General features: G+C 44.3%; 1 protein-coding gene across 1 annotated transcript; it reads right to left on the bottom strand.

The window, feature by feature from the left end:
* Window positions 1-19,407: 19,407 nt before the first annotated feature.
* On the bottom strand, window positions 19,408-69,384 carry LOC122941188 (lysosomal acid lipase/cholesteryl ester hydrolase-like). The gene is made up of 10 exons (XM_044298237.1): window positions 69,268-69,384; window positions 68,431-68,572; window positions 41,833-41,947; window positions 32,991-33,189; window positions 28,747-28,856; window positions 27,307-27,443; window positions 25,850-25,999; window positions 25,552-25,623; window positions 20,934-21,002; window positions 19,408-20,696 (listed from the first exon to the last, which is right to left on the bottom strand). Exons 1-10 carry the CDS (start codon window positions 69,285-69,287, stop codon window positions 20,463-20,465), a joined length of 1,248 nt encoding a protein of 415 aa, XP_044154172.1. The 5' UTR covers window positions 69,288-69,384; the 3' UTR covers window positions 19,408-20,462.
* Between the last annotated feature and the right edge of the window lie 2,705 nt (window positions 69,385-72,089).

Here is a 72,089-nt window from a genome sequence, read left to right as displayed (position 1 = left end):
ACTAACCCAGTAATGTACTTCGAAGTTGAGAGATGTTGGGGTATGTCCAACATTACCATTAGTGTGGCTGTTGGTTTTATGCCATTGGAATGTGGAGCAGTGAGCGGAGAAAGTGGAACAAGTAATAGCATCAAATTTAGGCAGTAGGTTTTATAAGAAAACTGTGCTACCCAAAAATGTTAAGGTTATCCTCTGTATAACAGCAGTGCATGATGATGGCCAAAAAATGTTCCAGATTCAGGGGATGGGCACCATGATTGATTACAGTGAGATAGGCACCTTCATTTAAAGGGAGACTGGGAGCATGTCTAAGGATATTTTCACACTGGTGTTTCTATTTTCCGCTATTGAGATCCGTCATAGGGTCTCAATACTGGAAAAAAACGCTTCAGTTTTGTCCCCATTCATTGTCAATGGGGAAAAACGTAACTGAACAGAACGGAATGCTCCAGAATGCATTCCGTTCTGTTTGGTTGCGTTCTCATACCGGAGAGCATGCTGCGGTTTTCTTTCTGTCATGGGATGCAGAGCAAGACGGATCCGTCATAACCCACAATGCAAGTCAATGGGGACATTTAACTCTGACACAATAGAAAACTGATCCGTCCCCTATTGACTTTCAATGGAGTTCATGACGGATCTGTCTTGGGTATGTTAAAGATAATACAACTGGATCCATTCATAACGGATGCAGACGATCATTATCAGTAACGGAAGTGTTTTTCCTGAGCCCTGCTGGATCCAGTTAAAACGCTAGTGTGAAAGTAGCCTTACTATGCTCACAAATGTCATGTTATGAAAAACACAACTTGGGTAACAAACCAAGAGACCTAGAACGAGTGAAGACGAGTGAAACGTTTTCAAGAAATTTACAGTAAGCCCAGTTGCCTTGATTTATTATTGACAGATATACCATGACCTGGATAAATGAGAACCTTCACAGACACGAGACCTAGGTTTAGTTTTCCACATTGCAGTTTTTGTTGTGATTTGCTTTCAGTTATGTCTCTGCTGTTTTTGCATCCACATCAGAAAGTTACCAGATTGTGGGAACTTTGTTCACAGGCACGTTTGTAGCATACTGTATCCTGGATGGCATTACATGGGAGAAACTGGTTGTTGGAGGGAGAGATCTATGAAGCACATGAAGCAGGCAGAATCGAATATCCTGTGTGCATGTTAAGCAGGGAGCAGAGCAGAGGAGGGTATGGTACAGAGCTCCATGTGAATTGCATAACCCCTGGAGCACCCACAGTCAGATCACTAAAGCAAACCAGAGAGCCAGATACTTCAGGGAGCAACCAGTCAGTGTGAGCAATAGGAAAGCTAATGGTGACACGTCTGCAGAGGAATTCAGTAGAAAGCAGGAGGTGAACCCACACAATGGTTTGCTGAGTCATCAGAGACTGTGGACCACAGTGGCGTAGCTAGAAATGACTGGGCCCCACAGCATATTTTTAAATGGGGCCCCCCTCCCCCAGTAATTTTTTCGCAACCCCTTCCCTTTACTGGCCACAGGAATGGGGGCGGCATTAAGATCGCTCTCTCAGACCAGGCCCGGCAGCTGTTCCATCCGTTTTCTACACTGTCTATACTGCCACTGTATATCATTTAATTGTGTAATACTGTTGAGAGGGCCCTGACAAAATCTTTTAGTCCTCCTCCTCCTGGATGGGCCTCTTCGGGGTCAGGGCCCCAAAGCAGCCGCTTCCTCTGCTTCCCCTATAGTTACGCCTCTGGTGGACCAGGTTCATGAATTCCTGCTTGGCTCGCTAGACCTGCACCAGAATTATCACTTTGACTAAGGGTACTTTCACACTTGCATTGTTTGATTCCGGCAGGCAGTTCCGTTGCAAACGCATGTAATTTTTTTGGACTGATCAGGCATTTTTCAGACTTATCAGGATCCTGATCAGTCAGAAAAACGCATTGCAATGCCGGTGTCATCAGGCAAAGCGGATGATGTATTTATTTATTATTTTTCCACATTTTTAAAGGTCTGCGCATGCGCAGACCGGAATACCGGATACGTCAATGCGGCAATTTGAATGGCACTAATTCATTCCTATGAAAAAAATGCCGGATCCAACATTCAGGCAAGTGTTTTTTTTTTTAGCAATATGCAATACTGCATGCTGCAGTATTATCTCCATCCTGAAAAGTCAAATAGACTGAACTGAAGACATTCTGGTGCATCCTGAACAGATTGCTCTCCATTTAGAATGCATTAGGATAAAATTGATCAGTTTTTTCTGGTATAGAGCCCCTAGGATGGAACTCTACGCCGGAAACGAAAAACGCTAGTGTGAAAGTACCCTAGGTTGGAAGATGAATCTGGTGCAGAAATAGACACTTTTCACTGACTCTATACTAACTATTGGTTCGCTTTCTTTGAAACAGATTCTCATGCCAGAAAGCGGGGTAGAGTTAGAAAGCGGGGTAGAGGGAAGAGTGCCAGGGAGGATGGCCCTGATCTGACACACCCCAACAAGTTTGCAAGGTTGGCAGATGAGGAGATGTCAGTTCAGAGACCCTTCCTCTGCCAGTCAGGGGAATGTCAGCTCCAGTAAGCAGGGGACCAGGAGAGCAGGGCAGGCCAGACAGGTGCTGGTAGTTATTAGGGGTACAGCTAGGGCAATCTGTCACAAAGACCGGGATCGTCGAACGGTGTGTTATCTTCCTGGCGTTCGAGTTCAACACGTGGATCGGGTTGACAGATTACTGGGAGGGGCTGGAGAAGATCCAGCGGTCATGGTCCATATGGGAACCAATGACAAAGTTAGAGGTAGGTGGAGTGTCCTTAAAAATGATTTTAGGGATTTAGGTCACAAGCTTAGGGCAAGGACTAGTGTTGGGCAAGCATGCTCGGCCAAACACCTTTTCACTTGAGCATCGTGATGTACGGCACATTGCAGTGTTCAGCCGAACACTATGTGTGCTCGAGCGCGATGCTTGAGTCTCCTTCCCGCTCGTTTGTTGGCTGCTGCGCAGCCAATAAACGTGCGGGGAAGTAGTGCCACTTACTGTAATGCAGTAGCCATGTTGGTTACTGGCATTACAGTGATTGGCTGGCCAGAACGAGTCATCGGGTTCTATATAGCAGTGGTCCCCAACCTTTTTTTGAACCAAGGACCAGTTTCATGCAAGACAATTTCCCAGGGATCGGGTAGAGGGAGGGGGGTGCTCTGAGGCGGGGCTTAGGTTTTTAAAAAAAAAATTCTGTTACTGCATCACCACATAGTTCATTTTTTGATATTTCAATAGTTTGTACTTTTTAGACGTGGTGATATTTAATGTTTATTTATTTATTGTTTATATATTTTACATGTAAAATTGGGAAAGGTGGTGATTATACTTAACTAAAAAAAACACCAAAATATATATATATTTTTTAACTTTTTATTTAATAACTATTTCCCCCCTTAGGGGCTAGAACCTGGGATCTTTCCATCCCTTGTCCTATTCACCCTGATAGAGATCTATTAGAGTGAATAGGACTTTACACGGTACCTACTGCCCTGTGCATAGTACACACAGCAGCAGGGAGATTACCATGGCAACCAGGACTTCAGTAGCGTCCTGGCTGCCATGGTAACCGATCGGAGCCCCGGGATTACACTGCTGGGACTTCGATCAGAAGCTGCCACTGCACCACCAATAAGGAGGAGGGGAGAGGGGACCCTGTGGTCACTGCAACCAATGATTTTAATACTGGTGGGGGGTGCACTGCGCCACCAATGTTGCCACCAATGATAATTGACCTTTAATACAGATACAGGAGGCGGGTGTGGCAGGAACACATAGCCAGCACCCGACCTCTGACAGGGAGCTGCGATCAGCGGCAGTTAACCCCTGAGGTGCCGCACCTGCCTCCTGTATCTGTAAGAGGACCTTTCATGGGTTCATACTTTATTAACTAAGTAGCAGGACATGTATAGCGGAGCCCAGGTATCTCCCTGCACTTACTATTATATCTGGGCACCGCTCCGGTACTGTCTCCCGCACTGTATGCTAATTACTACTATCGGAACACTAGGAAGGAGACATCAGCTTCTCTTCCTGGGCGTTCCTTCTCCCTGTAGCGCTGTCCAATTGCAGCGCAGAATGTCACAGCCAGGGAGAAGGTTTTTTCTCCCTAGCTGTGACGCTTTGTGCAGTGATTGGACAACGCTACAGCCAGGGAGAGAAGCTGATGTCTCCTTCCTAGTGTTCTGATAGTAGTAAATAGCATACAGTGCGGGAGACAGTAACGGAGCGGTGCCCAGATATAATAGTAAGTGCAGGGAGATACCTGGGCTCCGCTATACATGTCCTGCTACTTAGTTAATAAAGTCCGGACCCATGAAAGGTCCTCTAATTATCATTGGTGGCACAGTGGCCACAGCCCCTCCCCTCCGCTACATCTCCTGTGTAATGTTTGCGCATAAATATCAGTGACATTGACACCGTACCCTCCCTTAAGCCTGATATGTCTGCCTCTGGACCCCCGATTGTGCTAGGGCCCTCCAGACCCCAGGCTGGCAATGGGAATGATCCCCCAACTGCCCCAACCTGCCTAACCCCCTACCTAAATCTGTCTGTGGGCCCCCCCCCCCCACTGGGCGAGTTAACCCCCATCTGAGCTAAAGGTCCCCACAGGATCTCACCTGGCTGCCTGGGTGCTGTGACCCCATCAGCCGTAGATCCCGCATCCTGCCGACCGGTCCTCTGCGACGATTCAGGCAAAGCGACCTGGCAGGGTTGAACCCAGAGACGTTGAAACCGGCGTCTTCACCCCCAGCCTCGGAAGAGGCAGAGACTTCCCCCTCATGCTGCCTAGAAGCAGAGGGCCTGCTTTCACCTGCCACTTGGCCTGCAGCAGCCCCAAACTATCCTTCACACTGATCGCGCTGAGGGGCCCCCTCCACACGTACCTGGGGGTTAATTGTGCGGATCACAGCCCCCTGTAAGAGATCGGGTGCTGCCAGGCAGCAGGGGGCAGTTATGTACACAGTTCTTAGTATATTCTAACTTGAAGCTTCCCCATCACTATGGGAACGCCTCTGTGTTAGAATATACTGTCGGATCTGAGTTTTCACGTTGTGAAAACTCAGATCTGAAAAAGTTGTTATGCAGACGGATCCGTTCTGATACCATTGTTTGCATTATAGGTGCGGATCCGTCTGTGCAGATACCAGACGGATCCGCACCGAGCGCAAGTGTGAAAGTAGCCTAAAACGTGCATCTTGTCCCGCAAAAAAAAAAAAAAGCCTTCCCTATGTTAAGGGAAAAATAAAAAAAGTTATGGCTATTGAAACATGGGAAAGAAAAAAAAAATATGAAAATAGGGCCAGTCTTTAATCCCTTCATGAAAGTAGGATTTTCTGTATTTGTCTTTTTGTTTTTCCCTCCCTACCTTCCCAGAGCCATATATTTTTTTTATTTTTCCGTTCACATAGCCGTATGAGGGCTTGTTTTTTGCCGGACAAGTTGTACTTTCTAATGCCACCATTTAATATGGAATACAATGTAGAGGGAAGCTGGAAAACAATTCCAAATGGGGTGGAAATAGAAAAAAAACACAGTTTTATGGGTTTTGTTTTTACAGTGTTTAGGTCAGTAGGATTCCGGCAATACCACACTTACAGATTTTCTTTTAGTTTTAATACTTTAAAAAATTAGTTCATTGGGGGGACACAGGACCGTGGTATAGCTGCTGCTGCCACTAGGAGGCGACACTAGGCTGAAAAGTGATAACTCCTCCTCTGCCGGCTATACCCCCTCCAGCCTCGAGAGAGCATATTAGTTTGTGCCCAAGCAGTAGAAGTAGGAGAAAAAAAAAAAAAAGCTATCATTGGGGGACACAGGACCGTGGGACGTTCCAAAGCAGTCCAGGGGCGGGAAGAACACACCCTCATGAAAACTGCCTCGCAGAAGCTCAAGACACCGCTGCCTGCAAAACCTTGCGGCCCAGCGCAGCGTCCGCTGATGCAAAAGTATGCACCTGGTAAAACTTTTTGAACATGTGCAAGGAAGAGCATGTCGCTGCCTTACACAACTGTGAAGCGGAAGCATGGTGGAACCGAGCCCAAGAAGTGCCCACTGCCCTAGTTGAGTGGGCCGTGACAACGAGGGACGGTACCTTGCCCCGGGAGCGGTATGCTTTAGCAATCGCCAAACGAATCCACTTGGCAATCGTCACCTTAGAGGCTGGCAAGCCTTTGCGGGGACCTTCAGGAGCAACAAATAGGGAGTCCGTACAGCGGAACGAACTAGAAATGGACAGGTAAATCCTCAGAGCCTGAACCACGTCCAGCTGATGAAGAGCTCGCTCCCTAGGATGTGAGAGAGAGGAGCAGAACGAAGGGAGAACAATGTCTTTGTTCACGTGAAAGGCAGAGACCACCTTCGGCCGAAAAGAAGGTACCGGGCGGAGCACAGCTTTATTTTGGTGGAGAACAAGAAAGTGCTCCTTACAAGAGAGCGTTGCCAATTCCGACATGGGCCTAATGGAGGTTATTGCCACCAGGAAGGCAACCTTCCAGGAAAGAAGACGGAGGGAAGCAGCGTCTAGAGGCTCAAAAGGAGCAGATTGGAGGGAACCTAGGACCAGGTTCAAGTCCCAAGAGGGTAAAGGGGGGCGATACGGCGGGACAGTGTGAGCCACCCCTCGTAGAAAGGTCTTAACAGGGGCCTGTCCGGCTAAAGGACGCTGGACAAAAACTGACAGCGCTGACACTTAGGCCTTTAAAGAACTAAGAGCAAGACCCAATTCCAGACGCGATTGCAGAAAGGAAAGGATGGTGGGACGTGAGAAGCACAGTGGAGGGAGGCCACGTTCCGCACAGAAGTACAGAAAGGACCTCAAAGTTCTATAATAAATCTTGGAAGACGCTGGTTTCCTGGCCTTAATCATGGTGTGGATGACCCTGTCAGGGAAACCTCGCTGCCTCAGAATGGCGGTTTTAACAGCCACGCCGTCAAACGTAGCGACTCTAAACGCTGGTGGAAGACAGGACCCTGATAGAGAAGATCGACTCTGAGCGGAAGAGGCCAGGAGCATGATATCGGTGTACCACGCACGACGGGGCCAATCCAGAGCAATGAGAATCATCTAGATGCCCTCCAACCTGATTCTGCGCAGGACTCGGGGAAGGGGAGGGAATATGTACAGTAGAGAGAACCCGTCCCATGGTGCCACCAGTGTGTCTACTGTGCACGCTCGAGGATCTCTTATTCGAGAGAAGAAGGCGGGAAGTTTGTTGTTGAGTCTGGATGCCATAAAGTCCACCTCTGGTCGGCCCCAACAGAGACAAATAGAGTCAAACACTTCTGGGTGCAGCGACCACTCTCCCGGGTCCACGGTTGTCCGACTGAGGAAATCTGTAGTCCAATTCTCCACCCCCGGAATGTAGACCGCCGATAGAGCTAGTACATGAGTCTCAGCCCACTGCCAGATTTTGGCCGACTCTTCCATCACCGCTTGACTGCAAGTTCCCCCTTCGTGGTTGATGTACGCCATTGCTGCGGCATTGTCCGACTGGATCCAAATCGGCTGGCGACAGATGAATGGCCCGGAGCTCCAGGATGTTGATGGGCAGTTTGGACTCCGACTGAGACCATACGCCTTGGACTGTCCGGGGTGGGAAGACTCCGCCCCAACCCTGAAGACTGGCATTGGTGTTAATGACCGTCCATGAGATCGGGAGAAAGGACTTCCCCACCTCCAAGGTCAGGGCCGAGAGCCACCACCTGATTGCCAAACGCACCCTTGGGGACTAGATGATGTGACGGTCCAAGGACTCCAGTGACTTGTCCCAAGATGATAAAATTGTTTGTTGAAGGGGTCGAGTGTGAAATTGTGCAAACGGAACTGCCTTGAAGGAAGCGACCATTGCATCCAAGATCCGCATGCAAAATCGGATCGATGGGAACCTGCGGCGGAGGAGAAGACAGACCAACTTCAGAAGGGCTACCCGCTTATCCAGAGGAAGACGAACTAACGCTGCGTCTGCGTCGAGGATCATCCCAAGAAAGGTGATCCACCTGGTTGGGCGTAGGGAAGTCTAGAAGTTTACCAGCCAGCCAAAGCATGTCAGGGTGTCAAGAGTGATATGTAGACTGACCTCGTTCTGACTGAAGGTCGGCGCCTTGACCAGGGTGTCGTCTAGATATGGATTCAGGGTGATACCCCTGGCACGAAAAAGGGCCAGGAGGGGAGTGAGCACTTTTGTGAAGAATTAGGGCGCCGTTGCCAAGCCAAAGGGAAGGGCGACGAACTGGTTGTGGCGGGGGCCTACCGCAAAGCGGAGGAATCGCTGATGTACTGGAGCAATGGAGACGTGTATGTACGCGTCCTGAATGTCTATTGAGGAAAGGAATTCTCCCCGCTCCAGTGAAGCAACAACGCTGCGAAGGGACTCCATTCTGAAGTGTTGGACCCAGGAGAAACTGGTTCAGCAGCTTGAGGTCCAGAACCGGACGAACAGACCCTTTCTTCTTGGGGACGATAAATAGGTTTGAATAAAACCCTGTGAAGTGTTCCTCCCGGGGAACCGGGGAGATCACACCCCGATCGAGGAGAGACCGAATTGCCTGAGAAAAGGCGACAGCCCGATCCGGATCTCTGGGGGGCTGGGACAGAAAGAAAGGGTCTGGGGGAGGAGAACCTGAGGTTACAATTTCGAGCGTCCACCCGTCTGAAATATGGGCCCGCCAAATGTCCTGAAAAAGGAGGAGACTACCCCCACCGATGAGGGTGGGGACACCCCTGCATGCAGAAGGCTGTTTACTGGCCAAAGGACGAGTGGGCTGTGCTCATGGGCGCCAGGCTGGTTGAGGCTGAAAGAATGGCTTTTTTCGCTGGTCTTGCGTGGAGGACTTGGGAGAGACTCCTGCCACCGGACGAGTACCCGAAAAGCGGCGAAAGGAGTGAGTCCGGGCATTTGGGGACTTAGCGCAAAACGTGCGCTTAGATTTGCCCAGTGGGAGGTGGGTACTTTTACCACCTGTGGCATCAGAGATAATTTCATCAAAACGGGACCCGAATAAACGGGAGGCGGAAAAAGGGAGGCCTACCAAGGAACGCTTTGAGGACGAATCTGCTGCCTAGATCTTAAGCCACAGTTTGCGCTGTAAGACTACCGCAAGAGCTGATGAGCGGGCCACCAGTGCACCTGCATCTAAGGAGGCCTCAGAGAGATATTTCCCCGCCTGTGAGATTTGCAGGGCCAAAGACTGGAGCTCCGCCAGAGGGAGGTCAGTCGTCAAGTTTTGATTTAATCGGAGTGCCCATTCTGAGACCTCCTGAGCCACCTAGGCGGAAGCAAAAATGGGTCAAAGTGCTGAGCCACTTGCTGCAAATGCCGACTTTCCAAAAGACTCCATACGGCGATCTACGGGATCCTGGAGGGATGAGCAGTCAGCCACGGGAATAGCGGTGTGTTTGGCGAGACGTGTGACCGAAGGATCCACCTTAGGCAGAGAGGACCATTTAGACACACAATCCGCCGGAAAGGGATACAGTAGATCAAGTCGCTTGGATGTGGTAAAGCGACGATCTGGGCGGTCCCACGCCTTTGCAATGACCACTGAAAAGTCGTCATGTAAGGGAAAAGCTTTAGGGGAATGTCTGGAGCGGAGAAAAGACACCCCTTGATTGCTCGTAGAGGGGGAGTCATCCTGCACCTGGAAGGTGTGACACCTTCCAGGTGCAGGATGACTCCCCCTCTACGAGCAATCAAGGGGTGTCTTTTCTCCGATCCAGACATTCCCCTAAAGCTTTTCCCTTACAGCAGTAACTAGGCTGTCCACCATGGAACAAATCTTAGAAGACTGTTCCGGATCCATATCAGAGTCAGACTCTCCAGTCTCCCCATCGGACAGAACTTCCCCTGGGAGGGAAGATGCATCCGAGCGTGACCCAGGTGGGGTGGAGATGCCGAGGCGTCAGAGGAGGAATGATGACCTGCTCTGAGCCACTTGTGCGAAGGTCTGCCCCTAAGTTGTTCACTCGAGGAGGGTCCAGTGATCCCAGTGGAGCTTGAGGCAGCCTGAACAGTGCGGGGAAGCAAAGGGTCCTCCCACAGAGCCTCAGCGGGAAACACAGCGCCGCCCCCCTCGTCATAGCGGTAGGCGGCGACTTGCAGCCTGCATTTCCTGGGAAGCTGCGGCCTAAATTGGCTACCTGCGGCCGATAGCAATCCCAGAGAGGGCGCGACCCGAAACGCAGGTAGGCCCGAGAGAAGCCGGGGCCTAAAGTTGTGCGGTGGCAGGCCAGCGCAGCGGTGGCCCCTGGAGGAGTGCGGAATGCTCTGTAAGAGCTCCCCGTGGTGCTCTGAGGACAGAGCACCAGATATTCAGCCCACCCACTCAGGGGACGACTCTGCTGGAACTGGATACCCAGCAGGGGCCCATACTAAAATAAAAAGGGGGGAGGGACGACACCCCCGTGGACCCTGAGAATGGTGAGATCCGGTGAGAGAAGGAGGGGGAGGTAAAATACTCACCCATTCTCGATTAATCACCCCATCTTCATCCTCTTCACCCTCCCTTAACGGACCAGCAGGGTAACCTCTTCAGCAGCTGGCACCCAAAGTGGCAGGAGACTGGTATAGCGGGAGGGTCTTCACAGAACCAGGTGACCCTTTGGCTGGCGGGAAGCGAAGATGCCCTGGTCCACCTTTTCTTCTGTGGGGAGGTCGGGCGGTGAGGGAAACCGACACCGGTCTTGCTGCCCGGGAAGACAGAGAGGCTAGGCGACTCTGCTTCCCATATCTAAAAAGGGAAAAAAGGAATAACAAAAAGGAAGCTGCCCTGCAAGCAGGGAGGTCTGCCTCCTGCGACACTAAGTTAAAAACTGATATGCTCTCTCCAGGCTGGAGGGGGTATAGCCGGCAGGGGAGGAGTTATCACTTTTGAGCCAAGTGTCGCCTCCTAGTGGCAGCAGCAGCTATACCACGGTCCTGTGTCCCCCAATAATACGAGCGAGAAAAATCGATTTTCACTTGTCATAGCCGTATTCTGCCCCCCATAATCTTTTTAAAGTTATGTCTACGGAGATGTGTGAGAGCTCATTTTTTTGCAGAATAATCTGTCGTTTTTGCTAATACCATTTTGGGTTGTGTATGACTTTCTGATCACTATTTATTCAATTTTTATTGGGAAGTAAATTGATAAAAAAAAACAGCAATAAGGAAAGAATTTTTTAAAAATATATTTTAATAGTACAGGCGTTTTCAAGCGTGGTAATGCCCATGATGTTATTTTTTTAACTGGTTATTTTGATTTTTGCAAAAGTCATTTTTACTTTTTTTTAAGGTCCCTAAGTGGATCCCAACTTCCAATCATCAGATAGCAATTTGTATAGAATAATGGAATTTGCTCCATTATTCTATACAGAAATAGGTATATTACAGTTCAGTGCTGCCACCTGCTGGCCTGATCTGAAATATACAAGTAATGAGCCTGGAGGCTCAGGCTCATTACATGCATAGAATGTTTTTCCCGATCTCTGCTGGGAAAAAGCATTCCTGCCCTGGAAGCGCGTTCCAGGTTTTAGCCCTCTAAGTCGCCATGGTCACATTTGACAATGGCATCTGAGGGGCTAAATGTCAGCATTACCGCCGATTGTGGACATTAGCAGCTGTATGAAATAGTGCCATCTTTAAAGACCCGACATCTGCCATTACATGTATGGCGGATGTTGTGAAAAGATTAAGGGGTTAATACTTTCTTTGAGTGAAAGTGTCCCTCCTTGCTGAATCTGTGTGTAAAGAATGTGTGCATGGTTTTCTCCCAATCTACAGCCAGTGTGAGCTGCCCTCCTTGCATCCTCTCCCCCCTCTTACTCTGCTGTTATCTCTAACACACACAGTGCAATAATCTGCATACCACTAGCAGAGAATAATAATCACATTAATATACAGTAAAATGCACAACATACAGATCACGAATAAGGTCTAGTGCAGTCATATAAGCACCAGGGTTTTCCTTTGTGTATAAATGCCCTGATCTGTATATTTTCTGCTGCCTGAATCCCTGTCATGAGTAAGGTTCTGATGTGGTGGCTCAAAATGAGTAGACGCTTCTTGTCTTCTTTAATTGACTCCTACGATAAAATAAGGCATAATTCTATGGAAGCTGGAGTACCTCCATTTTACATGTTACCATATGCCTTAGTCTGATCCAGGCCATTCTGTGCTTCCAAGTGCCTTCAGGTAAGCTGGACTGGTGCTGTTTATTACATGTGTACTTTTAATAATACATTTTGGTGTAGGAGCACCTAAGTACAGTTGAAGCTTCTTACCAAAAGTAAGTGAAGTAATTAACACAGAAGAGGACAGTATACCGCTACAGATGGATCTGGATAGATTGGAGGCTTGGGCAGATAAGTGGCAGATGAGGTTTAGGGTCCATTCACACATCCGTTGTTTCTTTCCTGATCTGTTCCGTTTTTTGCGGAACAGATCTGGACCAGATCTGGACCCATTCATTTTCAATGGGTCCTGAAAAAAATCGGACAGCACAATGTCAGATTTTTTTTCAGGACCCATTGAAAATGAATGGGTCCAGATCTGGTCCAGATCTGTTCCGCAAAAAACGGAACAGATCAGGAAAGAAACAACGGATGTGTGAATGGACCCTAACACTGACAAATGTAAATATCTGTAAAGAATAAATCAAGGCAACTGGACGTACTGTAGATTTCTCGCCTATTGTAGCGAACCTGTATATGGAGGAAGTAGAAAGGAAAGCCCTGACCACTTTCAAGGGAATTACACCGAGTCATTGGTTCAGATATGTGGATGACACTTGGGTTAAAATTCATAAACAAGAGTTACAGGCTTTCACCGACCACATCAACTCAGTGGATCATAACATCAATTTCACGCGGAAAGATATGCAGAACAACAAACTGGCGTTTCTGGACTGTCTTATAACAGTGGAAGAGGGAAGGAAGCTGGGAATAGAGGTCTATCGAAAACCAACACACACAGACCAGTACCTGCTATTTGATTTCCACCATCCTCTAGACCACAAACTGGGAGTCATCCAGACTCTACACCACCGGGCAGAGAAAATCCCCACCAGCACAGAGGCCAAGGCGAAGGAACTCAAACACCTCAGAGGGGCACTTAAAACTTGTGGGTATCCAGTTTGGGCCTTTGTCAAAACAGAAGGAAGGAGAAGAAAGAGCACCAAGACTACCAGTGAGGGCGAGAAGCATGACAGACGCAAGAATATGGTTATCCCATATGTAGTTGGGGTGTCTGAGAAACTCAAAAGGATTTTTAATGAACATCACATCCCTGTTTGCTTTAAACCCAGCAACACACTGAGGCAACAACTGGTTCACCCCAAAGACCCAACGCCTAAACACATGATGGACAACATTGTGTACGCAGTCCAGTGCAATGAGGAATGCTCCGAACTGTATATCGGCGAAACAAAACAACAACTACATCAGCGTATGGCTCAGCATAGAAGAGCCAAAACCTCTGGTCAAGATTCAGCCGTGTACTTACATCTAAAAGGAACAGGTCACACCTTTGAACACAGTCAAGTACGTGTTTTGGATAAGGATGCCGATTGGTACAAACGAGGCGTGAAGGAGGCCATCTACGTAAAAATGGAGAAGCCAAGCTTGAATAGAGGTGGGGGGGTTAGACATCTATTGTCTGCCACATACAATTCTGTCTTGACACCTTTTTCTGGGAAGTCTTTATCACCTACTGACTCCAATTAGGATAATGGAATCAACACCTTTGACCCAATGCTGGGTATAATTACCAGATGTGGATTCAGTTACATATTTATTCCCAGAATGTTTGTACAGTCACTCAGAATTGAGAAAGCTCGTTGGAAGAACGAGTGAAACGTTTTCAAGAAATCTACAGTACGTCCAGTTGCCTTGATTTATTCTTTACAGATATACACCATGACCTGGATAAATGAGAACCTTCACAGACATACTGACAAATGTAAAGTTATGGACATGGGAAGGAATAATGCAAGTCACCCGTACATACTAAATGGTAGAACACTGGGTAACACTGACATGGAAAATGACCTAGGAATTTTAGTGAACAGCAAACTAAGCTGCAAAAACCAGTGTCAGGCAGCTGCTGCCAAGGCCAATCAAATATTGGGTTGCATCAAAAGGGGCATAGATGCCCGTGATGAGCACATAGTCCTGCCACTTTACAAATCATTAGTCAGACCACACATGGAGTACTGTGTACAGTTCTGGGCTCCTTTGAACAAGGCAGACATAGCAGATCTGGAGAGGGTCCAGAGGAGGGCAACTAAAGTAATAACTGGAATGGGGCAACTACAGTACCCTGAAAGATTATCAACATTAGGGTTATTCACTTTAGAAAAAAGATGACTGAGGGGAGATCTAATTACTATGTATAAATATATTAGGGGACCGTACAGAGATCTTTCCCATCATCTATCCTCACGACTGTGACAAGGGGACATCCTCTGCCTCTGGAGGAAAGAAGGTTTGTACACAAACATAGAAAGGATTCTTTACGGTAAGAGCAGTGAGACTATGGAACTCTCTGCCTGAGGAGGTGGTGATGGTGAGTACACTAAAGGAATTCATGAGGGGCCTGGATGTATTTCTGGAGTGTAATAATATTACAGGCTATAGCTACTAGAGAGGGGTCGTTGATCCAGGGAGTTATTCTGATTGCCTGATTGGAGTCGGGAAGCTCCCATAGGAATAAGTGGAGGGCTGCCATACAAGCACAGTGTACACTCTGGAGCTTTGCGGGCTCCAATCTAAGTATAGGTGCAGGTCCCAGAGGTGGGACTTGCACCTAATAGACATTGGGGACATATCCTAGCGATATGCCCCCAAAGTACTGGAATACCCCTTTAATATAAAATATGTTCTACTTCATAACAATGCAATACACCAATGTGACAAGTGCAGGAATTGCATTATAGCAGTCAGCAGAAATACTGTTAGTTCTCATTTAAATGAATGCCACACCCCAAAAATTAATACCATATACAATCGTGTAGAAACATGACAAGATGGCACACTTTATTATTTAAATGTTATTACATTTTTGGATCCTGACCATAGACCTGCATATAATACATATAAAACCCAGCATGTGTTTTATAGAAGAGGCCATAGGAAATCTGAAAATACATGAAAAGATCATATTCACAGAAAGTACAGGCATTGGTAGTGGCACAGAAATCTCACAGAAAATGTGAAGTGCATAAGACAATGTAACATTAAAGAGGTTCGCTGGGCTTTTCCAATTGATGACCTATCCTAGGCTTGATAAAGGCTACCATGAAGCTGAAACATTGCTGTCTGGTTTTTATAATACACTTTTTGTGAAGCTCGTCCAATAAAGAATGCAGTGAAGATGCTGCCGTTGCTGCTTCGTTTACTGTTTGTTGGACTGCTGAGGATCTGCGGTCGTGGCTCGGCTGTTGCATTCCAGTGTGGTCACAAGGTCCGTGAGTGCTGCTCTACAATTGCTATCTACACCATCCTCAGGATAGGTCATCAATATCACATCGGCGGGGTCCGACACCCCCAGCGATCAGCTGTATGAGGAGATGGTGCATGGAGTGTGCACCTTCTCTCTTCCTGTTCACCGCTGCTGTCTATGGAAAAGATCATAGACAGCAGAGGCGGACAGGAAGAGAGAAGGAAGACGGCATGTGAACACAGTCTCCTCATACAGCTGATCGGTGGAAGTGCCGGGTGTAGGACTCCTGCCAATCTGATGTTGATGACCTATCCTAAGCATAGGTCATCAATAGTAAAAGCCCGTACTCATGTCAAATGCAGAAACAAGAAAATGTTACATAACTGTAGATATAGTCACTTTGTGCAGCTCCTGCATACCTCTTCTAGTAACCATGCCTCATGTTGCGCTGCTTAAATTTAAAATGTAATACCTTGGCTAACCACAGGGTGTGCTGTTAAGAAACAGCGTCCAAGGCACCACTGTTCAGTATAGATCAGCACGCTTTAGCATCACATAGTGGTAAAAATGTTTAGTGCAATAATCTGAAAACCATAAAGGCACACTGTGATTCTTGTACTTATGGTGTCACAGCATAGTTTTAGATAATCTCATCAATTCTGTATTTATTTTACAATATAAAAGCACAAGGAAGGCAGCACTCCGTCTCCAATGAACATTCAGGCTTTTATTCGCCCACAGTTAGCAACGTTTCAGCTGCTCAATGCAGCCATTTTCTAGCATTTAGCAGCTGAAACGTTGCAAACTCTGGGTGAATAAAAGCCTGAATTTTAATTGGAGTGCTGCCTTCCTTCTATATGGACTGATGCAGATTTGGATTCTAGCTCCCTGAGGTCGTGCACCCAGTTTTCCTTTCCTTTTGTTATTTTTTTACTAATTTTCTGGGGGGTTTTCTACCTCACTGTGCAGCTTCAATTACTCTTTTCTATTTTACAATATATATGTAGGCTATCAGACCATCAATTGGTATTGGTATAGTTACAATATATAAAACAGATAAATTAAACCACCATGACTGGCAAAGTTTTGGCAAAACTACCTGGTAAAATGCTCTTGCCAGAACAAGATTTAGTAATGAAATTTTACAATGACAAAATAGTCTTTTGAACAATATACAGGACAGAATACATACAAAGATGGAAATAAAATCTGATGTATTATAAAAAAAATAGAAATAAAAAAAATCAAGGACCCTGAAAACTTAATGCAGGTAAAGGGTTACTCCCACCTCAGCTTCTAATGGCTGAGATCGGAGTAACCCTTATTAGCGGCATCCAGATGTGGCCGCAGTGACGGAACCAGCTGATCAGGCTGTACTACACCCTGAACTCCATACAAGTGAATGAGAGTTACCGAAACAGCATAACTCAGCAAGCTCAGCTTCTGTAACTCTGGTTACATGAATGAAAACTGGGAGCTGTGGAGCGCCAGGGGGCAGGTAAGTGGGTGACAATGCCCCAGATAACCGCTTTGAGGATACATCCATACAGGTCAGTGTGCCTGGCAATTAAGGGTACTTTCACACTTGCGCAGAGGATTCCGTCGCCGGAACTGCCTGCCGGATACGGGAACCAAACAGATGCATTTGTCTGACATATCCGGATCCGTCTGACAAATGCATTGCAATACCGGATCTGTCTTTCCGGTTGTCATCCGGAATAACGGATCCGGTATTTATCTTTTTCACATGTTTAAAGGTCTGCGCATGTGCAGACTGCGAAACCGGATCCATTTTCCGGAACACTTGGGGCCGGATCCGGCATTAATGCATTTCAATGGAAAATAATGCCGGATCTGGCATTCCGGCAAGTGTTCAGGATTTTTGGCCGGAGAGAAAATTGCAGCATGCAAGTAACAGGGACTGAACTGATGCATCCTGAACAGAATGCTCTCCATTCCGAATGCATTAGGATAAAACTGATCAGTTCTTTTCTGGTATTGAGCCCCTGTGACGGAACTCAATAACGGAAAACAAAAACGCTAGTGTGAAAGTACCCTAAGTCTGGGATTAACGACTTGCTGCAAGTAGTCAATACAGATGTGGTTACAATACAGATTTAAATTTCTAGCCTACAACGGTGTATCAAAAATAATCATATTTAAAATACAGTTCTTTGTAATAGGTATACTGTATGTATAATGCACACTCTCATACTGTAAAAGTGAGTTAAAATCCTATGATATGATGTGCTAAAGGTAATTTCCTGAGTAGTACTCAGAGGCCCCCCCCCCCCCCCCCCCCCCACACACATTTAAATATATTTCATTGGCCCTTATTAAAAGTTGCTTACTGGACCAGGGTTGAGCTCCTGATCCATTTATATTCTCCTGGCACTTCCGGGATCACGTGCTGTACATCGTACACATGATCCCTAGCCTGGCTACAATCCACAGCGCAGGCGTGAGAATGAGGGTTGTCACCAAGCTAGGATCATGTGTAGGATCACAATGTACGGTGAGTGATCCCAGAAGTGCCCGGAGCATATAAATGGACTGGGAGGGAAGCACTGGCTCCTTAAGTAACTTTTCATACGTACCATAGAAAGAGTTATTACTCTAATTGGGTTGAGGGGACATGAAATAAAAATTTTAAAAAAATGGATAACCCCTTTAACCTAAAAGTAGCACGTGTGAGAAATATTTTTAGGAACATTCAAGCAAAAAGAACAAACACATTAACAAATAACAAAGTATAAAGAGGTTCTTCACCTACAAATATTTTTAGAGATGACAATTTGAGAATTATTAGGGCCAGGAGGCACCACTGGTCTAATTCGCCACACATTGGGGAAGATGTCTCAATATTGGAACACGTCACGTCAAAGTGATTCTGAACCACTGCTCAACTCATGTTAGGAAAAGAAGCGCAGGGGCTTCATAAATACGGCATTCGGACTGTACTACGCCATATTGTCGATGCTGCACGTACACTGATATATCTGCCACGTTGTCATCTGTCGGATCTACTGTAGAGTAGTGTGGGCAGTGTTTCATGGCCTACTTCTATCCCAAACACTTCATGGTCAGCCTGGTACCAGGGGGCAAGCAGCTGTACAAATACCCACAGCAACCAATAGCACAATATGATCTCCAGTGTAAAAGATGGGGGTTCTTTCTAGGTTGCTCCGGGTACTGCTCTATGGAGCACTCAGGCTTTTTGTAATCCATATTTGAGATAGGACAGCAGAATCATTTGAAGCAGACCTCGGCCATACTAATACCGTAATATACCTCTTAGGGTATATCAGATCGTTGTAGAACTATCTTTAGGTGGAAAACCACTTTAACTGGTCATATACACGCACAATCAAAAATAATACAAGCTTTTCCTCATATACAATTCAAATATTGCTATACAACTGCATTCTCAATAATGCATTGATTGTTTTGGGGCAAAGTAACTGATAATATCAATGTAAAAGCTTGTCGATTTAAAGGGCCTGTCTGGTTTGGTAAAAAATAACCAGCTTAGATTGCTGGTTCCCTGAGACAAACTAAACAAGCACCAGTGGCACTTCTGGGAGCCCCTTCAATCAGCATTCAGATGGTTTACATTGAAATCAATGGACATTTAATTCTTTCAATAGAGGCCAGCGGCGGTCCTGAGGTCCACTACATTGGCCTCCTACAGTCCAATCAAGGGGTTAAGAGAACTCAACAATGTCTATTAAGACATATAAGGGGCTTCAAGAAGCAGGCATCCCCTTTAAGGGGTGCCTTTTAGGAGCGATATTTAAATTGCTGAATATAATCATATAATAACCCCTTAGTGACCAGCCTGTTTTGGGCCTTAGTGACCAAGCATTTTTTTTTCATAGTCACATTCCTAGAGATATAACTTTTCTTTATTTTTCCGTTGATTTAGCCGTATAAGGGCTTGTTTTTTGCTAAACAAGTTGTATTTTTTTTATTGCACCATTTCGGGGTACCCATAACTTACTGATTAACTTTCTTTTAACTCTATGGGGGGGGGGGGGATTTGGGAAAAACTGCAATACTGCCACTGAGCTTTTACAATATAAATTTTGTGGCATTCATTTATGTTTTACTACTTTTTTATGTTTTAAACAATAAAATCAGTTTAAAAAAGAAAAGAAAATGTTTTTGCATCGCTGCATCCCAAGGACCATAACTCTTTTTTCTCTCTATGTGTGAGGGCTTGATTTTTCCAGGACAATTTGCACTTTTTACTGGCATCATTTTGGGGTACACAAATATTTTTGATCGCTTTTTGTTTATTTTTTTGTTGGCTAATAAGTGAAAAATAGCAATTCTTTTACTGTTGTTTTTTACAGCGTTTATCGTAGAGGATAAATTAAATAATTGTGTAGCGAGAGTCATTAATGACACGGCGATAGCTTTTATGTGGCATTTATAATACCTCTATACTGCTTATGCAGTACAATGTATTATACTGTCAGTGCTTTACTGACAGTCACCAGCAGGCTGCACCAGAGAGGCACAGCTGCTAGGCATACAATGCAGACAGTCCTGGGGCGTCCATTAGGCTCCAGGCTGCCAAGCAAAGACATCGGGACCCCACCATCTCATTTGTGGGATAAAATGGAAGCTCCTTTCTTCTAAACCACTTAGATGCTGAAGTCTCTATTGACAGCGGCATCAAAGGGCTTAAATGGCCAGGATCAGTGCTTCTGATGGTCCAGGACATTAGAGCAGGAGCCCAACTCTCATGTGAGACCAGAGCCCCCGCTCTCCTCTGCATAGGAGACCCGTGCAGCATTTAGACTAGGCCGCATTATTTGGTAAGAAATGCAAAGCTTTTTCACTTGTAAAAAAAGATATGAAATTCCTGCATGTAAATGAGGCACCTATGAATTGCATAGTAATGTATATAGTATGGCTACAGTTCATATCAAGTTTTCTTCAAGTTGTCAATAAGGTAACATTTTTCTTTTCCAGGCTCTGCACACGGTTTCTTTAAACACCCGAAACCAGAGTTTAGGAGAACATCTTCATGAAGTGAATGATTTCACCGTACATGCGCTCTGCAGCATCCAAGCCCCAGATAAAATCCAGATGTTCCCAGTCTGGCAGCTCTTTGTGGTATACCAAATTACTGATTTGGCTAAGTAATAAAGATACATCGTTGCGATCAGCCAACCAGTCGTTGCCCCCACTCCATAAGGCTGTGGGAATTTTCATATCCTTCACACTGTATAAAGGAGCCGTAGTCTAGAAAACAATAGTCCACAAATTAAGAGGAGTTACAACTTTATAAAAAAGAGTCCAAAGAACAACAATGGCATAGTCCTCAGTGACCTTCATATTACCCAGTGGGCAACTATAGGCAGCCATATGCACTCGTTTCAGAAGACCCACAGATACATAGAGCGACCGTATTCATAGACCCATAGATACATTTGACATAATGGCGTCACTGTCTGTACCTGGATAATAGAGTTTTATTACCTGGTTGTAATGAAAAATATTGCCCTTTGTTCCATAGTCAAATGCCTTCAGTTCTCCAGTCTTTACTGCCTAGAAAATCAAGGGGGTAAAAATGTTGTCACCTTAGATACAAAAAGCTAAACCACGAGGTTGTCTCGGTTTAAAGTTAAAGGGCTTCTGTCACCCCCCAAAAGTCATTTTTCATTTTTGGGCTAATTAAAATCCTTATAGTGCGATTATTCAATATATAGTGCTCTTACCCTTTTCTGTTTAGTTTCTTTAAAAACCGCACTTTTATAATATGTTAATTACCTGGCTACCAGCAAGTAGGGCGGTTACTTGCTTGTAGCCGCGGCATCTTCCTTTAAAAAAAACGCCCCCTCCTCCTGCTGATTGACAGGGCCAGCGAGCGCTCTCCTCCTCTGGCTGGCCCTATCTGCGTTCTAAATCTCGCGCCTGCGCCGTACCAGTCTTCAGTCGGCGTAAGGCGCACTGAGAGGAGGACGCTCGCTCACCCGCTCCTTCCTCAGTGCTCCTGCGCTGGGTGTAGATGTGACGTCATCGGCGCAGGCGCACTGAGGAAGAAGCGGCCGAGCAAGCGTCCTCCTGTCAGTGCGCCTGCGCCGACTGAAGACCAGTATGGCGCAGGCGCGAGATTTAGAACGCAGACAGGGCCAGCCAGAGGAGGAGAGCACTCGCTGGCCCTGTCAATCAACAGGAGGAGGCGTTTTTTTTAAAGGAGGATGCGGCTGCTACCAGCAAGTAACCGCCCTACTTGCTAGTAGCCAGGTAATTAACATATTATAAAAGTGCGGTTTTTAAATAAACTAGACAACAGAAAAGGGTAAGAGCACTATATATTGAATAATCGCTCTATAAGGATTTTTATTAGCCCAAAAATGAAAAATGACTTTTTGGGGGGGGGGGGGGGGGTGACAGAAGCCCTTTAACCCCTTAAGGACACAGCCTTATTTCACCTTAGGACCAGGCCATGTTTTGCAAATCTGACCAGTGTCACTTTAAGTGGTGATAACTTTAAAACGCTTTGACTTATCCAGGCCATTCTGAGATTATTTTTTCGTCACATATTGTACTTCATGACACTGGTAAAATAAAGTAAAAAAAAATATTCTTTTGCATAAAAAATACCTAATTTACCAAAAATTGGGAAAAATTAGCAAATTTCAAAGTTTCAGTTTCTCTACTTCTGTAATACACAGAAATACCCCTAAAAATTGTGATGACTTTACATTCCCCATATGTCTACTTCATGCTTGAATTATTTTGGGAATGATATTAAATTTTTTGGGGATGTTAGAAGGCTTAGAAGTTTAGAAGCAAATCTTGAAATTTTTCAGAAATTTACAAACACCCAATTTTTAGGGACCACTACAGCTCTGAAGTCACTTTGCGAGGCTTACATAATAGAAACCGCCCAAAAATGACCCCATTCTATAAACTACACCCCTCAAGGTATTCAAAACTGATTTTACAAACTTTGTTAACCCTTTAGGTGTTGCACAAGAGTTATTGGCAAATGGGGAAGAAATTTGAGAATTTCATTTTTTTGCCTAATTTTCCATTTTAACCCATTTTTTCCAGTAACAAAGCAAGGGTTAACAGCCAAACAAGACTGTATCTTTATTGCTCTGACTCTGCCGTTTACAGAAACACCCCATATGTGGCCGTAAACTACTGTACGGCCACACAGCGGGGCGTAGAGTGAAAGGTGTGCCGTTTGGTTTTTGGAAGGCAGGTTTTGCTGGACTGGTTTTTTGACACCATGTCCCATTTGAAGCCCCCCTGATGCAACCCTAGAGTAGAAACTCTATAAAAGTGACCCCATCTGAGAAACTACACCCCTCAAGGTATTCAAAACTGATTTTACAAACTTTGTTGACCCTTTAGGTGTTGCACAAGATTTAATGGAAAATAGAGATACAATTTCAAAATTTCACTTTTTTGGCAGATTTTCCATTTTAATATTTTTTTTTTCCAGTTACAAAGCAAGGGTTAACAGCCAAACAAAACTCATTATTTATGGCCCTGATTCTGTAGTTTACAGAAACACCCCATATGTGGTCGTAAACTGCTGTACGGGGGCACACGGCAGGGCGCAGAAGGAAAGGAATGCCATACGGTTTTTGGAAGGCAGATTTTGCTGGACAGTTTTTTTTTACACCATGTCCCATTTGAAGCCCCCCTGATGCACCCCTAGAGAAGAAACTGCATAAAAATGACCCCATCTAAGAAACTACACCCCTCAAGGTATTCAAAACTGATTTTACAAACTTTGTTGACCCTTTAGGTGTTGCACAAGATTTAATGGAAAATAGAGATACAATTTCAAAATTTCACTTTTTTGGCAGATTTTCCATTTTAATATTTTTTTTCCAGTTACAAAGCAAGGGTTAACAGCCAAACAAAACTCATTATTTATGGCCCTGATTCTGTAGTTTACAGAAACCCCCTATATGTGGTCGTAAATTGCTGTACGGGCACACGGCAGGGCGCAGAAGGAAAGGAATGACATACAGTTTTTGGAAGGCAGATTTTGCTGGACTGGTTTTTTGACACCATGTCCCATTTGAAGCCCCCCTGATGCACCCCTAGAGTAGAAACTCCAAAAAATTGACCCCATTTTAGAAACTACGGGATAGGGTGGCAGTTTTGTTGGTAATAGTTTAGGGTTCATATGATTTTTGGTTGCTCTATATTACACTTTTTGTGCGGCAAGGTAACAAGAAATAGCTTTTTTGGCACCGTTTTTTTTTTGTTATTTACAACATTCATCTGACAGGTTAGATCATGTGGTAATTTTATAGAGCAGGTTGTCACGGACGCGGCGATACCTAATATGTATAATTTTTTTTTGATTTATGTAAGTTTTACACAATGATTTCATTTTAAAACAAAAAAAAGTTTTAGTATTTCCATAGTCTAAGAGGCATAGTTTTTTTTTCAGTTTTTGGGCGATCATCTTAAGTAGGGTCTCATTTTTTGCGGGATGAGATGATGGTTTGATTGACACTATTTTGGGGTGCATATGGCTTTTTGATTGCTTGCTATTACACTTTTTGTGACGTAAGATGAAAAAAAAATGGCTTTTTTTACACCGTTTTTATTTTAATTTTTTTACGGTGGTCACCTGAGGGGTTAGGTCATGTGATATTTTTATAGAGCCGGTCGATGCGGATGCTGCGATACCTAATATGTATACTTTTTATTTATTTATGTAAGTTTTACACAATGATTTCATTTTTGAAACCAAAAAAATCATGTTTTAGTGTTTAGTGTTTTTGGGCGATTATCTTAGGTAGGGTTTGATTTTTGCGGGATGAGATGACGTTTGATTGCTACAATTTTGTTACCTTTTTTGGGAAGTATTACCTTTTTTATGGCGTTCACCGGGCGGGGAAAGTAACATGACCGTTTTATAGATCAGGTTGTTACGGACGCGGCGATACCTAATATGCGTAGTGTATTTTTTTTATTCAGTGATAAATGTTTTTTTTTTTTATCTTAACTTTTTTCACTTTTTTTTACATTTTTTTGACCCAGACCCACTTGGTTCTTGAAGATCCAGTGGGTTTAATGTCTGTATAATACAGTACAGTACACCATATAGGGTACTGCACTGTATTTTAATTACACTTTGTCTGAACAGATCTATGCCTTTAGCATAGATCTGTTCAGCACCATGGACAGCAGGATGCCTGAGAAGGCGTCCTGTTGCCATGGGAACCTTCCCCGTCTGCTTAGCAGTGGTCAGAACTGCGCAGACCGGGAAGGGTAAGGACTGGGCTTCGGGAGGCAGGGATCAGAAACTGCAGAAATCGCAGCAAACCGCAGGTCTGAATTGACCTGTGGTTTGCCACGATCGCCGACATGGGGGGGTCACGGGACCCCCCCGCGCATTTAGCCTAGGTGCCTGCTCAATGATTTGAGCAGGTACCGGGTTCCGATAACTGCCAGCCGCACGGCAGTGATCGAAAATACACAGGGCGTACATGTACGCCCTGTGTCCTTAAGTACCAGGGCACAAGGGCGTACCTGTACGCCCTGTGTCCTTAAGGGGTTAAAGGGATTGTCTGGAATCGGTAAATAGCATTTATTATGTAAAGAAAGTTAATAGAAGCAACTTACTAATATATTGTGATTGTCCATATTGCTTCCTTTGCTGGTTGGATTTATTTTTCCATCACATTATACATTGCTTATATCCAGGGGTTACAACCACCCTGCAATCCATCATGGGTGGCCATGCTTGCAGATTATAGGTAAAAGCACCAGCCTATGTACGCTCCCACATTCCCACCCACCAGAGAGGTCAACACTTTTTCCAATAGTGTGCAAGCACGACCACCGCCGTAGCTACAACAAAGGCAAATAAAAACCAGAAAGAAATAAAGAGTAAAAGCATTTTAAAGTTATCATCACAAAGTGACACATGTCAGATTTGCTAAAAATGGCTGGGTCCTTAAGGTGTTAAGTTCCTAGTCCGTACCCGACTATGGGAGGCGGGTTGTGGAGCAGAATCTGCATCAAGAACCACATACAGAAAACTTTGTGTGGTCAAGGACTTAATGTTCATTAATAAACAACAAGTTCACATTGCTGCTGTAAATCCCATCCTTACCTGGGCCCAGTGGATCATATTTTTCACAGATGTTCCTGCGGGACAATGGGATGCATATACATTTACCCGGCTCTAAAAGGAGATAGATATAAAACAAGTTCAATTTAAAAAAAAAATTGTCTACCAAAGCTAGATATTTTTTTCCCCCACAGATAATAACATTAAGCCAACTAGCCAGCTCTGCATTTGGAAGAGAGCTACTCCCAGCACATCTATCCCACATGTCAGCACAAAGGCCAATTGGAAAAATGAAAAAAATAAAAAATAAAATTTAAGAGAAAGTTAATATTTTACTTACCATGTTGAAGTTCTTTACGTTGAATCCACTTATAATAAAGAAAATATTGCCACACATTTCCTCCCATATCAATACATGGTCGCAGAAGTTAGAGACAAGCCATTTAAGGAAGTGTGACTGGGGGAAAAAATCATTTTTCCCAAACAACTCCTAAACAAGAAGAAAGAAGTCAAGTGTCCTCTACTTATAAGGAGCATGTTCATACAAAGCCCAGGATTCCTACATTTTCCTAAATAATAAAGATGTTTAAAGGGGTTATGTGGTCTTTTATGAATCAGACAAATATATCAGAGAAATCCGAGCACAAGAAGAGAACAGATCATGCACTCTTCTGCTCACAAGGGGGACGGCGCACAAAAGTCATAAGGAATAGAATAATCAATCCCTTTGTGCTACCTGATCTAAAATTTTAACACAGTACATACAGTATAAGGGTTGTACAGGATTAAAAAACATGGCTGCTTTGCTCCAAAAGCCAATATCACAACCAACCCAAGGACAACTGTGGTGATGTTTTTGGAAGAAAGATGTAATGTTTTTCTGATTGTCTACACATTCTTTAAAGAGGTTATCCAAGAGTCAGACAAACCTCCTAGGGTGGCAGACCGGCGGTGGAATTCATACTTACCCGATCCCTGCCACTGGGTACCGTGTCTAACGCTGCAGGGCTAGCCTTTCATCTCCTTGCCGCTCTGAGATCAACATCCATTGATGGGGGAGAGGGGAACGTGTCCCTTCCATCAATGGATGCTTATGTCAGTGCAGCAGGGAGAGGAAAAACCCACCCTGGTAAGTCTGATCTCCACCGTGGGTCGGCCACTCTGAGAGGTCTCTCCGACTCTTGGATAACTCCTTTAATGTAAAATGTAGGTTTTAAGTTCCCTCTAGGGGTAAATTGTGGAGATCTTGCTGTATAATGCTGGTGGTGCGCACCAGAGAAGAGTCCAGCTTTCTTCTTTGGAAAGGCTGCAGCACTCCTATCCGGAGCACACGGTCATCATTAAAATGACAGTATAAAATGGATGACAGATTCCCTTTCATAAGGGCTGTCCCATCTGGGACATTTATGGCATATTGCTAGGATATACCATAAATGTCTGCTCCTGTCTCCAAAACAGAGTCCCCGAAGTGAATACACAGCACACTGCACATGCGCAGTGTCCTCTCCATTCACCGGTATGGGATTTCCAAAAATTGCCAAGTAAATCATGCACAGTCACCCCTCCACTCACCACTATGGGACTTCTGAATATAGCCGAGCAAAGACTCAGCTATTTACCAAACTCTGACAGAGGTGAAAGGATGGTGGCCACACATGCGCAGCTTGAACTTCCTTCATTATGGAGTGCCATTCTGGAGATAGGTGCAGGTCACTGCCAGATCCCAGTTGAAACCGTTTCTCTTTTAGACCTTTTCATAAATCTGTCAATTTATTATACTGGTCATATGGAGCATACCTCGAAATAGAATTCTGGAAGAAGGCCTAACTTTGCCAATGGACTGGTGGAGAACTTGACTGTAGCCACAGGACCAAGACCAAAAAACATTTTCACTTTTTTTGCCAGCTGGGGCAAACTTGAAAACGCGATAAATCCTAAGGCACAAACATGCAGTATGCAACAATTAGGTCAGTCATTGTCCAAGTATATACTAACAGCAATAAGGCCACATTCACATCTCCAGTGAACGTTTCCAGCAGACTGCCAGAGTTCACTGGATATGGCGTTGCCAGATTCTACAGATGACCGCCATGCGCCTATTGATTATTAATGGGATCCAAAGGTGATCTTCCACTCGCCTGGGCACATCACCATTGCAATAAAACAAAGACTACCAGAGACCACTGGAGCGTCTCACCACTCCAAAGAGGGAGTGGGCGGGAAGTGGGCAGAGTTGGCTCATTAAAGGGTTTCTACCACTTTGTTTTCACATAATTAGCTTTCAGACACTAGTGATCCGCTAGTGTCTGCTCTGCCAAACAATCCTAATATAATAGCTTTTGGGGCAGCTGTTTCGCTAAAAAAAGAACTTATATTGATTATGCTAATGACCCTCTAGGTGCTAAGGGGGCGTCATTAGCACCTAGAGGATCGGTCTACCTTCACAAAATGCCACCGCCCAGCGCGTCCCTCCAGCCCACCCATCTCCTCCGGAATGCTATCAAGCGGACGACTTCTCGCGCATGCGCCGTGCGCGTCTGTATTCGGTGCATGCGCAGTGAATGTCCGACCGCTTCTCTGCTCAGACATCTCCACTGCACCTGCGCCGATGACTGCTCAGACATCTCCACTGCGCCTGCGCCGATGACGTCACAGTGCTCCATCGGCGCAGGCGCAGTGGAGATGTCTGAGCATGGAAGCGGTCGAACATTCACTGCGCATGCGCCGAATACAGACGCGCACGGCGCATGCGCGAGAAGTCGTCCGCTTGATAGCATTCCGGAGGAGATGGGCGGGCTGGAGGGACGCGCTGGGCGGCGGCATTTTGTGAAGGTAGACCGATCCTCTAGGTGCTAATGACGCCCCCATAGCACCTAGAGGGTCATTAGCATATCAATATAAGTTCTTTTTTTAGCGAAACGGCTGCCCCAAAAGCTATTATAGCAGGATTGTTTGGCAGAGCAGACACTAGCGGATCGCTAGTGTCTGAAAGCTAATTATGTGAAAACGAAGTGGTAGAAACCCTTTAATCATTTTCCTCGCCAGTTTTTTGGGTGGAAAATGCACTTTGCTAGAAATAGGACTGGCGTAGAGTTAAGTATGTCGCACAGCCACTTATATAGTGGATTGCGCCTCTACTAAAGTTTGGCGCTTCCTCCAGCAGATCAGAGGGACTGGAGACCGGAGTGTAAAATTTCCTCCTGTTTGATTCATTTCTCAGTTCTTTATAACACATACCTATAGTGGTTCCCTGAGAATGTCCAATGTAAAAAATTTGCTCCTGTCCGGTTTTTTGTAATATAAAGTTTATGACTGCAGGAAGATCAAGTAAAGCCATCTCATCATAGCTGGAAGAAAGCACAATATAAAACATACAAAGATATTAGTTAAACCTCTGCACATCATTATGGAGATCATACTGTGTAACTCTGTCAATGCATTGCTTTAGTCAAAGCGGTTGTACAGGATAAGAAACACATGGATGCTTTCTTACTAAAACAGAAACACGTCTGGCTACAGGCTGTGTCTGTACTGCAGTTTAGCACCTTTCATTTCAGTAGCACTGTGCTGCAATACTAGATATGACCCATGGACAGGTGTGGCACTGTTCCTGGAAGAAAGTAGAAATGTTTTTCGGATTATGGACAACATCTTTAAAGGGTATCTGACTTGTCTTCCATCAACTAATCTCAGTCATTGTCACTGAAATCACACAGCAAGAGCTGCTCTGAGACTGTCAGCTCCGACTGGACAGTGTCTGAGCATTCAGGTTCATGCCCCATAGGGACCTCAGAGCCAGTGACCACCCCCTTGATAGTACATGGCCTCATAAGTATATTGAGGGCTGCAAAAAATGCCACCTATTGCTCAGCCATGGTGGTAGGGTGAGGTGAAGCTGTTGGAGGACATGACAGGTTCTCTTTAATTGGTACCTATCCTTACTCACAACAGGTGTTATAGTCCAGGGTTGCATTTACAATTCTAGCAGGCTTCAGAGCTGAAATCTCTCTACAGTCGTGGCCAAAAGTTTTGAGAATTACATAAATATTGAAAATTGGAAACGTTTCTGCTTAAGTTTTTATAATAGCAATTTGCATATACTCCAGAATGTTATGAAGAGTGATCAGATGAATTGCATAGTCCTTCTTTGCCATGAAAATTAACTTGATCCCAAAAAACTTTCTACTGCATTTCATTGCTGTCATTAAAGGACCTGCTGAGATAATTTCAGTACTCGTCTTGTTAACTCAGGTGAGAATGTTGACGAGCACAAGGCTGGAGATCATTATGTCAGGCTGATTGGGTTAAAATGGCAGACTTGACCTGTTAAAAGGAGGGTGAAGCTTGAAATCATTGTTCTTCCATTGTTACCCATGGTGACCAGCAAAGAAACGCGTGCAGCCATCATTGCGTTGCATAAAAATGGCTTCACAGGCAAGGATATTGTGGCTACTAAGATTGCACCTCAATCAACAATTTATAGGATCATCAAGAACTTTATAGGATCATCAAGAACTTCAAGGAAAGAGGTTCAATTCTTGTTAAGAAGGCTTCAGGGCGTCCAAGAAAGTTCAGCAAGCGCCAGGATCGTCTCCTAAAGAGGATTCAGCTGCGGGATCGGAGTGCCACCAGTGCAGAGTTTGCTCAGGAATGGCAGCAGGCGGGTGTGAGCGCATCTGCACGCACAGTGAGGCGAAGACTTTTGGAAGATGGCCTGGTGTCAAGAAGGGCAGCAAAGAAGCCACTTCTCTCCAAAAAAAACATCAGGGACAGATTGATATTCTGCAGAAAATATGGTGAATGGACTGCTGAGGACTGGTGCAAAGTCATATTCTCCGATGAAGCCTCTTTCCGATTGTTCGGGGCATCAGGAAAAAGGCTTGTCCGGAGATGAAAAGGTGAGCGCTACCATCAGTCCTGTGTCATGCCAACAGTAAAGCATCATGAGACCATTCATGTGTGGGGTTGCTTCTCATCCAAGGGAGTGGGCTCACTCACAATTTTGCCCAAAAACACAGTCATGAATAAAGAATGGTACCAAAACACCCTCCAACAGCAACTTCTTCCAACAATCCAACAACAGTTTGGTGAAGAACAATGCATTTTCCAGCACAATGGAGCACCGTGCCATAAGGCAAAAGTGATAACTAAGTGGCTCGGGGACCAAAACGTTGACTTTTTGGGTCCATGGCCTGGAAACTCCCCAGATTTTAATCCCATTGAGAACTTGTGGTCAATCCTCAAGAGGCGGGTGAACAAACAAAAACCCACTAATTCTGCCAAACTCCAAGAAGTGATCATGAAAGAATGGGTTGCTATCAGTCAGGAATTGGCCCAGAAGTTGATTGAGAGCATGCCCAGTCGAATTGCAGAGGTCCTGAAAAAGAAGGGCCAACACTGCAAATACTGACTCTTTGCATAAATGTCATGTAATTGTCGATAAAAGCCTTTGAAACGTATGAAGTGCGTGTAATTATATTTCACTACATCACAGAAACAACTGAAACAAAGATCTAAAAGCAGTTTAGCAGCAAACTTTGTGAAAACTAATATTTGTGTAATTCTCAAAAATTTTGGCCACGACTGTACACTCCTTATTGGCTCAATGCCCGTACAATATTTAATCTGACATAGGGGAAACTAAGGGGCACATTTATTAAGACCAGAGTTTAAAGACAACCTTTCACCAGATTTTATTATTTAAGATAAATACCTGTACTTGCGGGGCTAATGGTGCCACCCTGACTGTTTCGTTAAAATAGCGCTCCTACGTCGCGCTGTGCCCCCCGGCATTTTCCCCGCTCAGTATGCAAATACTGAGCATCGGAGCAATGAGGAGGAGACTGAGTCTTTCTCCGTGGGAGTCTCCTTCTTCCTAGCCGTAGTGCTGTCCAATCGCAGCGCAGTGAAAAAACCTCCCTGGCTGTGACGCTCTCCGATGCGATTGGACAGAGCCACTGCCAGGGAGAAGGAGACGCCCACAGAGAAAGACTCAGTCTCCTCCTCATTGCTCCGATGCTCAGTATTTGCATACTGAGTGGCGTAGGAGCGCTATTTTAACAAAACAGGCAGGGTGGCAGCATCAGCGGGGGTACCCCGCAAGTACAGGTACTTATCTCAATTAATAAAATCCGGTAAAAGGTCCTCCTTATGCCCTGCACTGGCGGTGGATCCGCCGAAGTTATGTAGAAATGCCGGCCTCTACATAACTTCGTCAGATCCACCGCTGCTTCTAAATATAAGACAGCTTCCTAGCTGTCTTACATTTAGACCATTTTCAATGCCGAAAACAGGCATATAAAATGGCAAATGAGACGGGGCTGCTGGTCCGTTCCCTTCTCCTCCCACTTTTTTAGACCTGGCCTGAGCGGGGAGCAGTCACAGATTGCGACGCAAAAGACCTTTGCGCCACAAATAGCCCTAATTTAGGTGTATTTCTGTTTAAAGGGGTTCTCCGGGAATTAAGAAAGTGAAAATAATTAAATATTACTGCATTATAAATATATTAACAAATACCTTTCTTCAGTTATAATGGCTCGGTTTGTCTGGGGAGCCAACATTAGGAAAAATAAAATGGCCGCCATCCTACTAGTCCACACAAAACCTGTCCTAACCACAGAGGAGGACAAGTTAAAGAGCTGCGCCATCTTCCTCTCTTACTTGTCAGGGATTAAGATCCTGAATACAGTTTAATATGATCTTCAGCTGAATCACGGTAGGAATGGAGATCATTGGGAAACATGAAGTACAGAGGGGATAGTGGGGGTGTAGATAATGAGCAGCAGCACTTGTATACAGTCTGTTAGCCCAGCGGTCCAGGCCGGCGCCGATGCCCCTATCCGCAGGCACGGGTGCCCTCTTTTTCCTCCTGCCGCCATGCTGACAAATGCGGGTAGCAGGTAGCTTAGGATACTTTCACACTTGCGGCAGAGGATTCCGACAGGCAGTTCCGTCGCCGACACTGCCTGCCGGATATGGCAATCTGGACGCAAACAGATGCATTTGTGAGACGGATCCGGTGTTGTGTCCATGTTGCATCCGTTTTTCACTGAAGACTAATAGAAGATTCTTTTTAATTCATTTTCAGCTGAGCAACTTCTGTGAATTATGGATGACACACGGATGGTAAAAACGTACACACGGACCAACCACGGATCCTTCACGGACAGCTTCACGGATGAAACACGTATGCTTTTTTCACGGACATGACACTGACACAGAAGTATGACCGAGGCCTCAAGGTTGGGTTTCTGCAGGGTGGGTGTGGTACGACGGCTGCAACCCCGCCAATCAATAATGACCAATGGCCACACAAATTTCAGGGGGGTTAATGGCGGTATTACCTCAATATTTGTGCGACCAATGGCCACTGTGGGTGGGCAGGGATGAATCAGCCATATTATGCCCCACCTATGGAAGGTCAGCCTAAAACAGATGCTCTTTATGACTTACAGCTGTGCATGGTCATTGCTCATAATTACCTGAAAGCCCAAAATTCTTCAGAATAAGGAGAGAGAGTCTTGTGTTTCCGAGACCACGTATTTCCCCGACTATTTCCCATCCACACATCATACCCTGCATCTGCCAGGATGAAGCCCAAACTGTTGTTGGCAAGATTGCTAACCCAGTTACTGCCATCTGCAAGTAGGCCATGCTGTAAGAGCACCACAGGCTTGGGTCCTGAAATGTAAGACAGATATTACATGGCACAGCTTTATACAGTACAGTGTTTGAGAGTCAGATACATGCAGGTTTTTGGGAAGTCAAGACTAATTTGTTTTCAAAATGAAGCAAAAAAATTACAGGTATTTGGCGTCAGATATTTTGCATCTTACATCATTGATCTGTTGCAAAACTAAAAAGATGCAATTTCTACGTTGAGAGGAATGTTTCTGTAAACTGTGGCATTCACAGCAGGACCCATTCAGATTCTCTATGCATAAGCCCTTACTGCTATACCACCATGAGGCACTAGGGGAGCCGATGTCTTATTTTTAGGCATATTGCGATACAATGTGTAGTAAAAATTCCCACATTTAATGAACAGTATGCTTAATGTTTTTATGGTGTTGAAATGCCAGACACCCAGGCACACCACCAACAACGAGAAACAGCTTTTACCTTTAGTGGTATAACTTACCATAAACAGGAAAAAGAATGAAGACATGCATGGGCAAAAGCTTAGCTAGTTTCAATTATTATGTCGGATATATTTTGCTATAAATCTGTGCCAAAAGCATAGCAAAATCTGCTAGTGTTAGGTCCCATGAACACGACCATATCCGTTTTGCGGACAAATATAGGGTATTTTCTGTTAGAGGAACTGACATACGGATGCAGAAAGAACAATTACCATCCATGTGCTTTCCGTATCCGTATGTTCGTTCTGCAAAAAGAAAACAATAGACCCGCAGATAACCTGCGGATGACACACAGACTGCATCCGTTTTTGTGTTGTGTGAAATCCATGGTGAAAATCTGTGCCATAATCTGGTCTTCGCATTGATTTTTTCTGCTACATGAGGAGATACGGTTTTTGAAAACCCCATCCACTTCTACTGTATTATAAACTGTCACGGTATTCTGTACAATGTATTTACCAATTAATTACAAAAAACAGTATATTAAAATATTTTGTTCTTGAATAACACTTTTAATTTCTATATTAAAGGGCACCTGTCAGTAGATTTGTACCTAACCTGTTACATGTGCACTTGGCAGCTGAAGACATCTGTGTTGGTCCCATGTTCATATGTGCCCGCATTGCTGAGAAAAATGATCTTTAATATATGCAAATTAGTCTCAAGGAGCAATGGGGGCGTTGCCATTACACCTAAAGTCTCTGCTCTCTTTACAACTGCCACGTCATCTGCACTTTGATTGACAGGTCCATGTCTGATGGTGTTTTCACTGCGTTGTCCTCAAATCAAAGCGGAGAGGCCGTGGCAGTTGCAGAGAGAGATGAGCCTCTAGGTGTAACGGTAACGCCCCCGTTGCTCCTAGAAGATTATTTGCATATAATAAAGCATCATCTTTCTCAGCAATGCAGGCACATATGAACATGGGACGAACACAGATGACTTCAGCTGCCAACAGGTCAGTCAGTTTCATAGGTGCATTTATTTATTCAATTAAAAAATTCCCATTAAAAAATTACGCTTTTTTCCACAGAAAATACGCTTTTCAATGAAAAAAATAGCAAAAAAAAACAAACGTCCCCATATTTTTGCAATTGCGTGTCCGTAACGACCCAGACTGCATAAATATCAAGTATATTATTCCCTACGGTGAACGCCATAAAAAAAATATAAAAAAAACTGACAGAATTGCTCATTTATTCTTAGTTGTCACCGAAAAAACGTAATAACAAGCAATCAAAAATTTACTCCAAAATGATACCAATGAAAAATACAAGTCGTCCCCCAAAAATCAAGCCCTCACCTCAAAAAGTTATGGGTCTTAGGAAGCAGCAATGCAAAAACAATTTTTTCTTCAAAAAAAAAAGGGGTAATAAAAGTTGTAAAATGTAAAAAACATATATGTATTTGGTATTACTGTAATCGTACTGACCCAGAGAATAAATATATTAAGTTATTTATACTTAAAACTGAACGCCGTAAAATTTATAACATAAAAACGCAGTGGCAGTATTGCTGTTTTTCCCATCTCCCTCCTAGAAAGAGTTAATAAATGTTCATCAGAAAGTTATGTATACCCCAAAATGGCGGCATTAAAAACTACAATTTGTCCCTCAAAAAACAAGCCCTGATAAAGCTATATAGATGGAAAAATAAAAAAGTTATAGCTCTTGGAACGCGACGATGAAAAAAGGGAAGAAAAACGCTTGGTCAGTAAGGTACAAAACAGGCTGGTCACTAAGGGGTTAGATCTCCCTATTGATTCCAATTTGTGTCAATTCTTTTGGAGTCTAAGCTCTATCTCTTAATCTACAGTCGGGTCCATAAATATTGGGACAGCGACACAATTGTAACATTTTTAGCTCTATACACCACCACAATGGATTTGAAATGAAACAAACAAGACGTGCTCTAACTGCAGACTGACAGCTTTAATTTGAGGTGTAGGAATTACAACAGTTTGCATCTGTGCCTCCCACTTGTTCAGGGACCAAAAGTAATGGGACAATTGGCTTCTCAGCTGTTCAATGAGCAGATAAAAGGTCCAGAGTTCATTTCAAGTGTGCTATTTGTATTTGGAATCTGTTGCTGTCAACTCTCAAGATGAGATCCAAAGGGCTGTCACTATCAGTGAAGCAAGCCATCATTAGGCTGAAAAAACAAAACTAACCCATCAGAGAGATAGCAAAAACATTAGGTGTGGCCAAAACAACTGTTTGGAACATTCTTAAAAAGAAGAAACGCACCGTTGAGCTCAGCAACACCAAAATACCTGAAAGACCACGGAAAACAACTGTGGTGGATGACCAAAGAATTCTTTCCCTGGTGAAGAAAACACCCTTCACAACAGTTGGCCAGATCAAGAACACTCTCCAGGAGGTAGGTGTATGTATGACAAAGTCAACAATCAAGAGAAGACTTCACCAGAGTGAATACAGAGGCTTCACCACAAGATGTAAACCATTGGTGATAAACAGGAAGGCCAGATTACAGTTTGCCAAATGGCATCTAAAAAAGCCTTCACAGTTCTGGAATAACATCCTATGGACAGATGAGACCAAGATCAACTTGTACCAGAGTCATAGGAAGAGAAGAGTATGGAGAAGGAAAGGAACTGCTCATGATCCTAAGCATACCACCTCATCAGTGAAGCATGGTGGTGGTAGTGTCATGGCGTGGGCATGTATGGCTGCCAATGGAACTGGTTCTCTTGTATTTATTGATGATGTGACTGCTGACAACAGCAGCAGGATGAATTCTGAAGTGTTTAGGGCAATATTATCTGCTCATATTCAGCCAAATGCTTCAAAACTCATTGGACGGCGCTTCACAGTGCAGATGGACAATGACCCAAAGCATACTGCAAAAGCAACCAAAGAGTTTTTTAAGGGAAAGAAGTGGAATGTTATGCAACGGCCAAGTCAATCACCTGACCTGAATCCGATTGAGCATGCTTTTCACTTGCTGAACACAAAACTGAAGGGAAAAGCAGTAGACAAGCAGGAGCTGAAGACAGTTGCAGTAGAGGCCTGGCAGAGCATCATCAGGGATGAAACCCAGCGTCTGCTGATGGCCATGCGTTCCAGACTTCAGGCTATAATTGACTGCAAAGGATTTGCAACTAATTATTAAAAATTGAAAGTTTGATTTATGATTATTATTCTGTCCCATTACTTTTGGTCCTTGAACAAGTGGGAGGCAAATATGCAAACTCTTGTAATTCCTACACCGTTCACCTGATTTGGATGTAAATACCCTCAAATTAAAGCTGACAGTCTGCAGTTAAAGCACATCTTGTTTGTTTCATTTCAAATCCATTGTGGTGGTGTATACAGCCAAAAATGTTAGAATTGTGTCAATGTCACAATATTTCTGGACCTGACTGTACATCTCATGATTGTGAATTGGTTTTCTCTAGCTGCATTTGCATGCAACGAAAAGTTGCACAAATCTCCGACGCAAAAATGATTAGCATGCTACTTATTTCACATGGAGAAGTAGAGGACAAAGGGGCTAATTATCCGCAGCAGAAATCTGACTGTAAGCCTTGAATTCCTATGGTGTATCTTAGTAAATGTGTGTGAATGTGCCGCGAAGGGAGTTGTTAAAGAGTTTGACATGTAGGGCTCGGCAATGATGCCAGTAAACATGGCATTGGCTGGTACAACAGGTTATTTTACTCGGAGCCCCGGAGCATCAGTAGGGGTCTAGGAGGTGACTATTGTTTGTTTTTTGCTATATTACATAGACCAGGATGTAATATAAGAGAGCAGGATGTACGTAACGCAAGAGAAAATAATCATATTTAAAATGGAAAAGATAATTCCTGCACATAAAAACCAGGAACCCTTGCACCAAGTGGGAGTCATATTAGGCTACTTTCATATGAGCGCTTGTTACTTCTGTTTTTACTGAATTCTGTGATGGAAGACCCGAAAGGAGATTGGCAATGAACACAGATATGAAAGCAGCTCTAGATGTAAGAACACTGTAACGACAAATTAATCCAAAATGAAATGGAAAAACATGAGATTCCAGAGAAAAACACAAATCATCGATGACCTTGGCAATCATATCTCATGGCTTTGTAGCAACAAAGGATTTATTCAGTCAGCGCACTAACATCCTGACAGAATAAAAGGGAACTCAAAACCCTTAATAATCTTTACTTAACCTTTAGAGAAAATCATGCAATGACACAATGTGGAATAAGCATGTTGCCATCTGTATATAAATCATCAAAAAAGCCAAGATTTGAGCCATGAAGCTCAGTGACAACACATTTCCAAAATATCCAACCTTCAAAGGCTTCATGATACTTATGGAAGAACCAAGAGCCTGAGGAACATAAAATCTGAAAGCGTATTCTTGTTCTTATACCAGATTGGCTCAACATTGCCATTTCCAGAGCAGTAGGGATTTAATGGAACTACACGTTTCCATGAAGTAGACCTTGGCACGTTCTTCGATGTCTTCTAATGAAAGTCATGTTCTGTCATCATTCCTCAGAGAGTCTAGTATTCAGTCTCCTTTTCACACATTTCCAGATGAAACGCAGCTCTTCCTAAACTCTTGGTTTCTTCCAAGAACACGTTTAGTCATGGACATACCGTCCTAGCCGAAAGGAATACTCATGCTCGGACTTGGCTCTAATATGGATGATGTTACTGATGCGTCAAAGCCAGGGCCAAGGGAGAACAGAACAACTGAAACCTTGTCCTTGTTACCGGTCCTCATAGGCATCTGCGTGAGGCCCGTGTCACATCACCAGATCAATGTGCAAACCTATCACATTTCATTAACTAAAAGAGCAGGATGTACGTAACGCATATTTAAAATGGAAAAGATAATTCCTGCACATAAAAACGCTCATTTATGGGGACTTTCACAGGCTACTGTGTTCAGGGATGAAAGCCAGAAAATCACAGTAAAAAGACAGCCTCTAACACGGCTGCAAGCGTGAAAGGAAAAAGACGTGCTGTAAGCCGGCTTGGAATAATGCACTCTGATGCTATAATATGCACTGACTGGGTCAGGTGTAAATTATAGTTAATCGTTTTATTTGTGACGCCAATTGCAGCGTGCGCAGGGTACAATCTCAGGGCCCTTTAAGATGTTGTAACTCACGTACCAGGTTAGGAATGCCAGAGTGGTGTAATGTCTCTGTGTGATAGTGGCAATAGTGTCAGCGGTGTCTCCTACCTGGGTAGAGCTGGACTCCTGGATCCTGGCTCACTTGCAATAAAATAAGTGTGCTGCTAGTAGGAGTAATTGAGGGATTTGCAGCAAAAATTGAGATCCAGACTTAGAATAACGTTCAAACTTGTCTTTACTAGATACAGCAGTAATCCACACGAGATACAGCAATAGTCTGAAGTCCCAGCAGGTATTGGCAATGTATGGCAGGAATCTATCTTCTGCTTCTATCATGTGCCTGGAGCTCTCTGCAGGATAAGTCGTCTGCTTGTGGCTCTGTATTGTGGCAGGAATTTATATCTTCTGCGCTATCTGTCTGTGCTGTATTGGGGACTGACTAGCTGAGGAGGAATTTGGCTTCTCCTGGTCTCTGGACGGTACTCACAGTTGTGCTGACAGAGTATGCTTCTTCCTGGAGTTCTGGAGGTGGCTGCTTGCTTTCTACCAGCTGAGGCTAAAGGACTCAGACTGGGAATGATGATCTTCTGTCTCAGCCTACAAAAGATCATCGCATTGCGCATTGCTATAAGCATAAGAAGAAGGAGCGCCGGGCGGCCACAGCGCATGTAAGTATAATGCTGCTGAGTAACTGACCATGGCAACAGGACTTCAGTAGCGTCCTGGCTGCCATGGTAACCGATCGGAGCCCCAGCATTACACTGCTGGGACTCCGATCAGAACTGCCGATGCCACCAATGATGGGGGAGGGCGCACTGCCCACCAATGATTTTAATACCGGAGGGGGGGGGGGCACACCTCTCCAGCGCTATTGTACTATGCATTCTGTATTCAGAATGCTATTATTTTCCCTTATAACCATGTTATAAGGGAAAATAATACAATCTACAGAACACCGATCCCGAGCCCGAACTTCTGTGAAGAAGTTCGGGTTTGGGTACCAAAATTGCAGATGTTTCTCACGCGCGTGGAAAACGCATTACAATGTTTTGCACTCGCGCGGAAAAATTGCGCATGTTCACGCAACGCGCCCCGCGTGAAAGAGGCCTTAGAGTCATTTATTTCACACCACAAAGACTGGAATGCAAGCCAGCCACCTCCCTGCATATGGAAGCGTAGCAGTGCATTGAAATATGGTTTTGATTTAAAATTATTTTTTGTATCAGGACAAGTCATGAGGGACAAGAAGATCGAATCCCCGCTTTAGTCCTTCAACAAGTCTTTTTTTATTTTTTTATTTCCACACTCCCTGTACAAGGCATAAAAAGTCATTTTGTGGACAATTTTAAAATCCAAAATTTATCAGGCATGGGCCAAATTCATACATTTCAATGAGACAAGAGGTAACCACACTGCACTGCCGCTGTAAGACCAAGTGCGCTGGCTGTCCTTCAAAGAGCAGATCGGCAGGGGTGCCGGGAGTCAGATTCCCACAGATCTGATATTGACGACCTATCTTCAGGATGGGTCATCAATATAGGAAACTAGACAACCCTTTTAAAGGGAATGTCTCATATTTTTTTAGTTTCATTAAATACATATCAAGCGGTATTTCCATCTGGACATTTATGAAATATCCAAATGAACATTTGCACTCGTACACTGCTTGAGAAAAGTCCCAGTAAGAGGACTGAAGGGGTGCACTGGTGAATAAGGCTACATGCACACGACCGTATGTGTTTTGCAGTCTGCAAATTGCGGATCCCCCCCAAAAAATGGATGAAATCCGTATGCCATCCGTTGTTGTTTTTTGCGGATCCATTGCAACAATGCCTAAAACGGACAAGAATAGGACATGTTCTATTTTTTTTGTGGGGCTATAGAACAGACATACTGATGCGGACAGCACACAGTGGCTTTTGTGGACCCATTGAAATGAATGGGTCCGCACCCTATCCGCAAAAAAAAAACATGGAAACAAACCATGTTCGTGTACATGTACAGTAGCCTAAAGGTCACCTTATTTGACCACATTTTGGGAGAGATGCAGAATTCTCTAGATGGTATATCGACAGGATATGTCACAAATGCCTGACAGTTGTGGGCCCCAGAGGCGGTCTCAAGAATGGGGCCCCTATCTTGAGCCCTGTGAATGGATAGGTGGCTGTGCACGTGTAGTGCTCCCTATTCGCTTCTATGGGAGTTTGGAAAATAGCTCAGTAAGCATTTTTTAAAGTCCCATAGAAGTGGATGGAGCTGTGCATGTATGGCCACCTGTTCATTCACGATGGTGCATGATGGGGCCAAATTCTCACAATAGGAGTAAGTGCCAAGGGTGGATCCACATCTGTCATCTGACATTTATAGTATATCGTTTGAATACGCCATAGATGTCTGACTTTGAAGCCAGCAACCTGTGGTGTCCTAAAGTGTGCCTAGAACATTAAAAACCCCACTCCGCTCTCTGCGTTCCTGCCGTTGCTCCGCTAATCTCCTCTTCAGGCCTCCGCTAAGTCACAGCAGTGATGTCATCACGTTCAATCCGTCGAGACCTGTGATTGGCCTGCGTTTATGGGACCATGCCTCTAAGTGGTCGGGTGGGGACCAGAAATGACTGGGAACGGAGCAACGGTGGGACCACAGGCAGGTGAGTAGAGTTTTTTATGTCAGGGGCACCAGGGGTCCAAGGCTGGACAACCCCTTTACCTCTGCTGAAGATAAGAAATGCACTTTACACCAAAAAATTCTACAGTAAATTAAAAAAGAGAATATGTTAAAGGGGTTCTGCACTTTCATTTAACTGATGGTCTATCCTCTGGATAGATCATCAGCTTCTGATCGGTGGGGGTCCGACACCCGGGACCCCCACCGAACAGCTGTTTCAGAAGGAAGCGGCACTCCAGTAGCGCCGCGGCCTTCTCACTGTTACCCGCCGTTAATCAGTTAAATGAAAGTGCAGAACCCCTTTAAAGATACATTACCTTAAAAAATATACAGCACAGGATTCTATGCAACGTTTTTCTAAACATTAGTGACTCATAAACTGGTCTTAAAAAGTGAGAAAATACCAAGCTTTGACGTCCACACAAACCTGTAAATGGAGATTTGACACCATAAGGTATCCTGTTGATATTTAGGATATAGCCGTCTTCAGTAGTCACATCATATTCCTCGCTGGGATATCCTTTGTATTCAATTAGTTCACTCTACAAGAAATAAGACAAGGCAAAGTTGCAGTGAATTGTGCACTACACGGCTACACAGCAAGCTGCGGGGCACAGTGTGTTCTCAGAGCGTTCTATCAAGGCTAGCAATAAAGGAGTTTTCCGAGATATTTTTCTTGATAGTGTTCGGTCAGTGATTTCCATCAGTGATTTTGAGCCAAAACCAGGTGCGTCTCTAAACGCAGAAGGTGCAGATCTTTTCCTTCTACCTTATGTCTCTGGAGGCTACAAACCAGGTTTTGTCTCACAATCACTGATGGAAATCACTGACCGAACACTGACATGTGAATGAGGCTTAGGCCTCTTTCACACTATCGTATGGCTATTTCAGTGTTTTGCAATCCATTTTTCACGGATCCGTTGTTCCATTTTTTTGTTTCCGTTCCGTTTTTCCGTATGGCATATACAGTATACAGTAATTACATAGAAAAAATTGGGCTGGGCATAACATTTTCAATAGATGGTTCCGCAAAAAATGGAACAGATACAGAAGTGTTCCGTTTTTTTTGCAGATCCATTTACTTGAAAGGAGCCACGGAACGTGATTTGCAGGCAATAATAGGACATGTTCTATCTTTCAACGGAACGGAAAAACATTCAGTACATTCAGTTTTTTTTGCGGAACCATTGAAATGAATGGTTCCGTACACGGACCGTATATGGAACGCAAAAAACGGCCCACAACTGTGAAAAAAATCGGTAGTATGAAAGAGGCCTTAAATGGGGATACCGCACCTGAACCATATCCGCACCAAAATCCACAATTTCTAACACCGGCTTTTGGTGCAGATTTGATGTGGTTTTGCCGCAGATCTTACCCTTCGTTGGAAATCCACAGCTAAAACCACAACCATAACGGACATGCTGTGGATTTGGAAATCCGCATGGCAGCTCAATTTCCGCACAAAAAAAATCCCCAAAGTGTATATGCCATTTTTGAAATCTCATTGTTTGTGCCTGTTTTTAGTCTAAAAAATGCTGTTTTAGACAGTCTTAGGCCCCTTTCACACGAGCGTGATTTCCACGCGGGTGCAGTGGCGTACATACCAGGGTCGCAGGGGTCGCAGTTGCGACCGGGCCCGGCACTCCAGGGGGCCCGGCCGCCTGTGGACCCCCCCCCAGGCCGCTGGCAGGGCTCCCGCTGTACTCACATGTAATGGAGCGCTCTGGTGGGGCCCGGCATGAAGTACAGTGGCAATTTCGGGCCCCATCAGAGCGCTCCATGCCACCATTACATGTATAATATGGGGGGTGGGGGGGCCAGAGGGTCAAGTAAGGGGGGGGGGGAGCACGCACTCACACACACACGGCCGGCAGTTCCGTTTCTATAGTGAAGCAGGGAAACCTCTCTGCTCCCTGCTTCACTGATCTTCAGAGCTCAGGAGCTCCCCCTGCTGGCCCCAGATCGCGCTGCTGCCTGTCACTGTAGGAGGAGACCTAAAAACCCGGCAAGCTGCCTACTCTCCTCAGGGAAGAAGGTAAGTATGTAAGTATTTTTTTTTCTAATGCTGCAGACTGGGGGCAGGGGGGGGGGGGGGGGGATTGATGGGAACAACTAGAGTGAGGGGGAACAAAAGTTGGCATCTCTACTGAGGGGCACCTAATCTGCCATAACTAATTTGTGGGGGCACCTAATGTGGCATAACTACTGTGAGGGGGCACATATAAAGGCATAACTATGAGGGGGCACATATGAAGGCATAACTACTGTGACGGGGCATGTAAGGCTACTTTCACACTAGCGTTCGATCGGATCCGTTCGGAACGGATCCGATCATATTAATGCAGACGGAGGCTCCGTTCAGTACGGATCCGTCTGCATTAATAACTTAGAAAAAATTCTAAGTGTGAAAGCAGCCTGAGCGGATCCGTTCAGACTTTCAATGTAAAGTCAATGGGGGACGGATCCGCTTGAAGATTGAACCATATGGGCTCATCTTCAAGCGGATCCGTTCCCATTGACTTACATTGTAAATCTGGACGGATCCGCACATATGGGCGAGCGGAGCGGAGGCTGAACGCCGCCAGACTGATGCAGTCTGAGCGGATCCGCTCCATTCAGACTGCATCAGGGCTGGACGGAGGCGTTCGGGTCCGCTCGTGAGCTCCTTCAAACGGAGCTCACGAGCGGACCGACGAACGCTAGTGTGAAAGGAGCCTAATCTGGCATAACCAATGTGAGGGGCACATATGTGAGCATATCTAATGTGAGGGGCACATAATCTGGCATAACCACTCTGAGGGGACACATATCTGGGCAAATTTACTTTGAGGGGGCACATAACCGGGCATAAATACTGTGAAGGGGCACATAATCTGGCATTATTACTGTGAGAGGACACGTAATCTGGCATAACCACTCTGAGGGGGCACATATGTGGGCATATTTACTTTGAGGGGGCACATAACTGGGCATAAATACTGTGAGGGGCACATAATCTGGCATTACTACTGTAAGGGGCATATAATCTGGCGTTACTAGGTGAGGGGCACATAGTCTGGCATTAATACTGTGAGGGGGCACATAATCTGGCATTACTACTGTAAGGGGACACATATTTGGCATAACTACTATGAGGGGGCACATATCTGGGCATAATTACTGTGACGGGAACAAAGGTGGGCATAACTACTGTGAGGGGCCACAAGGTGGGCATTAGTACCGTGTGGTTGCACTTAGGGGAAATGTCCTAGATTACCCTGCTACACATTGGCATGGCTCAGTCTTACAGGCCAGCTGGTGATTTCACAGGGGCAGTCACCATCCCTTCCTTATGTGATTATTCTTTTTTTCTCACCACAGGGACCTTGTTCTGGATCCAGCGGACATCACGCCGACGCCAGCGACACCCTGGATGAGGTAGGACCAGATTTTATTAGGACTAGGTGAGTGTAGCCATGCATTGGGCTTAGGGCTCTTTAACACAAGCGGATCCCGTGCGAGGAATCCGCTGCGTAAATGAGAGCCAAGCCCCGTTCCAGACAGCAGAGACACAGAGCATTAACATGATTGATAAGGCTCCATGCCTCTCTGTGATCTCTTTACTACAAAATCACAGAGACAAAGTTGTCACCGTGATTTTGTAGTAAAAAGATCACAGTCAATCATGTCACTGCTCCGTGTCTCTGCTGTCTAGAATGGGGCTTGGCACTCAGTCACGCCGCGGATTTAGTAAAAAAATCTGCCGGTTCTTTGAAAAAATGTTTGCACTGTGGCCCATAACACTATAGTTACACCACTGGTAGGGGAGGTAGTGGGGGGGGGGGCTAGGAGGCAGGTTGGGGGGGCGACGGGGCGACGGGGAGGGGGCCCCATAGATCAGTTTCGCACCGGGGCCCCATGGATTGTGTGTACGCCACTGCGCGGGTGCAATGCGTGATGCGAATGCATTGCGCCCACACGGAATCCGGACCCATGCATTTCAATGGAGCTATGTACATGTGCGTTGGTTTTCACGCATCACCTGTGCGTTGCATGAAAATCACAGCATGTTCTATATTCTGCGCTTTTCACGCAACGCTGGCCCCATAGAAGTGAATGGAGCTGCGTGAAAATCGTAAGCACCCGCATTTAGTTGCATTTACTACTGAAATTGCTCCTGTTTTGGAGGCTTTTGCGCCTCTATTTAGACATGCACACAAACGTTGTTTGTTTCCGTGTCCGTTCAGTTTTTTTTTGCAAATAGGATGCGGACACATTTATTTTAATGGGTCCACAAAATCAGTATGTCCGTTCTATAGCCCCGCAAAAAAAAAATAGAACATGTCCTATTCTTGTCCGTTTTAGGCATTGTTACAATGGATCCGCAAAAAAAAAACGGATGGCATACGTTAGAGTGAACGAGCCCTAAGGGTGTGAAGCCCGTGCCAGTGCTGTGGACCGCAAATTGCGGTCCACAATGCACGGGCACCATCCGTGGAGAAGGCTCATGGGGATCGCAGACCCATTCACTTGAATGGGTCTGCGATCCTTTCGTTCCGCAAAAAGATAGAGCAATTCTAATTTTTGCGGTGCGGAAGCACGGAATGGAGCCCGTAGTGCTTCCGTAGTGTTCCATTCCGCATCTCCGGATTTGCGGACCTATTGAAATGAATGGGTCTGTGATGCGGAATGGCAACGGAACGGTGCTCGTGTATTGCGGATCCACAAATGCGGTCCGCAATACGGCAATGGGCATCACACATCCATGTGAAGGAGCCCTAATTCAGATGTTTTCTAACTTTCGCGACTTTTTTAAGATCTAGTTATGTAGGTGAGCCTTTTTTTTGCGCCTGAATTTGTCGTAAAAACAGTCTGATTTCTACTCCACTCCAGGGCTGGCGTACTTTTCTTCGCCTGTTTTGAGTGGTGAAGTGAGACTTTTCTCCGCAAAGATGCAACTTTTTTCATGTGCAAATGTCTAAGTGAATAGGAACCAGTCTAAGGCCTCCTGCAAATGACCATAGGTGTCCCGTTGCCGCATTGCGGACCGCATTTGCGGATCCGCAATACACGGCACTGTTCCGTGTGCATTCCGCATCACAGATGCGGACCCATTCTCTTCAATGGGTCCGCAAATCCGGAGATGCAGAATGGTGCGAAACGGAACCCTACGGAGTGCTTTCGTGGGGTTTTGTCCCGTACTGCATTACATATCCTGTCTGATTAATTCAAAAGTTTTCTAACGTTTGAGCCTATTTTCGGATATATTTATGTAAGTGCCCCATTTAGTCACAAAAACAGTCTAAGGGCTCATGCACACGGCCGTTCCCGTATTGCGCTCTGCAAACAGCCGGTCTGCAATTTGCGGGCTTCGGCCATTCCGGGCCCACAATCTGGAAGGTCTGGTGCGGAACAGAGGCAAGGAACCCCACGGAAGAACTGGAGCATGGAGTAGTAGGTTCTCTCCGTGTCTCTGCACCGCAAAAAAATAGAACTTGTTCTATCTTTTTGCAGTGCGGACGGATCACAGACCCATTCAAATTGCGGTCACCAATGCAAGAAACATCCGACCAACGGCCGTGTGCACGAGCCCTAATTTGTTCTCCACTTCAGGGCTAGCATACTTCGAATTTTTTTTACCATTTCCGTTGCAATTTTTAAAGGTCCATATGCAGAACCATTCGCTTCACTGGGGCCTGAATAAAAACCGAAATGACTCCGTGTGCATTCCGTGTCCGTATGTCCGCAAAAAAAATAGAACATGTCCTTTTCTTGTTCGTTTTACGGACAAGGATAGGCATTGTTACAATGGATCCGCAAAAAAACTGATGCAATATGGATGTCACATGGACGTCATCTGTATTTTTTGCGGATCCGTGTTTTGCAAACTGCAAAATACATACGGTCGTGTGCATGAGCCCTTTCTCAGTTTTGAGTGGTAAATCCTCAGCTGGGTGAGATAAAGAGAATATAGGAGAGCTCATTTCTCAAAAGGTTTTGCGCCTGTTTCAGTCTTATTTTATCTGTGTTAGACCTCCTGCACATGAACGTGTGCTGCCCGTTGCCGTATTGCGGACCGCATTTGCGGATCTGCAATACACGGGTGCCGTTCCTTGGGCATTCTGCATCACGGATGCGGACCCATTCACTTTAATGGGTCCGCAAATCCGGAGATGCGGAATGGTGCAGAACGGAAGCACGGAACGGAAACCCACGGAAGCACTACGGGTTTCCGTTCCGTTACAGTGAATGGGTCCGCGATCCGCTGCGGCTGCCCCACCGTCGGTGTTTGCGCAGCACGGCCACGGGGCGTTCGTGTGCAGGAGGCCTTAAGCAAACTTTTCTATTTAAAGGGGTTGTCCAAGCTTTTAATCAATATCAGATCCTCGGAGGTCCAACACCCCTAACGATCAGCTTTCTGACGAGAAGACATGCGTGCCGTCTCCTGTCTCCCTTCCTGTTCGCTGTTGCTATGTCTATGGCAAGCAGGAAGAGAGACAGGAAAACCCCTTTAATCGCATTTACTGTTTGCGTCTTGTTTTAGACTTCACATCGTATTTGCGTATCTTTCATTTTTCCTTCTGTTTTCGGAGCTCAAGTTAACTGTTTCGTCAGTGGACTAGTGTGATTTATGTAAGTGCGCCTTTATAACGTCCAAATTTGATTTGTTTACATGTGCAAAACTCCGCCCACTGCTGGCTGGTGTATGTATCTGCAATTAGTCACATATTTGGGACTCTGATGAAGTTAAAAAGTTGCTAAATTAATGGATGCGACTTTCAGTTTAGGCCTCATGCACACCGACGTTTATTTTTTATTTTTGGAGGATCCACGGACATGAAGGAAAAAGTTGTTTTGGTGTCCGTCTGGCCGTGCAGAGCCAAACGGATTCGTCCTGACTTACAATGCAAGTCAATGGGGACGGATCCGTTTGACGTTGACACAATGTGGTGCGATTGCAAATGGATCCGTCCCCCGTTGACTTTCAATGTAAAGTCAGGAGTCCCAATTATACCATCGGATCTGAGTTTTCTCCAATCCAATGGTATATTTTAACTTGAAGCGTCCCCATCACCATGGGAACGCCTCTATGTTAGAATATACCATCGGATTTGAGTTACATCGTGAAAACTCATATCAGACAGTATATTCTAACACAGAGGCGTTCCCATGGTTCCCGCACACTGGCCACCAATGATAATACACTAGAGGGAGGGAGGGGGAGCCGCACACTGGCCACCAATGACATTCAAACTGGGGAGGGAGGGGGAAGTCTGCTGCCTGGCAGCCCCTGATCTCTTACAGGGGGCTATGATACGCACAATTAACCCCTTCAGGTGCGGCACCTGAGGGGTTAATTGTGCAGATCACAGCCCCCTTTAAGAGATCGGGTGCTGCCAGGCAGCAGGGGGCAGTCATGTACACAGTTCGTAGTATATTCTAACTTGAAGCGTCCCCATCACTATGGGAACGCCTCTGTGTTAGAATATACTGTCGGATCTGAGTTTTCACGAAGTGAAAACTCAGCTCTGAAAAAGCTTTTATGCAGACAGATCTTCGGCCACGGATCACGGACACGAATGCCAATCTTGTGTGCATCCGTGTTTTTTCACGGACCCATTGACTTGAATGGGTCCGTGAACCGTTGTCCGTCAAAAAAATAAGACAGGATACACGCATCACGGAGGCGGATGACAAACGGTGCATTTTCCGAGTTTTCAACTGACCCATTGAAAGTCAATGGGTCCGCAGAAAATCACGGAAAACGGAACAACGGCCACGGGATCACACAACGGTCGTGTGCATGAGGCCTTAATCTGCAACTTCTTAAAATATATTTGCGACTTTTCTGGGGAGAATGCGACTTTTTAGACCATTAGATCAGCGACATAAATAACACCTAGAAAATACGAAACCCCTTAAAACAATCTAAGGGAGCTTTCACAGCGGATTTTGTGACAGAAAATTCTGCAACTGAAAATCAGTTCCACTTGAATGGGGCAGGAAGCACATGGATTTCTGCAAGCCGCATTCAGGTGAACGAAACTGATTTTCAGCCGCAGACATTTCTGACACAAAATCTGCCGGGTGTGAAGGCAGCCTAAAAAGAATGGCAAAAAACTGATTTATCAACTCAAATAGAAACACATTATAAATAGGAGAAACTTTTAACCCACAGAAAATCAGTGTAAAATTGCACTAGCGTGATCAATGTGCCCCACAAAGCTGTATTTGTTCCCACAAATTGTAGTTTGCTGGAGCTGTTTTGTTTGTGGGCTGGATTGTTGTGGAATGGTAGTTAGGTTTGGAAGTGTGACATACCAGTCCACACCCTCACTCCAGACCAGCTATTCCACCGAGCCTGAGGAGATCCCAGGTGTGGCTACTGGGATCGTTACTGGGGAATAAATAGAGGCCTCAGAGCCTCAGTCAGTGTCTGCTGGTTATGTGACTGTGTAAGGACTGATCTGCTGAAAGGATAGGTGAGAAAAGGTCTCTGTATAGTTAGCGCCCAGAAGAGCAGGAGTTTATTTCGTGTCATGTGCTGTGGCTTCACCCCAAGTCATGGGTAACCTGGTTGTGTTGGATGAAAAATAAGGCACCATATGGACTTTTAGAAATCTGAGTCTATTATTGCTGACCCCACAGCCAGTAGATGATCCCAACAGCCTGTAAATATAATAGTCATTCCATAATGTCTAATTTATAAGGTGGAACTTCTACAAGATGGTCACCATGCCCCCTGTCCTGTCTAGTAATAGATTAGCTAACTGGCTTGTGTCTGTAATTTCAAAGGAATCACCCCCCCCCAGGAAGATAAACTGGGGTAGAGGAAAACGTAGTTGCCCGTAGTAACCAATCAGATCCTACCTGTTTGTATTTTCATTGCTCATATGGAAAATGAAAGGTGGAATCTGGTTGCTATGGGCAACTAAGCCAGATCTCCTATACACCAGGACGGATCCTCTCACTGACACGCTGCAAGTTACATGCACTCAACTTGCTTGTCTGTATCTGGCCAAAATCTGCTGTGTGTGAGGGCACCCTAAGGTTAATTTTTTATGATGAATTGGAGGGTTAGACCCCAATTTTTTTTATAAGACCCCCCCCCCCCCCCACCCCTAAATGATGTGAACCGTATTAAGAGGTTGGGAACATTTATTTTAAGAGCCAGAAAGTGTTAAATATGAGATGAGTGAATCGGGCTTGTACTGCTTTGGGCAAACCAAATTTGTTTAGGTCAATAATGGAGTTCCCGCTCCATCGCTGTACAATGCTTACATGTGTTGTCTAAGGGGCCCCTCTGAAACTACATTAAGATGGCCGCTGTCATAGGGAGACTTTGACTTATGCATGTGTTACATACATACCAACATTTCAGTTGGTTAAATCGGAGCATGCAAGCCCTGCCCATTTTTGGCCCAGAACAGCGCAAATTTGACTGAAAATCGGGGACAGTTGGCAGCTATGCTGTTGCTGTATGTGGCGGTGCATGCATCAATGTATTCCGTAAGTAATCCGAACCTGGTCTTATTAATGACTGCAGCGCACGTGACGAATCCGGCCTCAGATTTGTTATGAAATACATTTATGCAGGTGCAGCTATTTACAGTAATGGCGCATACACAAGACTAATCTCCCGATAATGGCGATCATCTTAATGTAGTCTCAGCAGAGCCCATACAATGTACGTGTACGGTGATGGACAACTCTGTTCTAAAAAAAAATCGGTTTCGCTCATCACTGATGTATAGATATGTTCCAAAGTGGCATATGGGTGGTAAGTGTCACCCAGGGACGAGACTAGACCTCTGACCAGATGTATAGTATAAAGTAGGACTTGTGTTTTGGGGAAATGGGTGTTAGACCCTGGTCGTGAGGGACAGTCATGTGCAGATGGTGGCCAGGCGGCCTAGTATTTGTGTTGGCAATGTACACTGATTGCTGTGGAGAGCTCAATGTCTTGCTGTGACAAGAGATGATAAAGCTGGTTGTGGCCAGCTTACACCCAAATCTACGGTGTTGGAGTGGCTTCTTAGGCTAGTTACACTAGTGGTAAATTATTCCGGCAGGCTGTTCCGGAGCCCTTTATAGTCAATGGTCTCCGGTGGAGTCACGCAGAATCGGCTATGCTGGATACAGTTGTAAGAAATATGATCGACAATATTAAATAAGATGATATTGAGCAATAAAAATATTCCTACGTAAGTTCTAGGGGGACAGTCGGCAAAGAAAGCACACCAACAAAATGTATTTGAAAAAATATAATTTACAGTGAATTGCGCAACATTAATACCTTAAGGACCCGGACATTTTTTGCAAATCTGACCAGTCACTTTGTGGTGATAACTTTACAACGCTTTTACTTATCCAGGCCATTCTGAGAGTTTTCTTGTAACGTATTGTACTTCATGACAGTGGTAAAATTGAGTCCCAAAAAATAATTATTTATTTTTAAAAAATTGCCAAAATTTGCTAATTTCCCCAAAAACTTTTCTCTACTTTTATAATAGTAATACCTCCAAAAATAGGTATTACTTTACATTCACCATATGTCTACTTCATATTTGGATCATTTTGTGATTGACATTTTATTTTTTGGGGATGTTAGAGGGCTTATCTTGAAATTTTTCTGAATTTCTAAAACCCACTTTTTCAGGACCAGTTCAGGTCTGAAGTCACTTTGTGAGGCTTGCATAATAGAAACCACCCAAAAATGACCCCATTTTAGAAAATACACCCATGAAGGTATTCAAAACTGATTTTACAAAGTTTGTTAACCCCCTTAGGTGTTCCACAAGAATTAATGGAAAATAGATACAATTTCTAAATTTCACTTTTTTGGCAGATTTTCCATTTGAATCCATTTTTTTCCAGTTACAAAGCAAGGGTTAACAGCCAAACAAAACTCAATATTTATGGCCCTGATGCTGTAGTTTACAGAAACACCCCATATGTGGTCGTAAACTGCTGTATGGTCACACAGCAGGGTGCAGAAGGAAAGGAATACCATATGGCAGTGATGGCTAACCTTGGCACTCCAGCTGTGGTAAAACTACAACTCCCAAGATGCCCCCCTTGCTTGGCTGCTCTCAGAACTGTATAGAAATAAATGGAGCATGCTGGGAGTCGTAGTTTCACCACAGCTGGAGTGCCAAGGTTAGCCATCACTGCCATATGGTTTTTGGAAGGCAGATTTAGCTGGACTTTTTTTTTTTTTTTAACCATGTTCCATTTGAAGCCCCCCTGAGGCACCCCTAGAGTAGAAACTCCAAAAAAGTGACCCCATTTTGGAAACTACAGGATAAGGGCTCTTTCACACGTGTTATTGTCTTCCGGCATAGAGTTCAGTCGTCGGGGTTCTATGCCGGAAGAATCCTGATCAGGATTATCCTAATGCATTCTGAATAGAGTGAAATCCGTTCAGGATGTCTTCAGTTCCGGAACGGAACGTTTTTTGGCCGGAGAAAATACCGCAGCATGCTGCGCTTTTTGCTCCGGCCAAAAAAACTGAAGACTTGCCGCAAGGCCGGATCCGGAATGAATGCCCATTGAAAGGCATTGATCCGGATCCGGCCTTAAGCTAAACGTCGTTTCGGCGCATTGCCGGATACGACATTTAGCTTTTTTAGAGTGGTTACCATGGCTGCCGGGACGCTAAAGTCCTGGCAGCCATGGTAAAGTGTAGCGGGGAGCGGGGGTGCAGCATACTTACCATCCGTGCGGCTCCCGGGGCGCTCCAGAGTGACGTCAGGGCGCCCCAAGCTCATGGATCACGTGATCGCATGGCACGTCATCCATGCGCATGGGGCGCTCTGACGTCATTCTGGAGCGCCCCGGGAGCCACGCGGACTGTAAGTATACCGCTCCCCGCTCCTACTATGGCAACCAGGACTTTAATAGCGTCCTGGGTGCCATAGTAACACTGAAAGCATTTTGAAGACGGATCCGTCTTCAAATACTTTCAGTACACTTGCGTTTTTCCGGATCCGGCGTGTAATTCCGGCAAGTGGAGTACACGCCGGATCCGGACAACGCAAGTGTGAAAGAGGCCTAAGGTGGCAGTTTTGGTTGCTATATTACACTTTTTGTGAGGAAAGGTAACAAGAAATGGCTGTTTTGGCAACATTTTATTTTTTATTTACAACATTCATCTGACAGGTTAGATTATGTGGTATTTTTATAGAGCAGGTTGTCACGGATGCGACAATACCAAATATGACTTTCTTTGGTTGTTTCAGTTTTACATAAAGCATTTTTGAAAAAATGTTTTTTTTGTCTCCACATTCTAAAAGCCATAGTTTTTCATTTCTTGTATAGGGGCTCATTTTTTTGGGGATGAGATGACTGGTATTTTATGGTGCGTATGACTTTTTCATCACTTGCTATTACACTTTTTGTGATGTAAGGTGACAAAAATTGCTTTTTTTACAGTTTTTTTTATTTTGTTTACAGTATTCACCTGAGGGGTTAGGTCATGTGATATTTTTATAGAGCAGGTTATTACGGACGCGGCGATACCGAATGTCCCTTTTTTTTTTTACAAATTAAAATGTATACTTTTTTATTTACTTAAGCTTTACACAATAACAGCTTTATTAAAACAAAAAAAAATTTGGCTCCATATTCTGAGCCATAGTTTTATTTTGTGCAATTGTCTTAGGGGCAAATTTTTTTGCAGGATAAGGTGACTGTTAGATTGGTACTATTTTTGGGGGCATACAGCTTTTTAATTGCTTGGTGTTGCACTTTTAGTGATGTAAGGGTACTTTCACACTAGCGTTGTTTGAATCCGATGGGCAATTCCGTCGCTGGAACTGTCTGCCAGATCCGGAATAACATGTGAAAACGGATTACATTTGAATCCTGATCAGGATTCTGATCAGAATGAAAAAATGCATTGGAAAAAATGGATCTGCCATTTATGGACTTTAACTTTTTTCAAATTTTTCGGGTTTAACATGCAAAAGCCGCATCCGGTTTGACGGAACACACAGTGCCAGCATTAATGCAAGTCAATGGGAAAAATGACGGATCCAGCGTTCAGTCAGTGTTCCGGATTTTTGGCCGGAGGCAAAATACAACCTGCTACGGTTTTCTAAAAAGCCTGATCAGTAAAAGACTGAAGACATCCTGAACGGATTGCTCTCCATTCAGAATGCATGGGGATAAAACTGATCAGTTCTTTTCTGGATTTGAGCCCCTAGGACAGAACTCTGCGCCGAAAGAGAAAAAAAACGCTAGTGTGAAAGTACCCCAAGATGAGAAAAAAAATTGCTTTTTTAGTTTCAAAAACCATTTATTGGTTTATCAAATACTGAGCATAAGAGTCATTACATCGGCAAATGTTAAATCAAAGAACATAAAACAAAAATATTCTTGGAGTTACACGCAACAAACATCGCAGTAGGTTATGAGTCATTGGATAATACATACATAATTATATGTGGAGAGAGAGAAAGGGCGTCATTCACATAAGCCAGTCTGAAGTCACAAAGAGTTAGAGAGAAATGCTGTATCGGATGTTTGAAGAATGAGGGGAAGCTATCCAAGGTTCCCATACCCTTTCAAAGGCGGCATACGTGTCGGTACGAATGGCTGAGAGCTTTTCACATAATAATATTCTATTGACCCTATCCAGGACAGCCTGAAAGGATAAGGAATTTGAACGCCATTTAAAAGCTATGTGGATCTTGGCTGCCATGAGTATGAATTGGGCCAGCTTGAATTTGGCAAAGGGCAATCTATGGGGTTTATCCCCTAGCAGACAGAAGGTAACTGTCATTGGATAAGGGTATCCCAAAACCGATGAGACTAAATTTGTCACCTTGCTCCAAAACCTCCCAGCCATTCGGCATGACCACCACATATGTATCATAGACCCTATCTCACCGCACCCTCTAAAGCATATCGGGGATACCTCTGGGTATATACTATGTAAGCGGGCTGGAACCATATAAATCCTATGGAGCACCTTTACCGAGGACTCGGCCAAAGTGACTTGCCAAGAGCCCTTCGTAAGGGTTGTAGAACGCTCCGACCACTTGGAGGGTGAAAATTCTCGGCTTAAGTCCTCTTCCCAAGCCCTCATGTACGGCATCTTATAGCCAACTGGAACTGCATTAAGTGCTGCATACATTCTAGACAATAACCCCTGTCTGTACAGAGAAAAATTGATTGAACGCTCAAATGGTGATAATTCTATGGGGCGGTCCGACGGCATAATTGTTCTGAAAAAGGAGAAAATTTGGTGCATGGTATAGTGCTCTCTAGTGGGAGGAGAGAACTTCTCTATAAAATCCGTAGAAGAGATCAGTCTACCTCTATTCAAAAATTTGAGTAGGGAACATAGGTTATTGTTCACCCACCAATCCAGTACGTGCGACTGAGTACCTGGTAGGAAAGCAGGATTCCCCAACAGATTTTCCAATGGCGAGGGTCTGCCCTGCAGTGTAGACTTAAATCGGACCGACCTCCAAAGTAGGATAGAGTAGTATGACAGTATTGAGTTAGTATGCAGAACCTGAGGAATGGGAGAGGTTGACCAAATTAAAGCCCTCCAGGTGTAGGGTTTAAAATTGTCGAGCTCCATCCCGATCCAGATAGGGTGTTCTCGCGGGTCAAGAAGGGTCAAGAACATCTGGGCCAATCTCGCTGCCCTATAATACTTCACAAAATCGGGTACTGACAAGCCTCCCTGGGTTCTATGTCTACACATCGTCGCTCTAGATATACGCTGCCGTTTATTTGCCCAGATAAACTTCATCACATCTCTCTGTATGGATTCCAGGTCCTTGATAGGGACTGGAACTGGCAAGGTTCTAAACAAATATAGTAACCTAGGTAGGACTACCATCTTGATTATGTTTATTCTACCTATCCAAGATATTTGCATGGTTTGCCATGCCAGTAAGTCCTGTCGTATTTTACGATATATGGGCAGGTAATTGGTCTTATAAACTAGGCTCAAACTACCTGGTATCTGGGTCCCTAGGTAAGTAAAGTGCTGGGGTCTATATTGAAAGGGGAAATTATGCATTATTGCTAGCCTAGTAGAGTCCGGGGTATTGCATAAAAGTAACTCGGACTTGGCATGGTTAATAGATAGTCCTGATGCTTTAGTAAAGGATTCCAACAGTTTCATGAGGGAAGGAAAAGTAATTAAGGGGTTAGTAATAGTGAGTAGCAGGTCGTCTGCAAACAGACTAAGTTTATATTCTGACCCCCCTGTCATGAATCCCTTTATATCTGGGTGTGATCTAATATGAGTAGCCAGGGGTTCTATGGCAAGGGCGAATAAAGCTGGGGAAAGGGGGCACCCCTGTCTCGTACCTCTGTTGATGCGTATGGGGGAGGGGCTAGTTGTGGGAAGTTTAAGGTAGGCCTCCGGAGTAGAGTAGATAGCCTGTATAGCAGCCAAAAAGTGACCATTGATACCCATTCTAGAGAGGACCTCATACAGATAGGACCAGGCTACAGTATCAAAGGCCTTCTCAATATCAAGTGCTAGGAGAGCTAAAGGGGTTTTGTGCTTGCCAGATGAGTGGATAATATTCAAGATTTTCCTGATATTGTCAGGGGCCTCCCTTCCTGGTATAAACCCAACTTGATCTTTGTGCACAAGGGATGGTAGAAATCTCTTGAGTCTATTTGCTAATATAGAGGTGAAGATTTTATTATCAATATTTAGGAGGGAAATCGGTCTGTAATTGGATGGGAGTAGCGGGTCCCTATTGGGCTTGGGGATAACTGTAATGGACGCTTTAAGAAATTCCTCAGGAGGAATAGACCCCTGCAATAGTTGGTTACAATAATTCGTTACATGGGGGGTAAGGTGGTGACTAAATTTTTTATAATATAATGCAGAATACCCGTCAGGCCCAGGGGCCTTGCCTAATTTCAGGGAATTAATGGTATAGGTCACTTCGTCCGCCGTGATCGGGCTATTTAGTTCCGTTTGAGCTTCTGTTGTTAATGAGGGAAGTCGAATAGATGATAGGAAACTGTCAGTTTGAATACTAGTGTCACTTTCCGGGGCAGAGTAAAGGGATTTATAATAATTATGGAAGATCGTATAGATGGTGTCAGGATTGGAAGTGACCTGCCCAGGCCTGGTACGTATCTGGTAGACCTGATTGATCCTCTGTTTAGACTTGAGCTGACTGGCTAATAGTTTGTCCGGCTTATTCGCATATTTATAATAATAGGAGTTGGTCCACCTAAGAGCTTTTTCAGCATTGTTCGAGAGTAAAAATTGCTTTTTTAGCACAGTTTTTATTATTTTTTTTTTGACTGTTCACCTGAGGGGTTAGGTCATGTGATATTTTTATAAAGCTGGTTGATACCTAATACGACTACTTGTCTTGTTTTTTTTTCTATTTTTTTACAATTTTTTTTTTCCCACTATTTTCCCACTCTGGGACTTCAACATTACAGGGTCTGATCCCTGTTTTAATGCAGAACAATACATCCGTATTGTACTGTTAGTGTCTTACACTATAAGATGCTAAGTTGCCTAGGAGACCCAGCCTGGGGGCTGGGCCTCTTAGGCCTCCGTACATGCCGAGCCCCATGGATGAGGTGAGGGAGCGCAAACCTCCCATATGCCGCGGCCAGCGCTGACTGCAGCATATGAGGGGTTAATCCACCGGCGTTATCACCGATGCTGGTGGATGCAGCAGGGATCCGGCTGTCGGTAAGAGCCGGATCGCTGCCGCTGATTGCGTCACCGCACACGGGCGGCGGTGGGGGGGGGGGGGGGGGAGCTGCAGGATGAGAATGCTTGTCCTGTGGCACTAAGTACCAGCCCTTTAGGACGAGCATTCCCGTCCTGGGTCCTTAACGTGTTAATATTGCTAAAACACAAACCAATTACCATAACATAAAAGAAAACCACGTTAAGCAATAAAACAAATATTTAACAAACCATAACCCAACCTATATATGTGGGACAAACACAAATCACAAGTGTTTCACAAATACCTGGTCAAAAGAATCCTAGACAAATCACAAAAGCAAAACCTGTTAACCACATGAAGAAACCACTTTCACACTCGCGTTTTGGGCCAGTCCGTCATGGATCTGCAAAAACGGATCCGTTACAATACAACCACATGCCTCCGTCATGAATGGATAAGTTTGTATTATCTGTAGCATAGCCAAGAAGGATCGGTCATGAACTCCATAAAAAGTCAATGGGAGATGGATCCGTTTTCTATTGTGTCAGAGGAAATGGATCCGTTCCCATTGACTTACATTGTGTGCCAGGACGGATCCGTTTGGCTCTGCTTTGTCAGGCAAAACGCTGCAAGTCAGCATTTTGGTTTCCGCCTCAGAGTGGAATGGAGACTGATCGGAGACAAACTGATGCATTCTGAGCGGATACTTTTCCACTCAGAATGCATTAGGGCAAAACTGATCCGTTTTGGACCACTTGTGAGAGCCCTGAACGGATCTTTAAAACGGAAAGCCAAAACGCCAATGTGAAAGTAGCCTAAGGGGGCACAACAAATGCACTAAGAGTGCAAACCACGGTATTAATGCACAACCATTGAAACAAACCAAAAGAAATACCGCATACAAGGCTGCACCTCTTATAGTAAAAATGCTTATTTGAAAGAACAAAACCCACAGATTAAAATCATTGTATACAATTACAAAGCCATGTGTGGACGGAAAATAGGTCCAACACATATACCTGCAATCACCAGTTTCTAAACGGAAACAAACACTGCCAGAGTAATAAACAATACCTAGACATAGCATAATGAATATGGCATCAAAAATTGAAAATATCAAAAAGGTAGGTAAAATACGCCCCACATGTATCGCCAGGTCAGACTGGCTTCCTCAGGGGTCCATGCTGGACAACTCCTGTCATTTGCACATTGTGATGAGATCGCACTGACTAGACATCACGACTGGTTGCAGATACAATCTAGTGTTCGTATTTGAATGGGAATCGATCTGCCCTCAGGATGCCTTAGAAACGTAAATGATTGTAGACATCCTGAGTAACAATACAGAAGGCTTCTCTACAACAATTGACCCCAAGAATATTGGAAAACCTTTTCATCTTCTATATCAATGACTCTACAAATCTGATATAGTTCACTCAATTCATTAAATTATAACTCAACCCAAAGACCTTTTATGACCATATCTTATACAGTGTCTTCTGGCATACTGTTCCTCTGTCGGAGGAATACCATAGACTTGGGTGCAAGCTGGCCACAACCAGCTTTATCATCTAAGGTGTGCCTACTGTCTTAACTGAGAAGATGGTGAACCCACTGGTTGAGACTGATCAGCCGGTGTGGCCAGCGAGAGGCTGAGCAGGTAGCAGGCCTATGATGGTCTCTGTCAGGATGGCAGCGGTGGTGGGACAGATACTGTTCAGGGAGAGTTGACATTAGAAGACCAGAAACATAAAGGGAAAAAACTGATCCTTTGCATCAGTTATTTCCGTCTGAGGTGTGTTTTCTTAGACAGAAAACTTTTCATCTAAACAAAAAAAATATAAAAAAATTCTCAAACAGCTGTAAATCTGCCTAACTGGTTCACGGGATCTGTTTTTCTTTATTTTTCTGTTCTGACAGATCAGAACAGAAAAATAACTGAATTCTCTTTGGTGAAAATGGAAACAGCAGTTGGATTGTCTTAACTTTTTTTACAGGAAGAGGTTAACGTGTTAGACATGAGTCTTGTGGCTTTTTTTTTTTTTTTTTTCTTGTGCTATGGGGAAGTAAAATCATGAAGGTATTTCAGTACTGACATGAGACTCGCTACTTTGGAGATAGTAGGAAAGAGTTTTCTAGGAAGAAGTTGGGACATTTTTATAAGAAAAATAAGTATTTCTTCACTGATGCAAAGCCTCCCCTGACCCAGTGCTCCAGCCTGAAAAAAAGCTTTCTAGGAGCCATTGGTTGCTAAACTAGAAAAAAACAGAAGGGCTGAATTTAAACACTTATATAATCACTATTTAACCCCTTAAAAGGGTATTCCCATCACATACAATGGGGGCATATCACTAGGTTATGCCCCATTGTCTGATAGGTGCGGGTCCCACCTGGGACCCGCACCTACAAGGAGAAACATAGAATGTGTCGTCAGATAAGAACCATTTGGCCCATCTAGTCTGCCCAATATACTGAATACTATGAATAGCCCCTGGCCCTATCTGATATGAAGGATGGCCTTATGCCTATCCCATGCATGCTTAAACTCCTTCACTGTATTTGCAGCTACCACTTCTGCAGGAAGGCTATTCCATGCATCCACTACTCTCTCAGTAAAGTAATACTTCCTGATATTACTTTTAAACTTTTGCCCCTCTAATTTAAAACTGTCCTCTTGTAGCAATGGAGCGAGGAGAGCTGTGGCTGGACCTGGGGTCCGTCCACCACCAAGCACCTGCACATGCGGTCCCTGCTCCCATTCACTTCTATGGGGCAGACGGAAATAGCCGCGCCAGTGCTCAACTATTTTTGTCGGCCCCGTTGAAATGAATGGAGGCTGCATGCGCAGTGCGCCCTCGTCATTTCCCTGATCTGTTCTCATTGTAGGTGTGGGTCCCAGACATTGTATGTGATGGAATACCCCCTTTAGGGCTCGGTTAATTTTAATTTTTTCCTTTCTAACTTCAAAAACCAATACCTTTTTTGAACTCTGTTCATAGTCGTACAAGGGGTTGTTTTTTGACATTTAACCTACCATATCTTGTATTGAAAAACTGAAAGAATTTTGTGGAGTGAGATTATAAAAAAAACGCAACATTCCACCAAGGTTTTTTCTTTTTTGTCCTTGGGGCTCATGAACATATTTTCTTTCTGTGTCTGGTCCATTTTTTGTGGACCGTATACAGAACCATTCATTTCAATGGGTCCGCAAAAAAGGAAGTTACTCCATGTGCATTCCATTTCCGTTTGTCTGTATATTCGTTCTGCAAAAATAGAACATGTCCGTAATAGCCTATTAGGATGTCCTCCTCGTGGCCCCAAAGGCCCCATTTACATTTTCAGCCTCGGTTTGCTATGCTAGGAAAAGCCCTGGGTGTAACTATCTAATGGAGGGCTGCAATAACAGAATGAGTGCGCACAAAGGCGGATGCCGAGGCTCCACTATGGGGTCATTGAGCATGATGGGTGTAACTGTACTTTACGTGCTCTCTTTTATTATTAGTGTTCTGTCCTTTTTTCCCTGCTTTGTGCTTTCGTTCTGCCATTTATTTTTCAGCTAATCTGAGGTAAATCTAGTTACGGATTCTGATTGGATGATGGTTGCTCACCTGTATCTGGGGTACCTGTTTTCTGCCCCTCCCATGATTGGCCAGCTGTTCTGTGGCAGGAATTTGGAATATTTATAGAAGCTGTCAAGCGGGTTCAGAGCTGTCAGTCGCCGAACCTGTGAAGAGAAGACGTCGTCCCGCCCTCCCCTTTGAAGTCGCGGTCCTGAGTTAGAGGGGGGGGTTAGTCACCCAGCTTCATGGGGGGACATTTGTTGTTTTACTGACATTTTAATGGTTGATTTATTGTTTATTAAATTTGATTTATGTATTTTAACCCTTAAAGGACCGTGGCCATTTTGCACCATATTTGGGATTGGTCTTTATTTTAGTTAAGTTTTAGATAAGAACTATGCTCATATGACACCATGACAGGCTGAACAGACATCTGTCCATCTAGTTCAGCCTGTCTATCCAGAGGACGGTAGAAACCCCCCCCCCCCCCCTCCCCCATAAGATAGAAATGTATCTGTCGCTCTATAGGCACACAGTGGAATGTTGTCTATGGTGATGAGAAAAAAGTATATTTCGCTCTCTGAATTTTCTACTGTTGTAAATTATTATTTTTTTGTGGTATACAGCATACACTGGGCCAATATAGGTCAAAATAAGTCTCTGACCTCCATGGGGTGAAGGGAGCCCTGTGGACGTGCTTGGCATGCAAGTCAGGTTTACCTAATACGCCATTAAAGTAATGTGAACAAGGCTTTATCTGGCTTGTGAAACCCACTGTTAAATACTCAGATAAAACGCATCTGACAGCATGATCACCCCTATTAAACCAGGTATAATGCAATATAGGTCATGCTGAGTAAAATAACTGACTTTTGTCTCTAGGCTGAACTGCTGGAATATTTTAGCAAATTACCTATTTTAAAGTTACACCAAAGGACTGGCCATAGTGCTTGGAGCACCACTAATGCAATGCCGCTGTGCCCTCTGCACTCCCCTTTAAACAGGGCTAGACATCTCATCTAGGCCTGTGTTCTTGTGTTGGCTCGGTAACTGCGCTTGCGCAGTAGATCCCATGACCTCAAAGTAGCATGTGATGTGCTGCACAAGCTGTCAATGAGCATCCTGTCTAGCCCTGTCAAAGGGGGGATGGGCGTGCACAAGGGTGTTAGGCTACATTCACACGTCAGTATTTTCCTATATCCCGATTTTCGGTCCGTTTTTGTGGATCCGTTGTTCCTGAAAAGGTTTCCGTATGTCATCAGTTTTTTGCGGATCCGCAAAAAACGGAAACATGTATAAAGTTCAATAATCAAATAAAGTTGTTTGGATTTCTTTGGAAAAAAAATTGGAAAAAAATAAAATAAAAATGTATGTGTTTCCAGGAACGGATTCTGCATAAAACGGATGACATACGGAATTACATCCGAATGTCTTCCGTTTTTTGCGGATCCATTGACTTTGTATTGTACCAGGATCCAAATTTTGCGGACAAGAATAGGACATGTTTTATATTTAAACGGACATGCGGAAATGAATGGGTCCTGATCTGTTCCGCAAAAAAACAGAACAGATCAGGAAAGAAAAAACGGACGTGTGAATGGACCCTTAGCAGTGCTCAAAGTGCTACAGCTCCTTTGTGCTAAAAAAAACAGATCAACTGCATATAAAAAGCATCTCGGAAGCAGCTCACCATAGACACAAGACACGTCATTTTATTCAGGATGACGAACCCTACCAGGCATTACCCCTGGTTTAATGGGGCTGATCATGCGGACAGGTGTTCTTTAATGGGGTATCTCAGTTATGTTATCTCCTATCTGCAGAATAGAGGATGACTAATAGACGGTGGAGGTCCTACCGCTGGGACCACCACAGATCATAAGAATGGGTACCCATACCACTCGGAGTGCCCCAAAATGAACAGAGCGGTAGGTTGTGCATGTGAATTGCCAATCCATTCCTCTCTACAGGATTTCAGGAAATTGCAAAGCACTGTATTTGGCACATTCCTGTAGAGATGAATGGAATGGCAGTGGGTATACCCAACCTACCGCTCTGTTAACCTCAAGGGGTATGCTCCGAGGGGTATGAGATAACCGTTCTTGTCAGAACTTAAAAGACGGAATACCCCTTTAATAGAATTAATCAGAAGGCAGCAGCACACATTGTGGAATACGTGCAGAAAAACCGCAGTGTCATACAGTACCAGCAGAGTGCAGGAGATTACATGTAGGTCATGTACACTTTGCAGATGTTTTCTGAGCAGAAATTGACCTGCTGTGCGGATTTCCAAATTTTCTGTATGTCAGTTATGTTTGCGGTTTTAGCTGTGGCTTTCACCCTTTTCAGTGGAATGGTAAGATCTGCAGCAAAACAGCTTTGAATCCGCTGTTCGACACTTCAGATTTTGGAACTGGATATGCTGCAGAAACTCATACAAATTTGTAATGAGAACAGAATTTACTGGGCGCTCTCAGATATCTAGACCAATACTGAATTTATTATAAGATAAACCTAGTACTACCCAATAGAGGGGTAGACTAAAAACAATAAAATATTGGCTAGAGCATAAAAATCAAGGACATCTACAATAAAATACATCACAATAAAATCGATAATATAATCGATAAAAAAATCGCTGTATAAAACAAAGTGCATATACTGATGTCTCAATAGAACAGCATACACAATAGCAGCAATCAATGGTGTGCAATGAAAGATCTTGAGGATCGGTGCTTATTCGAATATAGATCTGAAGAGAAGTCTAAATCCCATAAGAATCGCTGTTTGATTGAATAAGGTTGGTTAATAAGAACTCAATCGCATAGAAAAACTTGTGTTTAGCTCTTCCCCCAACCAGCAGTACTAGCGGCGTCCCACTATGTTGAAGTCTCAGCGGCTTCCCGCTGAAATAATTCGCTGTGTTCCCAGCACATAAGCCGGCATAAAAAAAAATCAAACGATCTTGCCATTCGATGGAGCAAGTGCCCAAAAATTGCTCTGGACTGTTCGTTAGTCTTTGTAATCGACCGTAGTCTTACAAATTTCTTCCGTCTAAACTCCCACGCCGGCGACTTGTTTGCACATGGACCTCGATAATTGTATATGGTCTCTAGTTCAGCAAGTCTTCTAGGGCTGCAGCTAACGATTATTTGAATAATCGATTAGTTGCCGATTAATTTCTACGATTAATTGATTAATCGGGAAAAACGACAAAATTACAAAAGAGAGGTTTATATGATCTTACTTGAAAAATGATGTTCAAAGGCCATATTAAAACAAATTGTGGACGACACTATTATGGGGATCTGTGGACGGCGTAGTTATGGAGAGGGCGATCTGTGGACGGCGTAGTTATGGAGAGGGGGATCTGTGGGCGGCGCAGTTATGGAGAGGGGGATCTGTGGGCGGCGCAGTTATGGAGAGGGGGATCTGTGGGCGGCGCAGTTATGGAGAGGGTCTGTGGACGGCGTAGTTATGGAGAAGGGCGATCTGTGGACGGCGTAGTTATGGAGAGGGGGATCTGTGGGCGGCGCAGTTATGGAGAGGGGGATCTAGTGGGCGGCGCAGTTATGGAGAGGGGGATCTGTGGGCGGCGCAGTTATGGAGAGGGGGATATGTGCACTGTTATGGGCATAACAGTGCACAGATCCCTTTCCTCATAACAGTGCACAGACCCCCCTTCCCATAGCAGTGCCATAGACAGATCCTCCCCCCTCCCCGTAACAGCCCCGGCCCCAATGCTTATAAGTCGGACTAATCACTGCATCTTTATTTTACCTTTTTACAATGACGCTCCTGTAACAGCTAGGCAGAGCGGACGGCGGCGTAACGTCACTCACTCACGTGACGCACCTGCTCCGCCCACTTCATGAATGAAGGAGGCAGAGCAGGCGTGTCACGTGAGTGACGTTACGCTGCCGTCCGCTCTGCCTGGCTGGCTGTTACAGGAGCGTCATTGTAAAAAGGTAAAATAAAGATGCAGCGCCCGCCCGCATAGCAACGAATCGGCGATTATTCGATAACTGGATTCGTCGACAACGAATCCAGTTATCGAATATAACCGATTACATCGATTAATCGTTGCAGCCCTAAAGTCTTCAGTCACCTACTGCGCGGCAGACAATGGGCACTTTCGTATAGATTTTCTTCATCACACTTAGCAAGTGGTCCTTTGGGGGATTAAAACCAGACATGTTTCGGGGTATTGAATAGCCCCTTCCTCAGTGGTTGCAAGTTCCCCCCCAGAATGCCCCTCTTTTTATAGGGGTTGTGATGTCATACAAAGTCTGGATCTTTTTGTTGTCAGAACCAGATGGCAGTTTTAACATTGATCCTTTACTCGAATATGGTAAATGCTGCTATGTGTAAATAATAACTTAGACATCAGTATACAAATATGAACACATATGACCATCTCATTAATCGTAAAGGAATATAGAAGGAATAATAAAACCAGTTAAAAAATGCCAAAGCAATATTGTAGCTCAATCTCAACATACAGTTAAGCACTTAGTAGTTCTTTCAATTGGTATACAAAACGCATCGGGTCACATGCGGTAATGTTGTGATTTTGTATATAAATTGCTAAAGAGATCGATCTCGGTAATCCTTCCTTCAAATAGGGGTATATTATAGCATTAGATATACTATACATCCCAAAATTGATTTTATTAAACATAATATCCCATCCGAACATAAGTCTGTTTATTGTAGTTGGGAAGAACTTCTTAGCAAAGGTATTGGCGAAGCATAGGGTGGGGGCCCCTTACTAAGGGAAAACCAGCCAGGAATTAAAACACCTGGAAAGGCTAGCTGTCGGCAAGGGGCGCCCACCTGATGTCTAAAGGAAACCAAAGAGTTCGAACTTGGCATTCAGACCACCAGGAAGCAGAGTGTTCAACTCAAATAACCATTGGGTTAGCTGCAAATTTTAGGCCTGATGTATTTTTATTGTGGGCAATTCTAAAATGGTTGGCTAATGAGTGGGTTTCCAGATCTTTCCTAATGTTGTCAACATGTTCAGATATACGTTTCTTCAAGGACCTTTTGGTCCTCCCAACATATTGGCGTTTACACGGACACTCTACAACATTAAATAACGTTTTCAGTATTACAAGATAAAAAAAGCTTTATAGAGTGTCTGTGCTCATTTGTAGTTGATATCACTTTACTACTTTTCCTCTGAACAACTAGTGATCTTGCAATTGTTACATTGCCCACATCTAAAAAAACAAAAATACTCGCCCAACTTTGGATCGACGTGGTCTGTTTCATATCATTTTTAATTGTAGGTGCTACTTTATTGCCTACATTTGCAGCTTTGGTGAATGTAATGAGGGGATTAGTAGGGATGGTGGAGCCTATTATTTTGACTTTTTGTATTAAGTGCCAATGTTTTTGTATAATGGTCTAATCTTTTTGTGGTCATGGCTATACGGTAATATTAACCATAATTGGTCTCCCTTCTGTTCCTTCAGGGCTTTATATTTTTCACCAAAAAGTCAGCTCGTTCCATGTTCCTCACTTTGTTCAGTGCTCCGTCTACCAGCTCAACAGGATATTCTCTTTAGAAACATTTTTAATTTTATCAGCTTCTTGTTCAAATTTGGTGTTCAGTGTACAGTGTAGTTTTATTCTTAGAAATTGACCTTGAGGAATATTAGTGAGCCAACTGGGGAGATGACAACTGCTGTATAAAATATAACTATTCCTAGTTGACGGCTTGATATACGTACAACTTTTTAGTTTATCTTCCACATAAATTTGCAAATCTAAAAATTCCAAACAATTCCCTACTTGTAACACCCATAAATTTAAGATTATATTCATGAAAATAAATTTCTTCTAAAAAAAAAAAAAAACATCCAGTTTCTCTTTACCTGACTTCCAAATGAAAAGTCAGGTATTTAATTGAGTAGATGGGGTGAACCTACTCCACTGAGAGCACTGGTTCATATGATCTCTGGTTCCTCCTGTGCGCCACATTATTTATATTTTCTACATACAGATTTGTGTGGGTCTTGTGTGTGTTCACTCCCAATTGTGTGTGGGTGGCCTTGGGGTGCCTTTACCCGTAGGTTTTTAGAGTGTGTGTTGTGTTTTGTGGGGCATTTTTGCTTACGAAAAATGCCAGCTCCAGGTGAGACTATGGGAAGTATGAAATGAAGGACACAAGTTTTTGGCTAGTGGTAACTTTTGGCATGGTTTGTATGAGAAGTGGTTATTACAGGGTTCAGCAGCACCTCACTTTTAGCCCATCACACATCAGTGAAGTCAGAAGAGGCTGATTGGCCATTGACTTTACAGGGAAATTTCGTCTGGGCCCTCCTCACAGCTGGCCAGTAGAAGTTTTTGGGGATGTTTGGTGCTGCTGGCAGTATTTTGTGATGGACTGTGGTATTTGGCTCTGTTGGGATGGTATAATGTGCCACAATATGGTATTGCTACCACTGCCTTCCATCAATGTGGACCGGACTACAAAATGGGGCCACTTTTAGTATTTTTTTCCAAGGCCACTTTAAGTTCCCAGTCCAAACTGATGGCAGGAAAAGGGGAAGGACTTATTTTCAGGACCCTTACCATAATAACCAGATCTGTGTAAAACTAAGGTTATCACATTCAAAGAACTATGTACATCGCCACTGGGGCCTTTAATGGCTGTTCCATCACTCTTTGATGGCAGCCACCAGCACAGATGCCTGTATACCTCAGAGGGGACCTATGGATCCAGTACGGAGGCCACACCACAGATGTGTACCTAACCTTATTACACTTATAAGGTGCACGGCGTATGTCACTTACTATATTCATGTTGTCTTCAGGCTCTCCAGTGTATCGGACGTCCTGAAGATCTCGTCTAGCTTTCTGTGACACATCCAGTGACTGGGTGGCAAGGCCACAGATCAATATGGTCACTGCAGACAACAACCACATCCTGGGACCGCTGAACAATAGAAATGGACACGTTATAGTCTTGGACTGACCAAAGAACTTACACAAGATGACATTTTATCTCGTTCTTTTTCTAAGGGTTCCTTTTCAAGTCTAGGGCCTGTGCCAGTAACAGAAGGGGTGTCTAGTAGAGAGAGGGAAGTTATTTACAGTAACTGTTCACCATGGATTATAGAAGGGGCCCAACACTGGATCTCCCATGCTTTACACTGCATGTGACTGACATAAATGCAGTCCTCACTGATTCCTTGATCTGTCAGTGTGACCCCACCCCCTGGCCACATGCCTGGGCACAGAGTGGTTTGTAATACTTTGAGGGTCACATGACTGATGTAACAGTGGACAAGCTGCCCCTATCATATAGAATGCATTTTGTATAATTTGCGTGCGTAACGCACTTTATATAACTTGCATAACAGATCAATGCTCGCAGTATGCGCCGTATCTAGAAAACGACCCATTTTCTGGGGTCTCTATTGACAGATCCAGTATTTTTAGGACTGCTACAGAAACAGCAAAACTGTCCCCCAAATTGTTGTACACACGCCCCCCTCCCAACCTATGGCAATAAAGTTCAACAAAGCAGCTAGTAAAAAGACAGAAGATGCAAGTAATACAATAAAAATGGCTGGAGAGCTCTATGCATTATCCATACATCACTACACAGAAGCAGTGCCGCGTACGTACCAGGCAGGGGGGAGCAGCATCAGTACCACCAGGACAGTCCGACACTTGTACACAGAACGTCAGCCTCTCCTCGCGCTCCGCTGCTCACCCCATAGACTTTCCCTGAAGAGGCGGGGCCTGACCGTGCCTGCCGAGCCGACCAATCAGAGCGCCCTGTAGGAGAAAGGTCCAATCGGTGTCCTCTGTGTCACGACAGTGTGATAGTCTGTTAGACTGAGCGGCGACCCGGGTCACGTGACGTTGGGTGTTGTGATGGCTGAGCTCACGCCGCGCCTGTTCCGTCGTCCTGCTTCTGTGCGGCTTTTTAACCCCTCGAAGACCGGGCCAGTTTGTGTTCTTACTGAGCTCACACTGCGGAGGTTTACAGGAGGGCTTTCTGCTTTTCTACCGCGTGCATACTATTTTAACCCCTTGAGGACCGAACCAGTATTGACTTCAAGGATTCCAACTTTTTATTTTATTTTTTATCTTCCTTGCGGAACGTCATAACTTGAACGTCTTGTACCAGGTTTTTTTTTTTTTTTTGGCTGCACAAGTTGTATGTGGAGGCGTGTATATTAGCATTAGCCTACATGCACACGAAGAGACTGTCCATTTTTAACTGGCTTTTTTTATTTTATTTTTTTCCACTCATGCCTTTCTGTGAAACTGACGTTAAAAACACTCATTCGATTGTGTAGGGGCAGTCAGTCAGTGAAAAACTGATATTTTCACATCTATTATCCGTTTGGTTGCATTCCCATACCGGAGAGCAAACCGCAGCATGCTGGGGTTTGTTTCCGTCCTCGGATGCGGAGCAAGACGGATCCAGCATGACCCTCAATGCAAGTCAATGGGTGCGGATCCGTTTTTTTTTTTTTTGCCACAATAGAAAACTGTATTAGGATCTGTCATTGCTGTGTTAGGCTACTTTCACACTAGCGTTTAAGTTTTCCGGTATTGAGATCCGTCATAGGGGCTCAATACTGGAAAGAAACACTTCCGTTGTGTCCCCATTCATTGTCAATAGGGACAAAACTGAACGGAATGCTCCAAAATGCATTCTGTTCTGTTTAGTTGCGTTCCCATACCAGAGAGAATACTGCGGTTTGCTTTCCGTCCTGGGATGCGGAGCAAGATGGATCCGTCATGACCAACAATGCAAGTCAATGGGGGCAGAGCCGTTTTCTTTGCCTCAATAGAAAACGGATCCGTCCCCTACTGACTTTTTTTTTTTTGTTTAATTGTCTTTTTTATCGGAAAAGGTACAATAATAAAAGTGTACATGTACAATTTCTCATAAGATCATTAGACAATCAGATATTCCAAATGAGAAAACAGTAGGAATAACAATAAAGAGACACCATCAAAATGCGACTCTAGTCAATCCCATTCAAATCACATCCTATCCTAAGAACTCCCGAGGACCGGGAAAACGAGTCATATATTCAGTCATAAAAGTGTGTAGTATAAGAAAACAATTAGGAGACAAGACAAGACACAAGAGGAGAGACAAAAGAAAAGGGGGAAGAGGATCTTAGTCGCTCACATCAAAGAAAGTATCCCAGGGCTGCCAGACCTTATTAAATTTATCTACCGTATTATTAATACCTGCTGTCAAATACTCCATCCTTCTGACTTCCGCTATACTATTAAATAGCTCTAATTTAGTAGGTATGTCCCCCCTATTGACTTTCAATGGAGTTCATGACGGATCAGTCTTGGCAGTGTTAAAGATAATACAACCGATCTGTTCATAACAGATGCGGACGTTGTATTATCAATAACAGAAGCGTTTTTGCTGAGCTCTGCCGGATCCAGCAAAAACTGTAGTGTGAAAGTAGCCTAAAATGGACATGTGATGGCTGTTAACAAAAAACGTCCATCACACATCAGTTTTTCACTGTGTGCATATAGCACAGAAAAAGCAATTCAGATTTTATGTATTTTTTTTCTATAACCATCATGATTTGTGCTGTGCAGGTGTTTACGCTTCAGACGATACCAAGTTTGTATTTTATGTTTTGGGACTTATAAAATTTACTTATTATAAAAATTAGTTTTTCTTAAACTGATATTTTATAGACTTATTTTATGCACTTATATAGCGCTACTTTATTCCGCATCGCAAACGCGGATTCGAACCCAGGACCCGAGCACTGCAAAGCAACAGTGCTAACCACTAAGCCACCGTGCTGACCAAAGGCTTAGGCTGGGGCTACACGGTGACATCAACCGCGCAGCAAAAAATATGTGCAACAGGTCTGTGACCTGCTCTCATGCGACTATTTTAGACCTGTACAAATGCAGGCGAGTTGCGCGTCGCACACGACTCGGGCCTCTCACACGAGCGCCACGGATTGTCAGGATCTGTTCAGGAAAAACTGATGGTTTGGCACACAAGTTAATTTGGTTTTATCTGCATTTGCATTCAGTGTTTGCTATTTTTCCCCCATCACACGAGTGAAAAAAATAATGAACAACAATCTCCTAGAAACCAGGGATAAACACGTTGCATGCGGATGACTTCTGTTTTTTATGCAAGTTCCATCCATTCACTTCTATAGAGCCAGAGCTGCGTGAAAAACGTAAAATATAGAATATGCTCCCATTTTCCCACTTCAGGACACATGACGTACCGGTACAGCACGTCATCTATAGTTCCGATCTCTGCCGGCCGGCCAATAACGCTTGTGCAACATCTAAAGGGTTAACAAAGTTTGTAAAATCAGTTTTGAATACCTTGAGGGGTTTAGTTTCTCATATGGGTTCACTTTTATGGAGTTTCTACTCTAGGGGTGCATCAGGGGGGCTTCAAATGGGACATGGTGTAAATAAACCAG

This window comes from Bufo gargarizans, chromosome 6, assembly GCF_014858855.1.
Source record: "Bufo gargarizans isolate SCDJY-AF-19 chromosome 6, ASM1485885v1, whole genome shotgun sequence".
Lineage (NCBI taxonomy): Eukaryota > Metazoa > Chordata > Amphibia > Anura > Bufonidae > Bufo > Bufo gargarizans.
Note: the sequence above shows the minus strand (reverse complement) of the source record. Positions and strands in the feature narration are given on the sequence as shown.

Excerpts from the sequence above, each read along its gene's own strand:
- LOC122941188 (XM_044298237.1), bottom strand. The coding sequence starts at position 69,287 with ATGCTGCTCCCCCCTGCCTG. Across the intron at positions 27,444-28,746 it reads TTCTCAGGGAACCACTATAG|GATTTATCGCGTTTTCAAGT; the intron begins GTATGTGTTATA and ends TTTGTGCCTTAG. Across the intron at positions 21,003-25,551 it reads ATATGATCCACTGGGCCCAG|GCAGTAAAGACTGGAGAACT; the intron begins GTAAGGATGGGA and ends TTGATTTTCTAG.